Source organism: Sphaerodactylus townsendi, linkage group LG02, assembly GCF_021028975.2.
Source record: "Sphaerodactylus townsendi isolate TG3544 linkage group LG02, MPM_Stown_v2.3, whole genome shotgun sequence".
Classification (NCBI taxonomy): domain Eukaryota; kingdom Metazoa; phylum Chordata; class Lepidosauria; order Squamata; family Sphaerodactylidae; genus Sphaerodactylus; species Sphaerodactylus townsendi.
This window is the reverse complement of record NC_059426.1, coordinates 26,875,117-26,947,205: the sequence shown is the minus strand read 5'-3', so window position 1 is coordinate 26,947,205 and position 72,089 is coordinate 26,875,117. Positions and strand designations below refer to the sequence as shown.

At 43.8% G+C, this 72,089-nt stretch overlaps 1 protein-coding gene across 6 annotated transcripts; it reads right to left on the bottom strand.

The window, feature by feature from the left end:
- Positions 1 to 12,769: 12,769 nt before the first annotated feature.
- LNPK (lunapark, ER junction formation factor) lies at positions 12,770 to 64,886 on the bottom strand. Of its 6 annotated transcripts, none has more exons than XM_048485628.1 (13): positions 64,702 to 64,886; positions 57,415 to 57,503; positions 54,735 to 54,779; positions 52,624 to 52,811; positions 50,348 to 50,406; positions 43,956 to 43,996; positions 34,671 to 34,754; positions 34,539 to 34,590; positions 30,365 to 30,583; positions 22,035 to 22,140; positions 19,852 to 19,922; positions 17,454 to 17,624; positions 12,770 to 13,860 (listed from the first exon to the last, which is right to left on the bottom strand). In XM_048485628.1, the coding sequence occupies exons 2-13, from the start codon at positions 57,439 to 57,441 to the stop codon at positions 13,661 to 13,663; spliced, it is 1,263 nt and encodes a 420-aa protein (XP_048341585.1). In that variant the 5' UTR covers positions 57,442 to 57,503; positions 64,702 to 64,886; the 3' UTR covers positions 12,770 to 13,660. The 6 variants fall into 6 exon arrangements, with proteins under 6 accessions (XP_048341585.1, XP_048341587.1, XP_048341588.1 ...); XM_048485630.1 differs by having other exon boundaries at positions 54,735 to 54,776; XM_048485631.1 differs by lacking the exon at positions 64,702 to 64,886 and adding an exon at positions 64,484 to 64,676 and having other exon boundaries at positions 54,735 to 54,776.
- Positions 64,887 to 72,089: the final 7,203 nt, after the last annotated feature.

The following is a 72,089-nucleotide window of genomic DNA, read 5'->3' as shown; positions in this document are numbered from 1 at the left end:
AAAATATTTTGAATAATACACAGGTTAGTTTATTTGAATACTTCACCTATGTCCAACCACTTATGTTACTGTCTCTATGTTGTACCCACAGAAAATCTGCAGGGCAGCTATTTTTCTAGGGTATTTGGGGGAATGAGTCTGAGCATGCTCCCAGGGGCCCCAGCTGCACTGGAAGTTGCGTTGCCACTTCAGGCTTGGGGAATTCATGGAGATTTGGATCTGGTTAGGGCAAAGACTGAAAAAGAGTTTGGCTTTATACCCCCTGTCTCTTCTGAAAGGAGACTCAAAGAGGCTTACAGACTCCTTCTCTTCCTTCCATACAACAGGCACCTTGTGAGAAAAGTGGGGCTGAGAGAGTTCTGAGAGAACTATGGATAGCCCAAGGTCACCCAGTAAGAATGTAGGAGTAGGGAAATAAATTCAGTTCACCAGATAAGAGCTTGCCTCATGTGGAGGGTTGGGAATCAAACCCGGTTCTCCAGATCAGAGCTCTTTAACGACTACACCATACTGGCTCTGGGGAAGGAAGGGGGAAGGAAGGGGTCTTAGAAGTCAGGTGATGTTTCCAGAGTAGCTATTTCAGGAGCAGCAGTGGCGTAGGAGGTTAAGAGCTCGTGTATCTAATCTGGAGGAACTGGGTTTGATTCCCAGCTCTGCTGCCTGAGCTGTGGAGGCTTATTTGGGGAATTCAGATTAGCCTGTATACTCCCAACACACGCCAGCTGGGTGACCTTGGGCTAGTCACAGCTTCTCGGAGCTCTCTCAGCCCCACCTACCTCACAGGGTGTTTGTTGTGAGGGGGGAAGGGCAAGGAGATTGTAAGCCCCTTTCTCTCCTGCAGGAGAGAAAGGGGGGATATAAATCCAAACTCCTCCTCCTCCTCCTCCTCCTCCTCCTCCTCTTTTTCTTCTTCTTCTTCTTCTTCTTCTTCTTCTTCTTCTTCTTCTTCTTCTTCTTCTTCTTCTTCTTCTTCTTCTTCTTCTTCTTCTTCTTCTTCTTCTCCTCCTCCTCCTCCTCCTCCTCCTCCTCCTCCTCCTCCTCCTCCTCCTCCTCCTCCTCCTCCTCCTCCTCCTCCTCCTCCTCCTTCTTCTTCTTCATCCAGGGAAACTAATCCCTGCAGTCTGGAGATCAGTTGTACTCCAAGGAGAAATCTGTGCCTCACTTGGAGGTTGATAATCCAAACTGAAAGGAAAATACAGCAAATGTATGCCTGAACCAATACTAGCTAGTGCCGACCCTGCGTAGCTTCCAATATCTGAAATTTAATAAATTTAATAAAATAAATAAAAGATCAGGTAGCCTGGGCCATCCAGGACAGGGTAGATTGGCAATGCAGTTTACCAAGTATCCACATCTAACTGCATGGTTCAATAGCAATAATAGTACTAAGAATTTGGATTTATACCCCACCTTTCTCTCCTGTAAGGAGACTCAAGGTGGCTTACAAGCTCCTTTCCCTTCCTCTACCCACAACAAACACCTTGTGACGAAGGTGGGGCTGAGAGAGTTCTGAACAAACTGACCCTAGCCCGAGGTCACCCAGCAGGAATGTTGGAGTGCAGAAACACATCTGGTTCACCACCAGATAAGCCTCTGCCACTCAGATGGAGGAACGGGGAATCAAACCTGGTTCTCCAGATAAGAATCCACATGGTCTAAACCACTACACCACACGTCGTTATCATGGGATTCAGATGAGAAAAGCTGAATCTTCTGGGTTCTGTAAGTTTCTGGCTCCACAGGGATATTCTGGAAATTTTCAGTTTTCTCTCCCCCACCCACCCCGCTTTAAAGCAGGTGAGTCCATAGTGAGTCCCCCAACCGGATGAGAAAAGGAAAACCTGCAAAGTCGGTAGCCTTCTCAATTACTCAGAAAGGGTACATTTTCTGCTGGCTTCTCTGCTCCATCCAATTAAGGCACTGAGATGACTGATAAGCACTTGGCACTTTTACATTTTATTAAAATTTAATTGCATGTGAATTATTTAATAGATTAATTTTAAACATGTCAAGACAACTTGTCTTTAGGATTTGCTGTTTTACAGTTTATGTACGATTAAGGCCCAAGCATCCTATCTCTGGGCCCAGGGCAAAATACTGGAAGCCTGCCACCCCTTCTCACACGCACACACACACACCATCACCATTGCAACAAGGAGTTACAACGTACTCTTATGGGGTCATGTTTTATTTCTGAGGCAGTCTAAAAGATATCTCATGTTATACCAATAGGCTTGCAGTCCAGGATGGGGAAGACAGAAGGCCTGAAGTCTTGATCCTAGTAAAAATGTACCCACCCCCATATATATTTGGTCTCTGCTTAGGATTCTGAGCTCCCTCCCTTTCCTCCCCCCCACCCCCCACCCCACCCCGGTCATAGTATTTCTGACCATACATCTAAGTTCCGTGAGGATTCACAAAGATAATTAAACATGACTGTTTTGAATGTACCAGCCCAGCTTCCCAATAAGAAATGGAAACAAAAAGGCTGGTAGCAATCTGTCAATTGCTCTGTCACGGGGCAACTCAACTGTGTCTTACGGAGAACAGGATTCCTTGCCTATTGATCATACAGTACCCATCTCATAGCTATATCAATGTCATCTGTTCCCTGTCCCCCTAGTCAGGGCAATTCCAACAGTCAATGAAATCAATAGGACATATTTTAGGCGTGTATCTCAGAAAACACGTGAAACCCATTGACAGGACCAGATTGGTACCCAGAAATTACTCTGCTACAAGATGGGCCCAATGAGGTAATGCGACCACATGGGTGGTCACCTACAGTTTCTAGCTCAAACCATGCTAATACATCAGTGGCGTACCGCCTATGGACACATGGGGCCACCCATGTCGCCAGGCGCATGCCTGTGGGGGCGCCCAGTAGGCTCCTGCCCGCCACCCCGCTGCCGCCCAGCCAGCCCCCTCACTCGCTCATTCTTTCCCCACAGGCTCTGAGGCTCAGCTTCAGGGGAGCTGCCGGTCGGGCAGCCTGTTTCTATTACTTTCTTAAAAGGGCAATGCTCCAAAGATTGCTTAAGTAATCTTTGGAGCATTGCCCTTTTAAGAAAGTCATAGAGACAGGCTGCCCAACCGGCAGCTCCCCTGAAGCCGAGCCTCAGAGACTGTGGGCAAAGGAAAGAATGAGCGAGTGAGGGAGACGAGGCGACATGCGAGTAAGCACTGTGGTGCTTACTCGCCAGTAAGAGGGCTCTGCAGGGGGGCACCTGGAGGGTTTTTTGTCTCCGGGCGCCATTTGGACCCCCTATGCCACTGTAATACATCCTTAATGATCTCCAACTCTTCCTGGATAATGATTGTGGTTGGCAATTGGTGGGAGGGCTGTTGGCAAGGGCATGGGATATGTGTGTGTGATGTCAACCACAGTTTCCAGCAATTCTTAGAGCTATCCTATGTCACTTCTGAGTTTTACCCAGAAGTGATGTCGCGATGTCACTTTGTTTCTCCTCTCACTCTTGGGACAGCAGCAAGAAAACACAATACGGTAAACTTAAGGATGGTACTTCCCTCTCACAGGCCTTGGGTGGTAGGCCTTTCCTTGCTCGCTCTGACCGAAACAGCTTCTTAGCAAAAACAGTGAACCTCCTAAAAGAGGCACAAACCCAGGGACAAGACCTTGCCACAAACCTAGATGCCAACTGAACTTCCATAACCCACTCAGTCAATATGATTACAGGACCTCACATTAACAACAACGCTTATAACAGTTTTGGATCATCAGGGGTGTCAAACATGCGGTCCAGGGGCTGGACCTGGACCCTTGAGAGGCTGATCGGGCCCACAAACCAGCTGAAGTACTCCCCCGCCTTGGCCCTGACCAGGCCTGCAACGGCAGCCACTCCCCTACCCCCATTCTGACCACCTCCACCAGTGCTGCCCTAAGCTGGTGAGCCCTCTGGGGGCTCCCCAGTCGAGGCAGGTACCCCCCGGGCCCAGCCTAACCAAGTCACATGTATTATCTGGCCCTTGTAACCAATGAGTTTGACATCCCTGCTCTATGCCATGCTGTGTCCACAGTACCCTTCTGCTTACTACATGGATGAACAGGTTAGTCTCTAAGAAAGGAATAAGTTGATATAAATCTGAATTTAAAATGGCAATATTCAGAAAAACAGTGGGGAGAACACTTCAGTCCCCTGGAATACACTGTCGTCAATCCACCAAAGCAATTTCAAAGGAGGACCCCAATTGCTATAGCGGAATTCTTCAGGAAAGTTGACACCATTCACAAGAGTCTGAAGCTAGGACCAGAGAGTCCTCTCAGTCATTACACTTTTGCAAAATGGGAAATGCTGCGATATGACTCGTTATCATTGTTGTGGATAAGAGGTGCTGTCCCTGTAGCATAGGACAGCTGGATTCCATTCCGCACATTCTCCTGAACTGCGTATTATACCAAGAACTCCGATCCAGCCTCCTATCCCAAGCTATAGACCCTATGATTGATTATACTGAACCAGATAAAGTAGTTATGCTTTTAAATTGTCAGGATTTTCATTGTTGCCTTATAGTGGCAAAGTTTTTGTCAGAAGTTTGTAAACTGAATGTATGACAAACGTGAAGTTTTTTACTATTCACTTTTTATCTGGAACTGTATTTTTTAACTGGAACTATATTTTAACTGGAACTATATTTTAACTGGAACTATATTTTAACTGGAACTATCGTGTATATGCCAATAAAGGCTTATTGAATTGAATTGACTCTTTTTTAATCATTGTTGTGGGTAGTCTCTACACGTGTCTCAGTTACATTTCTATTTTTCATAATTATAGTGCACCTTTTACTTCCTGTAGCTCAACTGTGTGTGTTTTGTTTAAATCTTCAAAAACTCTTTTTCAATGTCTGCCAAGGGAGGGGACACCACATACGTCTGATGAAGTGGGCTCAATTGTTCCATTAGCCATCAAGCACAAGAAGAGTTTGCCCTTGCCAGGGCTCTCAGACCCCTGGGGGATTCTTGAGGATGCGAGTCTGAGAAGCGTCAAAGGGGTAGAGATTGCAGTTGAAGCAAGAAAAGAAAACGCAAGACAGACGAACAGGTTAATCTCTAAAGCAGCCATTCTCAACCAGGGTTCCATGGTACCCTGGGGTACCATGAGCATGTCCCAAGGGTACCACGGCAACACTACCGCCCCCCCCCCCATTTTTGTGGTGTCTCCCACCGGTGTCAACAAGGACATGGAGCTGGGCCATGGGGCAGGGTCTGCCGCAAGGTCAGCAGCCACCCACCCCCCATGCTTCCCTTCACCCTGGGAGGGGAAGGAGGGGTGTGTGGCAAGCAGGAGCAATGGGAGGGGAAGGTGGGGGGTGGCGGCAGGGGTACCGTGAGATATGAAGAGTGAGGTCAAGGGTACCCTGACCTCGAAAAGGTTGGGAAACACTGCTCTAAAGAAAGGAATAAGTGGATATAAATCTGAATTTACAATGGGTGGGTGGAGGAGAAATTATGGACAAAGTCTACATCTATGTGTATCTGTAGCATGCACATACCCTATTCCAGGGGTGTAAAATTCATATGCTGTGAGGGGCAGATATGATACAAATGTGACTTGGTCAGGCCTGGCAGAGGGTAGCTGCCTCAGCTGGCAAACGCCCAGCTGGTTCACCAGCCCAGATGAACACTGAAGTGGGGGGGAGGTTGCCTCATCTGGCAAGCCTGCAATAGGGATGGCTACCTCAGCTGGGGGGTGGCTACCTCAGCTGGCAAACCCACAGTGGCCTTGCCAGCCCAGAAGAGCACAGGGAGAGGGCCCTGGGGGAGGGGGGAGCTGCCTGGACTGGCCAGTTTGGGAGCGGGGGGTTGCCTCAGCTGGCTTAGGGGCAGTGGTGGGATCCAAATATTTTAGTAACAGGTTCCCATGGTGGTGGGATTCAAACTGTGGCGTAGCGCCAATGGTGCTGGGCGGGGCACGATGGCGCGTGGCCGGGCATTCCGGGGGTGGGGCATTCCTGGGCGGGGCTGTGCAAGGACGCAGCCGCTGCCATACCGCATCCTTGGGCGAGGAAACTTAATGCTACCGCAGGGCGCAGGCTGCCATGCATGCCGGTGCACCTCCTGCTGGACTGCTTCAAGTTCTGCGCGCTACTGCTGAGAGGAGGGGCGTAACTAAGGCAAAAATCACGTGGCAAAATCACCAATTAGTAACCCCCTCTCGGCACACACAAATAATTAGTAACCTACTCTCAGGAACCTGTGAGAACCTGCTGGATCCCACCTCTGCTTAGGGGCCTGATAAACCCTCTCGAGGGGCCAAATCTGGTTCCCAGGCCACATGTTTGACACCTCTGCCCTATGCCCTAAAAACATGCAACAGGCGCAAGGTGTGTGCATTAATTACCTTTGGCCCAGTTACCTTTGCCTCTTCTTTTTGCAAGTCTCCCTTTTCATCCATCCAAAACATTTGGCCGCTGTAATTCAGGCACCTGTTAATTGACCTGTGTGGAATTTTGTGGCCTTCAGCCAGCTGTTATTACACAGACCTCCATCCAGTTGGTGAACAGTTGGGGGGAGTCTGAATGTAGCGGATCCTAGAAATAGAATGATCTTTGCCCATAAGGGCAACGTCAGCTCTTCATTCTACAGAGAGATCTTGGTCTTCTACGAAGGGGGAAATGTCTTTGTAGAGCCACCTTTCACATTCATCTTATAGAAACTGCTATGCTGAAAAACTGCAAGCATAATTCCACTGATTTAATAGGATTGGTGCACAACCAGTAAACCCACCAAATTTTATTAAATTGAGGACAATTACAACTTTTGGCTCAAATGTCACTGGAAGAAAGCATTACTTGCCACAGTTTCTTTCTGATAAAATACGGACAGGTCAGCAACTATTTGCAGAATGAGGCCCACCAAGCAGGCCGCGACATAATCATGGGTATCAAATCGCATCGTTTTTAATAATTTTAATTATTTAATATGCAGTTAGAAAGCAGGACGCTCATGTTTAATGGTCATCATAATTTTTAATTAGCCCCACAGCAATTTCCATTTTTCAGAGTGGCAACGGCAAATGAGAATGAAGTTAGGATGGGTTAAACTTCCACAAAACCACTTGCCTTTATATTTTTAAAACGTATTTCCTGATGCTGTTTCATTGGGGTCTGATCCAGCAGGCTCTTTCTTATGTTCTTATGTTGCTCTACTGCATGGCTCCCCAACATGGGCATAACTGCCTCTGCATCAGCAAAAATGCACTTTAGGCTAGTGACAGTGGCATTTGCACTGGTGCAAGGAACCTGCCACCTCCTCGGCCGTTTCTCTCCTCCTTCCCCTTTTTTGTTTGCACTGTAAGCCTTCCAAGGATGGTAAAATCCCCCAACTTGCTGGGGGTGAAGTGTAGACAATTGGGGAAGGCAATGGCAAGCCACCCCATAGACTTAGCATGCCTAGTAAACAACAGGATGTGACATCATCCCACGGGTCAATAATGACCTGGTGCTTGTAGGGGGACTGCCTTTACCTTTTAACTCTAAATGAAAAGGCCATTTTCATTGATGTCATCACAATCCAACGCTGTCTTCACCCGTAAGTGGCCACGTTGAGCAATGTTCCCCCTCTGAGCAATATCCGAACGTACAGGAGAGGCAATGAAAATATCAGTCCCTTGGCAGTTAATTTATAACTGCAGCTCTTTCTCAGCTGGAGGAAAGCTTCAAACTTTGCTTGGTGGAACGCAGGGTTGTCAGCACTTCACTGGCAACGGCCGTGAGCCGGTGACGAAGGGAGGGGGAACCGCGCCCGAGGCATGAACTGCCTGCACACCCCTCCCCACCCTTGACACCCCCCACCATGTGACTGCAATGGTGGCGCCTGGGGCAAGCCACCCCAGATGTCCCCATTGCAGCTACACCTCTGCCTTGAGCATTTCAACGCTCCAGCCTGGGCAGGAGGAATGCCACGTGACATCACATGCAGGTGAGCACCCACCTGTGATGACACGGTGTTTGTGAGATTCTTCCCCTCCCCTTTTGGGCCTTTGATCCAGGACAGGGGATGATGTGTGGGAGTAGGTTGCAGGAAGCCTAGTAGAGCGATAGGATACAGGTCAACACTGCCAAGAGCATATAGCTCATGCAGCCAGTCGGAAAAACAACTGCACAGAGATTGCTGTACCTGGCAGGATTTGTGTAGAATTATTACCCATGCAGTTCTGGGTATTTTTCTCATTTACTAGATTCCTGGAGAAACCTCCATGGGGCTGCGCTGCTGACTGCCACACCTCTGATTTCGTGTTTCCATTGGAACTGAATGAAGGGGATGGAGAAATCCCTAAATCAGTTAAGTGCCCGGAGCCAGCATGCAACAAAATAGCTAGCTGAGGTACTATCAATCCAAGACACGGTTCCATTCTTTCGAACAATCTTCACTGGAATCACAGGGCTGTTTTCTAAAGTTGGGTAAACTTTCATTGGAATGAGATGGCCCTCATGGCCTCTGGGTATTGCCTCACAACAATACAAGTCACAGCAGCAGCTGTGAAGTGGTTAAGAGCAGGTGTACTTTAATCTTGAGGAACCGGGTTTGATTCCCTGCTGTGCTGCCTGAGCAGTGGAGGCTTATCCGGGGAATTCAGATTAGCCTGTACACTCCCACACATGCCAGCTGGGTGATGTTGGGCTAGTCACAGCTCTTCTGAGCTCTCTCAGCCCCACCTACCTCACATGGTTTGTTGTGAGTGGAGAAGCGAAAGGAGTTTGCAAGCCCCTTTGAGTCTCCTATAGGAGAGAAAGGGGGGATATAAAACCAACTCTTCTTCTTCCTTTTCTGTAATCTCCAGTGCGTAAAGATCATAGAAGTACTCTTACTAGTAGCGATCTAGATATTCTCCATAGACATTAACCAGGAAATCAGTTCACTTTGCGTTGTAGAATCCTCACCGTACGTTCTAAAGATCCTCTAAGCCCTAGCCATCTAAGATAAATGTATGCATAAATACTACTTAGAATGCCAGCAGTACTTACTCTCAGATATCACGTAGCAATCGGCTTTAACACGAAATCTAATCTCAGTGTTCTGTGAGAGCGTTGCCAAAAATAAAACAGCACTAACCTTTTCTCAGTACAGCCTTTTACAATGACCGCAGTGTTTCCTTCAGGCTTCAGCTACAAATCCCTCCCAAAGTACACAGACCGGCTTTTAAGTATAAGGCACAGTTCTAACTTAAAGTAAATCCATGTTAAGTACAGGTGATCCATGTTAAGTACAGGTGATAGGAGAATTAAACAAGTGTTGAGTAGGCTACTTTTAAGATAAATGGAACTTAAAAGAACTAAGCCTTGGCAGGGTCATGCTCATCCCCTTTTACCGTCACATTTTACATAGTACTTTAAAAAAAGGTAAAGTATCAGTGTCACTTTACTTTGGGCTATTTGCAATAGGACTTGATCGTTCTTAAAACGAATGTCAATATGATTAAGGAATAGGTCATCTTTTCCCCCTGTCCAAATGAGCATTTGGCTGTTTTGAGTTTCTCCTGAATGAATTGCACAGCAGTGGACAAGTTGTACATATGCCTAGACCCTGAAGATGATCTTTTGCAGAAGACTAGTATTACATCAGTAGAGGGATGCTTCTAAACAAACATTTGTTCTCCAGAAAAGCTCTTCAAGACTCAAATGTTTGGGACTCGTAAGATAACTTTGTAGATGCAAAAACAGTGTTGCTGGAAAGAAGGTGCAGCTCTAGCAGCTCCTGGCTTCAAGGGTGAGGGTACAGAATCATAGAGTTGGACCCCAAGGGTCATCAAGTCCAACACCACCAATGCAGGAACACACAATCAAAAGGGTAGGCTGATGCTGCAAGTCTGCGCAGCCCCCCCCCCCCCTTCTAACTGGCACTCCAGAGGGGATGGCCAAAAGGGCCTACACTGGGCACAGTGTTCGCTCCTCAACTCCCTGCCACCAGCGAAAGCCCCCAGAAGAGCTTCTCTCGGTGTCCCCCCTCATCTCAGGCCACAAATCGTAGCCCCAAGTGAGTCAGAGGCAGAAGCTTCTAACCACATCTTTGTACCCCTGAAAAGCTCTTCAAGTCTCCGCTTGGGACCTATAACTTCATTTGAAAAAAGCTAAGAACACAATCCACGTGATAACTTTATTAGGACTAACCCAATGACACATAACAACATTCAAACTTTCAGGTTCCACAGAACTCTTCATTAAGCCAGATATTACAAACTTTAAAAAAGGGAGGGGGGGGCAAGATATTACGAACCTTTAGAAGAGGTGGGAAATGAGAGTTTAAGTAGATTTTTTAACGGTCATGGTATTAAGACCACCTCATGTCAGCCAGCTTTTGTGGAAAGCATAGATGACCTGTACTTCTCATTTTACCTCAGGTAATTTTCTTAAGTCCAACATTCTTGCAGAGTAGTAATTTTTTTAAGAATTAAATGAGCAGCCGAAGGAGAGGTGGTACTAAAAAGGATAGAAAGGGCAACGAGGGCACATTTTGATTAAAGCAACGTGCTTCCATTTAATCAAAATTATTAGCTTCGACCCCAAAATTTAAACTGCTATTTACTGTATCCCTGAGCAATAATCTCCTAGCAACATTACAGATGGATAATATGGGTGTGATGTCCTCCGACCCCATGGGAATGCTGATAAAATCCATCCTGCAAATGCAGTCAGAGGCTGGCGTTTCAGGTAACTGCCAGCACCTTCTCAACAGTGATTCCTTGCTTATAAAGTTACGGCTACTCCAGTTCCTGTTTCATATTTACTTCAACAGACACACAGAGCGACACAGTGCCTGGTCAGAGATCTTCCAGTCCAAACCGTTACTTTAATCTCTCTGTATCATGATGGATTTTTGTAAAAACAATTTAAGTTACATCAATTACGCTGCCACCTTTGACTGGGGGCTGTAAGACTCTCCATCGTTTCCCAGTAATTATATGACAATTTATTTAAACATTTGGTGCTTCTCTGGGATGCCTTACGCCAATTTACTTATGCTGTTCTGAACCAATGATTTCTAATTGAAGGGTACAATGTATACTAACGTGCAAGGAGAACTGACTTTAACTCCGGGGAGCTATACAGAGCAGAAGTTTCTAGGGAACAATGCTCAGAGACTAGGTAGAAGGGATCCCCCCTTTTTTTGAAGAAGAGGAGGAAGAGGAGGAGATTGAATTTATACCCCCCCTTTTCTCTCCTGCAAGGAGACTCAAAGGGGCTTACAAACTCCTTTCCCTTTCCCCCTCACAACAAACACCCTGTGAGATGGGTAGGGCTGAGAGAGCTCCAAAGAGCTGTGACTAGCTCAAGGTCACCCAGCTGGCATGTGTTGGAGTGCACAGGCTAATCTAGTTCCCCAGATAAGCCTCCACAGCTCAAGTGCAGAGTGAGGAATCAAACCCGGTTCTCCAGATTAGAGTGCATTAGCAGCCCTTTGGTACAAGAACCTTTGACGGTTGGGAACACTAAGAGAATAGAAAGGAAACTGAGATGCAACAAGAGCTGAATAATGGTAGTAGGATACCAACAGCCTTGAAGAAAGAACAAGGGGTCAGGAGGGATAGATGGCTATGAAGAACTGTCACAATGGATTACAGGATTCAGCAAGCAGGGTGGAATAACCAAGTCACATGCTAAGGTTTGTCTTGGGCTCCAGAATGTCTTGGAGCAGCTTCATACCCACAAGCCACTGCAAACCTGAGGAGAAACCATACTGTGGGTGAAATCACTATGCTAGAATTTAAGATTTGTTCAGACACACACCCGTGGCATCTTTAGCAACAGGCAGTAACTACACAAACCTCAGGAGAAAGACGTGAGTACAAGAGATGAGGAAAAGTTCTGGCAAACTCAGAAGCTTGCACAACTTTTGTGTCCTTGTAACTGATTCCAATAGAGGTATTGGGCGGACTGTGTATTGACACTTGCAAATGCCATTGGTTCATAGATGTTAAACTCGTGGCCCTCCAGATGTTATGGACTACAGTTCCCATCATCCCCTGCCAGCATGGTGCTGGCAGGGGATGATGGGAACTGTAGTCAATAACATCTGGAGGGCCACGAGTTTGACACCTGTGCATTGGTTGAATAAATTCTTCCCAGAGTGCCTTTGCCACAGGAGTTTCAAGAACAACCTTCCAAGTTTCTTGATCTATGGCTTCATACACTTATGAGAGTGACAGCCTGCATTCTTCCCTTTTAGAAGCTCCAATCGTTTACCCGGCTTTTCTCGCAATGCAATCTTTTGCAAAGGTACTCCATGTTGAGTACATTGACGCAAGCCAGTCTAAGGCTTAGAACGAAGAAACTCTGCAAAGGACGGCAGGGCCAACCACCGACCGGCTTGGCACCCTCACTTGTATCAGCTCCATGCACCTTGTTGATTCGTCGGCACAGAAATCAGAGATGTCACACAAACGTCCAGCTTGAGATCTCCAGGTTTGCAAATGTGTTTTTAAGCACCAACCCAGTAGCTCAATCATTCAGCGGTAGGGCAGCCATTTTTCTGAGAAGGTGGAACATACTTCTGCTATTCAGCAAAAAACTCCTCCACATCCTGGCATTACCTTCAAGATTTCTCACAAGATAAAAAAAGGTTCAGTGAAGTGTGTGTGGTACACTACAGCATTTGGGGTTTTTAATTGATTTGTTTGACGTGCCCTGGTCTATTTATTATTTTTAAAAGCTGCTTTGGGTCTTTTTTTTTTAGAGAACAGTGGGATGCGAATACTTGAACAGACCGGTCCATGCTTTCAGACAATCACGAGAACATACAAAGCAAACATTTAATGCTACAGTGTCTTTATCTTTCTTTAACAAAATACACAACATTCACTTATGTTGTCATCATTGTACAGGTATAAATAATGCTCAGTATTCAAGTACAGTCAAGTGCAGAGATTCTTATGCCTCATGTAAACACAAACTAGCTTTCTATTTCACATGCTTCTAGCGGCCGACTTGCAATGTAAGTAGCCCCAGGGACTGTCCCTCGGTTTGCTCCTTTAACTGCACTCTCTCAGTGCTCCCCGCCCCCCAAAGCATTAAGAGTGACTTTCAACTGTAATGACACATCTGTACTGCTTATGCTAAATACCTAAGCAACACTTTCCTTGTAAACATACAAGTATTTAAAATATGAGTTCATTTCAATAGCTAAATATTACAAAAATGGTCTAAAAATTTTACTACTCTCCTAATTAATTGCACATGTCTTTACTGTCCAACCATGTGCCAAGATACTCCAGCCTACGCCTACTGATGTTAGCTTGATTAGGCTGGAGCAATTCTTCATAGGATCTCAACATTAAGTCATTTACAGTCTCTCTTTGTTCCGTGACCAAATAATACTACATTTTAGGTCAGACAGAAAAATACTCCTTATGCAAGTTTATATTTACCTCAGTACACAAAACAAAATGCAAGGCTACCTGTACCGGGATTAGAGACTTCAGCTAACGCGTGCATTCTGAAGTGTTTCTGCTCACCCAACACGCACACGCATACTCATACACACACACTTTTGCAGCACAACACCTTGTAGTCGACACATTGCTTTGACGTTTTGTGACAGTGGCACTCTACGCTCGTGAGAGTGAAAACACAACCAAGCTTTGCGGAACAACTTGCCCGAAAAGGAACAACTGAAAGAAATCTTGCTAAAACGATTAGGCACTTATTCGGCTTCTGCCTGGAGCTCTTCTCTTTGGTCAGCTGATACAACAGGCTCGTGTTTTGTAACTGTAGATGTTTCTGTGCTGGCTGATGGCTCCCTCTCGGCTTCGGCCTCTACCTGGTCGTTGCGCTCGTCAGCATTTAGGGCTCTGTCATCTCCCTGGTCCATCTCAGGAACTGGGGGAGCATCTTCTAAAGGTGCTGCAAGACAAGCAGTGTGTGATTAAATTGGGCCCAGGCTCCATCCCTGTGGTGCTATCACGCTCTACGCCATAAGCCAACTTTAAAACCTGAAGCCGTACTAGACATTTAGAGGGCCCCGGAATGCCAGCTTCTTATGAAAGCGGAACAGAAAACAGAGGAAAGATATCATGATGGATATAAAAGGAAAGTTTATCTTTGAATTTTAATATCAAACAGCAATCCTGAACCTAGACCAGGCATCAGCTGGGATGATGTGCTTCTTGACTGGATCTGTATTCTGTTTTTTAACTGGAGTCCCCTCCCCACATAAATGGCTTGTGGTATTTATAAAAAGCAACATTCCAGTTTCTAAAAAGCACCTTTCAATTTAAAGTTCCACAATAAATCCACTTGGGAGAAGAGGGGTGGGTGGGCAGGGAGGAGAAGGAACTGAAAAGCAGAATTTCAAGATGCTAAATTCAGACACACCTTCAAACGAAGTGAACAGCAACAACAAAAACCTTTTCTCACACAAAGAGGGCAGGGGGAAGGGGCGAGTAGCTCTGAGTGAGGTAGGCAAATAGTAAAGGTAGCAGAAACACACCAAGCAAGAGGAAATGATCAAATTGCATGATCTGTATAATTCATATGGCTCAGAGAATGCATAACCTTGGTACAAAATACTGATCCATTGCCACACAGAGTACACACACTGCTGTCCTTATAGCTGCTCTGTTTCAAAGGATGGTGGCTGTATCCAGCCATCTTCAAGGCTATCAACATGCCCATATTAATCCAGGCAAGACAGAAGTGATGCTGATTGTGAAGACTGAACTCCTGCAGAGTACGGAACTCCTTCACTCTAATTGTGCAAAATGATCTCTAACACTGTATTCTACAGCTCATGTGTTACCAGGAACTGGTCAGAGTGTGAACTACTGCGCATTACCTCGGTTTTAAGAACACTGCAGTGGATGCCTCTCGGCTCGCCTCCCTCATCTCCCAAGCCTCAGGAGCAGAGGAGGAGGAGAACGTGCGGGTCAAAAGAGGAGGTGCGCACCTGGCAGCCCAGCCCAGCCCACCAAGGAGAAGTATCTGCAGGAGCAGCTCTGAAGCACCCGGCAGGTGCACAGCATTACAGGCCCTCTAAGTAGCCTAGTCTTTATAAGCAACTGGAAAGGGCAGAGCTGCGTGGAAGCAACGCGTCGAAGTGCTGCTGACCTTGGTGGCTCCTGCTTTGAACTACCTGCTCTGTCTTGACCTTGCCATAATAATCAAGGCAGGTGTACAACAGGTACTGTCACAATATTACACCAATGCGTACTCCAACTCACTAGGTGAGTATCATTTCAACATTATCTTTCTATCACAAATATACAAAAAATTTTCACTGGTAAATACACCGTCAGATATGGCGTAACAAGAATTCTGTGGATGGACTAGGATTCTCCCTCAAATACAGGAAATGTTCTGCTGCAGCTCTCATATCCTCATGGGGGATATTGGTGTAATGTGATGCTATGTCTAAGGAAATAAAACATGCATTCTTAGGTATTTCCAACCCCTCCACAAAAGTGATCAAATTAGAAGAATTCCTAATATAAGAGGGCAAGTGTGTTGAAATGATACTGGTGAGTTGGAGTACGCATTGGTGTAATATTGCGACAGTACCTGTCTTGACCTTGGCCTGAATCTCTGGACTTGTGTTTCCGGTTTACCCTTGGACTTGTCAAGCTTGACTGTTGGAACACAACTTTGACCGTGGAAACTAGACTCTGTATGCATGCATGTGTGCACGCTTGTGTGTGTGAGAGAGTGGGTACTGGGGAGCCACGGCAGCCTCTTGGTTACTAGGCAGAAAGGTGGATTATTATAAATCAGGGGTCTGCAACCTGCGGCTCTCCAGATGTTCATGGACTACAATTCCCATCAGCCCTTGCCAGTATTACTTTGCGTAGGCAGTTGACCATAGTACTGCTAAGCACCCTCAGATGAACGAACATTGAGATTTGAAAATTTCAGATCCTATCTGAGTATACCCTGGAGAAAATTCCCTACCTAAAGTCTCACACGGATTTCTTTTTAAAGGAAACGGTGTAGAGCTGAGTTCTAATAAACATCCTTAAAATACTGTATTTTTGTTAGTGGAACGGTTACTGTATTTTTAGCTGACAAAACATCTCAGAAAGGACCTGTGTTAAATTAAAGTTGACAATTCCTCTTTGAACAAGTCAGTTTTACTCGCTTTTCAGCCCAGGAGAAAACAGCAAAGTAACTGAACAAAGGAGGAACTTCAACCTTGCCTCAATTCAATGACCAGCTAAAAAAATAATAATAATTAAATTTAGCCACTGTGGAATCCACATCCACCTTGAGGGTAAAATTTGTACACTTTGGTCAGAAGAACCACCAGGGCTATGCCAAGATGCAAAAGGAAACAAGATGTACAGCAGAAACTCCAGTAAAAGATATGCATTAAGATATCAGGAGGAAGGTTGTCACATAGGTACATTCAGAGAGAGACAGAGAGGGAGAAAGACTGTCCTCCAAGTCTGTGAGCCCCCAAGTGAAGACAGGCTTTAAAACAGGGGTGTCCAACTCTGGCCTCCAGACGTTCATGGACTACGATTCCCATCAGCCCCTGAGATTTCCTGGATACACCTGCTTTAAAAGGGATGGGCCGCCTCCCCCCCCAAAGTGTTTCTGTAAAGAATCGCACAAGTGGTTTATGGAGTGTTTCGATTGTAATTACAAATGGTTCTTTGATCTGCAAATCAATATTTTCAGTTAATTTTATTTTATATTCTCAATGCAGTGTTAAAGAAGTCTTTATTTTATTTTTATTCTAAATAAAAAGAAAAACCATGTGTTTATGGACACAAAGGGAGCAATCCACCAAGTTCTGCTGCTGAGTCACCTTTGGGGTTCAGTGGCACTTCCGTTGGGAACCCATAAAAGTCTATGGAAACGGGGGGCAGGGGGTTCACAGCAGCAATGTTTGGTGGTATGTACCCCAAGTTGCACCTTTGGCTTAAAATCTTGCGTTAAAAAAATATTTTAGTTAACTTTACTGTTATTTTCCAGGTGTCTAAATCTCCAGTCTGTCGTACTGGTAATTTAACTCTGGAATGGAATAGTTTGCTGCCAATTATTTATATATTACCCCGTTTCCCCAAAAATAAGACAGTGTCTTATATTAATTTTTGCTCCCAAAGATGCGCTATGTCTTATTTTCAGGGGATGGTTATTTTTCTGTTCCGCAGCTGCATGCTCTGGTCGACGGGTATGTAAGACTTTGCTACGTCTTACTTTTGGGGGATGCTTTATATTTAGCACTTCAGCAAAACCTCCACTACGTCTTATTTTCAGGGGATGTCTTATTTTCAGGAAAACAGGGTAAGTAATTTTTAAATATCTGTAATATCGTTGACTGACTAAAACTATTACGTTATTGGCAAAAAGAAAAGAAAAGAAAGTGTGATCCTTAGAAAATCAAGGAAGAAGAAAAAAAACCGGGGTCCCCCCCCAACACACGACAAACAACGATTAGCTGTAACGTAGCGGGGTGGGGTTCAAATCACCAACATTGTTCTAATCAGATGTATACGTGCCATCAACCATTTGGCTGTCTTGTAGCTTTTGTTCCTCTGGCTCCAGGGATTCTGAAGTTTTCTCCAACTCTGCGGACTGCTTCCTTTCAGGACTGAAATCAAGGAGTCGCGGAGCTTGTGGCCTTGTTTTCCTCGCAGGATTCAGGAAAAAGCAGTAGGCACACCTGAATGCTGAGCAAAAAAAAAAAGGTTTTACACAAAACGCGTTCAGTTAGCTCACCAAACAGAAACGGACCCTGAGCCTTAATATGCAACATGCAATTACTTCTAAGGATGCAATAAGGTGTTTCAGTATCAGGAAAATGGAAACTAACAAAGTTCCATCCTGGTTTTTTTAAAAAGCAGCAGCCCCTGAATTTATCTCCCTTTCCCCAGTATCAACTATTTACTGTCTTTTCAGTTTAAACAATGCTGAAACAGTTACGTGGCAACCCCTTCCCCCCCCCCAAAAAAAACACAGTTGCTTTTCAGCAACAGAAAAGTCTCCGCTCAAATGATAAATTGCTGTTGCCTATTTTCAAACATCATTTGAATCTACGGCTGAAGCTTTACACCACTGTTCTTTCCTTTCATGTTAATGAACATCCAGCGTACGGAAAGGTCAAGAACGTTATTATAGCTCAAAGCAGGATTTTTTCAAACTTTTGGAACTGGGAACACTTCCCCACTGAACAGACGATGCATCCAGGTGTCTCCCTCCGATCTCCAGTCTGGTGCTAGCCATCTGTTTACCATGTGAGTACATCTGCTTGTGTGTAGGTGGGGAAGGAACAACGTAACGAAGAAGAAGAAGAGTTTGGATTTATACCCCCCCTTCTCTCATGTTTGGAGACTCCCTTCCCCGCCGCTGCCACCACAGCAAACACCCTGTGAGGCGAGTGGGGCTGAGAGAGCTCAGAAGAGCTGTGACTCACCCAAGGTCACCCAGCTGGTGTGTGTTGGAGTGCACAGGCTAATCTAGCTCTCCAGATAAGCCTCCACAGCTCAAGTGGCAGCGTGGGGAATCAAACCCAGTTCTCCAGATTAGAGCGCACCTACTCTTAACCACTGTGCCACTGCTGCAAACAAACCCTATTTTTAAACTTTGGTCAGGAGCTCCTGCCCAGTGGGCTCCCCTTGCCTTTCCCAGGGATTCTCGGGAGGGAAGGAACAAATGTAAAAGCTTCTGCAGCTGGTGAGATTTTTTTAAAAAAATTATTCCCCCCACTACCTGCCCTCCAACGGAAATACTGAAATGGCAGCAGTTGCGAGAAAGCGCGCACACACAACCCAGAACAGAAGGGAGAAATTGTGGGACAGGGTGCTTGACTGTATATTTGCTGGAATGACACCTTGGACTTACCGTGAGGGGGCCTGGAGCACCTTCGTGTAGGGTCAGCTGGTGCTGGGCACAGGGTCACCGCAGCCGCGCCTCCAGCCACAGATGTGCCATTGCGAGCTCAGCTTGCCCAACCACTGTTGAGCCTGCCGCATTGCCACCACGCTGGGCTGTCAGAGCACAAAGGCCAGTGGGGCACACATAACCGCTGCCCTTCTGGGCCCCAGGGCCACCAGCTGCTTTGCCGTGCCTCCCTAGTGTGGCAAGTCTCCAGCAGCCTGTGCAAAAGTCTCCAGTGCAAAGCAGCCCTTGCAGCGGTGGTTCCCAGGTGCGCTGCTTGGCCACCAACAGCAGCTGCTGCTGGCCCCAGGCCTGATTCGCCCCACCAACAGCCCCTTGGCCTGAGAGCAGGGTGGACAGCCTCGCTGGCGCTTGGTTGCGCCGATTCCAGAGGGGGAGACTCAAAGACTACAGAGGGGGAGACTCAAATTTGCCCCTGCCCCCCCACCCGGGGTTGGGCTGCCCATAAATATTTTTACCCCTTCTCAAACTCTATTTGAGCATCCCCAATCTCAGTTCAAATCTTGCCAAGGAGGTTTACACATAAGCATGTCAATAACCCACAACCACACTCCAGGGGTTAAAACCAAATCATGCAGTTGCTTTAGAACAGGGGTCTGCAACCTGCGGCTCTCCAGATGTTCATGGACTACAAATCCCATCAGCCCCTGCCAGCATGGCCAACTGGCCAGGGCTGATGGGAATTGTAGTCCATGAACATCTGGAGAGCCGCAGGTTGAGGACCCCTGCTTTAGAACAACCATGAGAGGTGGTGGAGGAGAGGTCTCTGTGTCACGTGTGGCTATCCCAGAATGGATACCCAAGCAAAAAACAGATCTTATTCACATAGGTCTATATCTGCTACCAATATGCTTTCCAGGCTACCCATGGGCATCAGCAACCTTACTCTATGTTGGATTGTGGCCTTCATTTTTATCATAAAACGATGCCTAGATGCAAATCTGGGAACAAGGTCTTATACAGGCAGTGGAATACATGTGTATATGTATTTGTTCTTACCAATATATTCAAACTCTTCTTTCAAAGCCATTCCGTTGTGCGAGAAACACTGTTGACATATAAGTGCATATCTAAAGAAGAGAGCAGATATTACCAACATTGGTTTAACGATTTAATGTACCTGTTCATTTAGTCATGCTACTGGACCACTCAAGCAGACTTAGGAAACAGCAAGAGGGCATTAACATTTAGAATTAAAGCAGTAAAGGTCATGCATTAATAGAGATCACATTATTGCAATGTTAAGCCAGCAACTGAGCAATTCCAATAACATTATGACTTAACTACTACAAACCCCAACTTTAGTTTTAAGATGTATTATTTTGTACCCTTGATATGACTAACTAAAGTTGATTTGGTAAGCCTGAGAGGGAAAGTAATGGATATTTCAAAAGACAGTATATGAAAAATAAGAATAAGAGTTTGAGAAGAGTTTGGATTTATATCCTCCCTTTCTCTCCTGTAAGGAGACTCAAAGGGGCTTACAATCTCCTTGCCCTTCCCCCCTCACAACAAACACCCTGTGAGGTAGGTGGGGCTGAGAGAGCTCTGAAGAACTGTGACTAGCCCAAGGTCACCCAGCTGGTGTGTGTTGGAGTGCACAAGCTAATCTGAATTCCCCAGATTCCATAGCTCAAGTGGCAGAGCGAGGAATCAAACCCAGTTCTCCAGATTAGAGTGCACCTGCTTTTAACCACTACACCACGCTGGCTCCGCACAATAGCTCCTTGCAGTTATTTGGCTGGCATCATGTGTGTGTCATTTCTACATGTTGACCGTGTTGACCTTCTACATCGCCATTTTCGTTGCCCCTCCTTAAGTGTAGTTACTATTAGGTGTATAGGCTATTAGGAATTGTGAATTAGTTAGGCTAGTTAGTCAGGGATTGTAGTTTTTCCCTATGTTAGTTGGAGTAGTGTAGGTACTAAGTAATTCGATAAGGTTATTCTTGCAGCAGTTGTAGGGTAGTTCAGTTTCTCAGGGTAGTTTTAGTAATTGGAAATGTTTATATTGTATTGTTACTGGTTGTCGTGTTAAAGTAGCTTGTTGGTTATGTATTGTTATGAAGTTCTATATTGTATATTGATGCGTTGATAACATTGTTGAGATGTATCAATATACTTCTATTGGTTGTTGCGTATTGCTGCTCTGATGTTGTTAAATTATTGATCCATTGTATGTACTGATTTATTTTTAAGATACTAGGTATTGCATGGATTTAGCTGTATCTTTATTAATGCTGCTGTTTTAGGTTTTGAAGTTATACAGCCTGTATTATCAAGTCGCCATCTGGAATTAGCTTATTTAGCCATATGTATTGTTATTATGCATTTTGTTATATTGTTGGAGTGTATTGTTCACTGTGTTGATAGCCGCTCTGAGCCCTTCGGGGATAGGGCAAGGTAAAAATACAATTGAAATGAAATGAAATTTCCAGTACTATAAAATACAGAACTGAATTTGTTTAAGGCACAATAAGGCACAATCACATAACTGCTCAAATATACCAATAATTCATAGGTTCAGCAGCTTCAGTGAGCAGCAGTGGCATAGGAGGTTAAGAGCTCGTGTATCTAATCTGGAGGGACCGGGTTTGATTCCCAGCTCTGCGACCTGAGCTGTGGAGGCTTAACTGGGGAATTCAGATTAGCCTGTACACTCCCACACACGCCAGCTGGGTGACCTTGGGCTAGTCACAGCTTCTCGGAGCTCTCTCAGCCCCACCTACCTCACAGGGTGTTTGTTATGAGGGGGGAAGGGCAAGGAGATTGTAAGCCCCTTTGAGTCTCCTGCAGGAGAGAAAGGGGGATATAAATCCAAACTCTTCTTCTTCTTCTTCAGCTACAATAGTCAATACTCTGAAAGCCACACGTAATGTAGAGTTAACCCATAAGTTAACCCATTTCAGTCCATAATTAAGTGCTTCATTAACAGCTTAAAACAATCTGCTTATGTAAATTGTTAGGAAGATAAACTAAAGGCCCTTTCTAAAATTACCTTCATTACTTGCCCCAGTTTCTGGAAGGAAAGATGCTACTGTGGGGAAAAGCCACAACACGGACTCCTCCCATATGGCATTGGATTTCTGATGGGACGCTAGAAGGAGCCACAAAGATAACTTGAGAAGTGGCCCCGAGGGTGTCAATTTCAGACTTTGTTTACTACAGCGAGAGACATCTTACCTGTTTTGTGGACCATCTCCAACCAGATATTCAACCACTCTATCCAATGCTCCTCTCTCTCGAGGAAGAATGGGTCTTGCCAATGGAGGGCCTGGAGGATGAAGACCTAGAGAATGAATAGATTGCTGTTAATCCAATCTACTGAAGGACACGGATGTCCGACACGTTTGCTACCAGCCTCTATGAAGGATCCAAAACGGGAAGCAATGCCCCAAATATATTTTATATTCGCTTGTTCAATCCCAGTGACAAATTAAAGTCCACTTTCAAGTTCTTAACCCTTACACTAGTGAAACACAAGAAATATACCCTGTTTCCCCAAATATAAGACATCCCCTAAAAATCAGACGTGGTAGAGGTTTTGCTGAAGTGCGAAATATAAGGCATCCTCCGAAAGTAAGACATAGCAAAGTTTTTGTTTGGAAGCATGCCCGACGAACAGAACACAGAAAAATAAGACATCCCCTGAAAATAAGACATAGCGCATCTTTGGGAGCAAAAATTAATATATGACACTGTCTTATATTCGGGGAAACACGGTAACACTATAACAGGGAGATGATTTCCTTGTATGAAAAAAGAGTTGGAAAATTATCTCGCCCTCTGGTTACTTATGGTTACCTCTCAACTATTTTAATGCTGTCATGTCCCTCTTCAAACTGTTAAACTTCAAATTAAATATGCCAAATTAAATATTAGCTTTTCTAGTGCATATGCTTTCTGGATTTTCCAGGTTATGGTGTCTGTGACACAGCTAACAAAACTACGCCTGGTGTTTCGGTGGCCTGCCTAACAGAAGCGACCAAAAATAATTGCTTGGTTTTTTTAGTTTTTACATTTGCCTGTAGTTGCCAAGTATCTGGTTACAGAGTAAAACACCATTGTGCTAAATCCATAACACCACATCTTTCAGTTGTGTGCTGATTGTCTACAGAACAGCAGACTGATGATATTTAAAAGGCAGGAACAGTTTTGGGTCCTGTGGATACACTTGAGATTTGTTGCTAGGATGAAAACCAGGTGGGCTACACTGAAAGTGAACCCATTCACACACCATGACCACTTATCTGAAAGATAAAGGCACCAACTTTTGTCTCCTGTTTCACTTCTGAATGTTTTAATGTAGTACAGAACACAGAAAAGAGCTATTTGTAAATCATATTCAAGTTTTCATCAGTCAATATATTTTCTATATAGTTGCTGAAGGTTCAAGTAGTATTTCCCTCCTCCAAAATCTGACTTTTATCACCTGAATTAACTAAATTAGCCAAGCAAACATATTTACAGCAAGATTCAACTCCAGCAGGACCTTAAAGACCAATAAGATTTGCAGCGCATAAACTTGAGAGTCACAGCTCTCTTCCATCAGATACAATAAAGGAAGCTTAGGACTAATAAAAGAAAACATTTCTTCATGCAACGCATGATTGGTGTATGGCAGGGGTCAGGAACCGTGGCTCTTGAGCTGCAAACAGCTTTTTCACGCCTCTCCTGAGGCTCTTCGTGGCTTCCCACGCGGTCCTGCAAGCCAGTCCTGCAAGAGAGGGAGTGAGAGCAAGCTGGTCGTGCAGCCCAGCAAGAGAGGGAGTGAGCAAGCTGAGGTAAGTGAGAAGCCCAGGGTGTGTGCAAGGGACTCATCTTGCCTTCCTGTTCAGCTCCGAGCGGCTGCAGACACACCCATGCTGTCCTCTGACCCCCAGGGGTCAGAGGGCAGCATGGGCGTGTCTTTGCAGCCGCCCGGAGCTGAACAGGAAGGCAAGGTAATTCCCTTGCACACACTCTGTGTGGCGGTCTGGGTGTAGCTGCCCTCCTCCTGGTGGGGCCTCTGGCCCCGTTGAACTAGGAGGTCTGGAGAGGCAGACACCGCTGACAACGATTCTGAGGGGAGTGTCGGGGGGGGGGGCATCTCCACGCTCTCTTTCCCAGGGGCCTGGTCGCCTCTTCCATGGCGGCCCAGGGGGCTTCCCTCAACCCCGGTCTCTAGCGCTCCCCAGTTGGGTGCCTTGCCATGGATCCTAGGGCTTTCCCTCCCCAAACAGACTTCCCGCAGCCTTGTGAGGACAGGGAGACCCAAGGGCTCTTTGAACGCTCCCCAGGGCACTTGCCTGTTTCCGTGTCCTTATGTTCGCTGGGGTTGGGCTCCTCCCCTTCCTGCAGGGTTGGCCCAGCCCTTCCCTGGTCAAGGTCTCTAAACGCTCGTGTGGGCACTGACCCTGACGCTGCTTTCTCCTACTGCGCAGGGGTTGTGAACCAAACAGCCCCTCTCCACTCCCAACCTCCCTCACTCTGCTTTTTCTCCTTTCCCTTCTCAGTCTCCTCGTTCATGTTCCACTCTCCTTTCCCTCTCACACCGCCTCTCCCTCTCCCGTGCACCTCCTTTCCTTTATAGCTTCCCCCTGCCCTCACTCCCCGCCCCTGACCCAGCTGGCGTGCTCGTCCCGATCCTCCCCAGCTGATTGGTCTCGCCCCCGCTCTAATCAGTGGGCCGGTCTGGGTGGCCGGGCTGTCGACTCCCTCCTCCAGAGGCGTTAGGTTCTCGGCGTCTTGTCCCGGGCTGTCCCCTTCAAAGTTCCCTCGGGGTTGTCCCGTAGCGAGCAGCCGCAGAAGGCCATTGCTTTCACATCCTGCATGTGAGCTCCCAAAGGCATCTGGTGGACCACCGTGAGTAGCAGAGTGCTGGACTAGATGGAGTCTGGTCTGATCCAGCAGGCTCTTTCTTATGTTCTTAAGCTTTGACTCTCAAAATCCAAGTATCTGATGAAGGGAGCTTTGACTCTCAAAAGCTGATACCCTGGAAATCTTGTTGGTCTTCAAGATGCTACAAGACTCAAATCTTGCTGTTCTATTGCAAATCAACACAACTACCCATCTGAAACTTATTTGGACATCCTTTGTACTTCAGAAAATTGTGGCAGACAGATTAATGAGGAATAAAATGGCTCCTTTCCGAAAATTCTGGCAGACAGGTTAATGAAGAATAAAATAAAATAGGAGCAGCAGTGGTGTAGTGGTTAAGAGCAGGTGCGCTCTCATCTGGAGAACCGGGTTTGATTTCCCGCTCTGCCACTTGAGCTGTGGAGGCTTATCTGGGGAACTAGATTAGCCTGTGCACTCCAACACACGCCAGCTGGGTGACCTTGGGCTAATCACAGCTTTTCGGAGCTCTCTCAGCCCCACCCACCTCACAGGTTGTTTGTTGTGGGGAGTGGGGAAGGAAAAGGAGATTGTAAGCCCCTTTGAGTCTCCTTACAGGAGAGAGAGGGGGGTATAAATCCAACTCTCCTTCTTGATTGAGATAAAGAACAGAAACTGAACAGGATGAACAATAAGCCATACAAACTAAAAAAATTAGGATCTAACTGAGGAACTTGGGCCCTTTAGGCTTTTGAAATCCTGAGCAAAAACTATCAGTTGCTCTCTATTTTTATCATCAATTATTGTGTCCTACAGAACTTAATGTTTATCTGTGTGCAGACACAAGTGTGCTCAGGCTTCTCTCTACAGCCTCTTGCTTTGGGCTGACTTTGTTGGCCACACCCAGATAGAGAAAAGCTGGCGGACCCCCACCACGAAACCTCTCGTTGCTGGCACCCTTGCAAAGAATGCTGGACTTGATAGGGGTTGATCTGAGCCAGCAAATCATCCCGTAATTTCTTATGAAAGCACTTAATGCCAACAGATACCCTGTCAGCATCTATATATCTGATTTCCAAGTGTGTCTCCTATTGGTGGATACCTACATCCGCGGAGAAGGACAGGCCTTAGAATCTGCAGTCTGGAGGAGGAATCAAGTAAAACCACTCCTCTTCACCTTTGTAAACCGGGACGGGCGGGGAGGTGGGAGCGCCCCAGAAGCCAGTGCTCCTGCCCCCCCAGAAACGGGGGTGCCCCAGAAGGCAGTGCTCCTGCGGCCGTGTGCGCGGGAGGCTGCCACACTGCCTTGCGCCCCAGAAGGCAGTGCGGTTGCCTTCCAAAAATCGGGACACTTCAAAAAACCCACGGGACGCAGGACAAATTGTCTTAAGGCAGGACTGTCCCGCCAAAAGCGGGACGCCTGGTCACCGTACTTTTGTATGAACAGAAAACTAGCTTCACTGGGTTTCTTCTGCCAGCCGAAGAGGGGATTATTTTGCCTCACTGAAGTGTCCAGCGCTGCATGGTATCTTTGCCACTGAAGCTCCTCACAAGTACTGGCACTAGCTTTTCAGGGGTTACAGGGGGTTGCTGAGGGAAAAGGGAAGCAGGAAAGATCTGCTTCCATGACTACTGCATTTCCCCTAAAATAAGCCCTACCTCGAAAATAAACCCTAATGCATCTTTTGGTGTAAAAATTAATATAAGGCCCTGTCTTATTTTCAGGGAGACATGGTATATGCATGCTCTTGGTTTGTAGGATCTAACCCAATGACCTTTACTTGAAAGGGTGTTCCGCTGAAATAAACACAACGCTCTTCTGAGTAAATATTTCTAAGGATTGGAATGTCACTGACCAAAGTACTGAACAGATCTTATCAAGCTACTAGTTTTTAAACTAGAATATTCCCAACATTATCTAACTCACAATCTCAGTTGAAAGCAACCCTTGTCTCCATAGTAAAATGCCGTCTGGGAAAACCTAGAGAAGCTTGAAACATGAGACCGTGCGCCACAAGAATCTCTCCAGTTATTTGGCACACTAACAGCTCCCAAACCATGCATCTTATTCCTCATGCTGATCTGGACAACAGTAATTAATATGAACATCAAAAGCAATCATTGTGGGCAGACTGGCCATTTTTGCAAAACTTGGCAAACCCTCAACTACCTGCTGGTTATAAATTTTTAGACATATGGAAGCTCTGTGGTAATACATGTTAAATTGATTCTCCTCGACAAAGTATAATGTAATGAAAAAATGAATTATCTTTTCCAGTTTAAAGATAATTAAGTGAAGCCAAGCACACTTTGACTGATGTTTCTCACAAGCTAGGGAAAAAAAATATTATACCAGGAACCTTTATTACTTTTATATGATATTTTTCTGTGTTTATAGCTACTTCCACAAGCAAATTATATCTGAAATATTTTGTTGCAGAGTACCCTAATTCTGATACCAATTCTAACTTCCCATATTGTCATGAAAACTTATTTAATTGTGTAACATAGAAATGAGAGCTGAAAGACCTGCTGTTTTCTGAGCGTTTGATTAAAAGGGTCACTTTTGACCACTGGCCATTAATTCAATTTTTTTTAATTGCTATGAGTGGATGAATGTCAATCATAGGGGAAATGTTTGGTAAAACTTAAAAGACTTGGAGTTTAATTTCCACCCCCACCTCCTTACATTTTGTAGTCTTAACTACAAATTTTTATCCCAACAACAATTTTAGCAAGGACTAGTCCACACAACAAGTATATCTCCTGGCCCCAAGTGCAGAGATTTGCAATACACAACTCTATATCAAAAAACCCGCTGAATGCAAAACATACCTAAATGCTACCAGCTACCACCCAAAACAACACACAGTGCACAGTCAAGGATTGCATCACAAGTGTTCCACTCCCTCAGACAGGGACTCTCATCTAGAGGATTTTAAAAAGACATTTCTTGGACAGATTGATGGCACCCAGAGCCAGAATATAACAAGGCAAACCCAAGGAAGTTAACAACAGAACACAACTGGTTGTTACCCAGAGCTCACTACTTAAGCCACCTCAACACATCAATTATGTACAACCTCTCCTGGATAAGGTTCTTTCCAAGGCCTTGGGGATTAGGTCTTCCTTATAGACAGCTCCCACCCCCAAACCTTAAAACAGCTTCTTCCCTACAATAATGGACCATCCAACAGAGCCATAAAACCAAGGACCAAACCCTGAAATACACCTACGTGCCAACTCTGTCTCTGGTCATACTACAAGTTCTAACAACTTCAGCCATACAATCTTGGGTTCATCTACTCGCACATCATCTAATTTATTTTCTCATGCTTAAAACTCTTCCTTTCTTTATTAGTCGCTGTTTATCCTACTCAATTATACTTTTGTTTATCCAAACCCTAAGAAGAAGAAGAAGAAGAAGAAGAAGAAGAAGAAGAAGAAGAAGAAGAAGAAGAAGAAGAAGAAGAAGAAGAAGAAGAAGAAGAAGAAGAAGAAGAAGAAGAAGAAGAAGAAGAGTTGGATTTATATCCCCCCTTTCTCTCCTGTAAGGAGACTCCAAGGGGCTTACAAACTCCTTTCCCTTTCCCCCCCGCCCACAACAAACACCCTGTGAGGTGGGTGGGGCTGAGAGAGCTTCAAAGAGCTATGACTGTGGTGGTGAACCTTTGGCACACCAGATGTTATGAACTACAATTCCCATCAGCCCCAGCCAGCATGGCCAATTGACCATGCTGGCAGGGGCTGATGGGAATTGTAGTCCATAACATCTGGAGTGCCAAAGGTTCGCCACCACTGAGCTATGACTAGCCCAAGGTCACCCAGCTGGCATGTGTTGGAGTGCACAGGCTAATCTAGTTCCCCAGATAACCTCCACAGCTCAAGTGGCAGAGTGGGGAATCAAACCCGGTTCTCCAGATTAGAGTGCACCTGCTCTTAACCACTACACCACTGAACCTTTGAACTCTCTCATCATCCATGGCCCATTAACAACCTAACCTATTTTAGCCCCTTACAAAGAGAATCAGCCTAAAAGGTTTCTCTCTGTCCCCAACACCCTTCTCCTTGGTAATTTTTGCTACCAAAATGTAGGTCGTGAGCTGTGACTCACAAAAGCTCATGCTGTACTAAGCACCGCTCAAGGGGCCACAGGACTTCAGTTTTATTTTGGTATACAACTAATCCCACTTTCTTCCACTAATGGCTAAATGCTCAATTTACGTTGGCAGCTTGCGACCAAACTGCTATGGGTTTGCATTAAATTATAATGTTTCAACTTTATTTCTACTGCTGTAAAATAAAATAACAAGTTTTGAGCCTGAAACTTGCAATACTGGGTTAAATATTTTACACCCTGAAAAGCAAAAATACATAAAACTATGAGAGGCTCCTAAGGGAGCAACCACTCTGCACCAATGTGCTGGGGGCTACTGAGAGACAACCCAAATAGTTATTACACACAGATCAGCTCCAAAAGGAAGAGGCTGCTAAATGGCCGCAATTCCTTCTTTCCCATGCCAAACGCACAACCTGATTTTTGATCCCAGGGGGAATCCGAAGCAGGTGATAACGGCAAACACAAGCTGGGTGAAAGGGACAATGTCTGGAGAACAACGTATTAATCGGATGGCCAGGAGGCACTGAGGCACAATTTACACCCTTGAATTATTTTGTTGTTACTATCAGGGCACTCTTTCTAGCTTGTGGCGTAGTGGTTAAGAGCAGGTGCGCTCTAATCTGGAACACCGGGTTCGATTCCCAGCTCTGCCACTTGAGCTGTGGAGGCTTATCTGGGGAACTAGATTAGCCTGTGCACTCCAACACACACCAGATGGGTGACCTTGGGAGAATCACAGCTCTTTGGAGCTCTCTCAGCTCTGCCCACCTCATAGGGTGTCTGTTGTGGGGGGGGGGGGGGAGAGAGAGAAAGGAGATTGTAAGTCCCTTTGAATCTCCTTACAGGAGATGGTGGGGTGGGGTATAAATCCAAACTCTTCTTCTTGTTTCTAGGATTAAAAATCAGCAACAAACAAACCAACCTCAGAAACTCAGGTTAATAATGAAACAAAGTTTGGCAAGGTCCTTTAGTTGAGCTAGCCGTTTCAACCGATGCAAACGGACCTATTTAATATTTCAAACCAGGTAACGGATGCTACTTGCTACTCCAGAAACTTCCACTTCCTAATAGGAATGTCCTCCTTGGCTATGGCGTATTTTATGTTTTAATCTTTGCAGGACAAACTTTTGTCGTTGTTGTTGTTTAGAATAAATATTTAAATAAACGTCACAATACATGTGAAAAAAATATATGCCCGGGGCTCCGTACGAAACATGAATATATTCTGAAAGTGTTTGCTTAGGTACCTGATTTATATAAGTCTGCAGCCTGCCTCCACCGAGAACATAAAAAGGTATGCTATATTGTTGACTACAGAATCCTGCGAAGTTTTATTGCCATTTAAACAAAGACGCCATAACAGTTAAACGAGCTCAGGCAATAGGTTTCAGCATCATAAGGTGCCAGCTGTAAAGAGTTATGGCTAATTGAATATGGAACTCCTGCTTAATCAGATAACTGCTCTTCTATTTCCAAGCAAAATGCCATTTCCATACGGCCCGAAAATGGCCTGTTTTATTGGTAACCAGAGAAAATAATAAAAAAAACTGTAAACAACGTTAAGTGCTCTGTTTACCCATTCCAGGCATTGAAGTCGCACGGGTTCCGGGATGTCTCGGGAATACGTTTGGCGGTGAGGCTGAGGCAAGGGCTCTCTCTGGAGGTCCCCCCGGGGCTGAAGTCTCTCTCTGCGAGTCAGGAGATGGCAGACCGGGAGCCACTGTTTTTGGAGACCCCTGGTTTGGTGCAAGCGGGGGACCCACATTCCCTCGCACTGGGGTCCGATGCCGAAGTTCTGACAGGAAATGCACAAGTTAGGCTAAGAGTACCACCTGGTACAGGCTCTTGAAGGATGCTAACTGAAGCAGGCAACCCATCTCAAGAAAAAAATCTTTTTGCAAAGACTACAATGGGGGAAAAAATAGCCAAAGAACAATCATATTCTAACAGTGCATAGGCTGGAGTACTGAAGGGGGCACGTCTTTACATTTTCACCCACTATCTAGCTTTTAAATATATACAGAAGTGCCGACTGCCTGAACAGCATTAACATAGAGATAGTCTCAGCATTCTTTAACTAGTATACAGAATGAGCTGCTTGAATTGGCCTATATTAAAATGTATGCAACTCTGCTCCCTTTGAGGTTATGCACAATTCTTCGAGGGGTATCGCACAATGTTCAAAGTGTTCCGGAAAGACACAGCCAGTATCCGGTAGCTCATGGGCTACCCAGTGCCCAGTTCTATACAAAGCCGCCACACAATTTCCAGACTTGTGAACCACCTCCCAATTTATTAAAGATTTAATCGTTCTTCCCAACAGGAACACGTTGCGGTGGGGCGGTGAAGGCGACACTTTTATGGACCACAACTGATTCATGGCTCAGCCTCTACTGGAAAGAGCCGAACACCACAGTTCTGGGGACGTGCAAGAAAAACGGACACCTAGTTAGCAGTGAGTTGTGTGCCACGCGCGTGGCTCGAGCCCAAAGGGAACTGGAGTCTTGTTAAATCCTTCTCTCGTACATAAAACCGCCTTTGACTCTGTGGGAATTTGCCATAGATAATGAGTGCTGAAGTAGGCCTGAAGGTGCGATCAATATGCTGATGGAGCTGCGATGCTCTGACCTTGACCCTGTCGCTATTTCTGGTTGTGATTCAAGAACAGATACAAGTGACCCAATCGAAACAGACTCAGGACAAGATCAAGATAATGACTGATTGGCAGGCCTCGACCTGAAGACTGTGCACAGATTGGTCATTGGTGAGTCCGGCCACACTGGAAACCTAGATTCATAGTCCTAAGAGTAGGTTGTTCCGACTGGAATTTTCTGCTGGAAATGCTGTGACTCCAATTCTCCTATTTAGCCCCAACAACATCATTCATGTTTCTGTAACCAGCCCAAGCATTGGCTACCTCAGTGCAGCTGGGGGATGTCTGAAAAAAACCCTGCTGATGCAGAACATAACAGCTGTCAACCAATGCTGTGGGGGCCTGAGAGCCCCCACCCACCCAAGAACACAATTTAGATAATTGTGGTGGGTTTTCTGGGCTGTGTGGCCGTGATCTGGTGGATCTTATTCCTAACGTTCGCCTGCATCTGTGGCTGGCATCTTCAGAGGCGTATCACAGAGGGAAGTCTGTTACACACACAAATGTTAGGAACAAGATCCACCAGACCACGGCAACACAGCCCAGAAAACCCACCACAACCAGTTTAATCCGGCCGTGAAAGCCTTCGACAATACAATTTAGATAACTGATTTTGAGCTGCGCAGCTAAATATTTTAGAAAAGGGTTCTTATCACTAGCAGTCCAATGGCAAGAACACACATATGGAAATTGCTGATAGTGCTGGCTAAGAACCCCTTTCCAAACTGAAATAATGCCCGATTTCTCTCTTCGGCTAGAAATATACAGAAGTCATGTATTGCGTGTATATATGCAGTCTGCTGGAAACAAATGTAAATACAAATAAGAGCTCATCTTCCCAACATTTGGCACCAATCTCTACCCCCTTTTTCGTAATTCTTGTAATATAATCTGTGCAGGAGACAGTGCTGTGGGATTTCCACTTTTCCACAGCCTTGTATTTCTAGTCCAGTGGCAGTAGAGGGACAATTAAAGCAATTCTTGTTGATGTAAAATCAATTCCAAGCAGCTAGTGCTATTTATTTAATTCAAACGTCCTGAGCACAATAGCTCAAACTTTGAAACATCTGAAAAGGTTCTGTTCTCTCACAGCCAATCCTTACGAAAAGGATTCCTCTAGCTTGTCTCATAAAACAAAAGTATCCCGCTAACTGAGTATCCCTCTAACCTGTCTCTAAATTGTCTCTAATTAAAAGTAACTTGTCTCTCTAACTTGTCTATAACAAAAAGTAACAACAGAAAAGTATCCTTCTAAAGTGTCTCATAAAACGAAAGAACTACCTACACATCAGCCAGCAAAGGAATGGGTAGGTCAGCAGAGTTACATTGATAGCGATCCACCATTAGGAAAAGTGCTAAGATGTCTTTTGGAATCCATACTTGGACACCAATCCATCAAAAGCACTTAGCAAGCATCTTAAGATGGGGAGGGGGGGGATCACAGAATCCTAGAGTTGGAAGAGACCACAAGGGCCATCAAGTCCAATCCCCTGCCATGCAGGAAAGACAATCAAAGCACCCCTGACAGATGGCCATCCAGCCTCTGTTTAAAAACCTCCAAAGAAGGAGACTCCACAGCTGATTCCGCATGGGCCTAAAACAGCAGTGTGAAAACGGTGTGAAAATGGTGTAAAAGGGTTTAAAACGGTGTAAAAGGGTTTATACTGTTTTCACATCGTTTTCACACTGCTGTTTTTGGCCCATGTGGAATCAGCCCACTACACTCCAAGGGAATGTATTCCACTGCTGAACAGCCCTAACTGTCAGGAAGTTCCTCCACCTTCTGGACCATGAAACTGTCTGCAAGGCAAGTAAGAAATTTGTTGGACCTGATAGTTTTGGCAGAGTTTGACTCCCAACAAATATCAGGATAACTGAAATCTCCCATTACTACGACTTCTTTCCTTTCTGAAAGTTGGGTCATCTGTTCCAGGAAGGTTTCATCCAACTCTTCAGTCTGGATTGGGGGTCTGTCATAGACCGCCACAATGAAATCACTGCTGTTTTGCACTCCCTTAATTTTTACCCAGATGCTATCAACATGGCTTCCAGGATTTATGGACCTGCTCACAGCTGTAATCATCCCTGATGTAGAACACTCCTACTCCTCCTTTCCTGTTTGATGTATTTCTCTGAAATAAGTTATACTCTTCAATCATTTCATGAGACTCGTCCCACCAGGTTTCAGTGATGTATATTATATCATATCTGCTTAGCTGTGTTAAGAGTTCAAGTTCATCTTGTTCATTTCCCATGCTCTGAATTAGTGTAGAGACATCGAAGACCCTCTGGCTGCTTATTTAAGGTTCTATCCCTCACACTGGTGGGTTCATGAACTATTTGTTCAGTTCTCTCCATAATTTTCAGACTATAACCTCCAGCACTTGATGAACTCCTGCCCACTTGAATGCTGCCCCCCCCCCCCAGGCCTTATGCTTTTCACCTCCCCCTTAATCCAGTTCAAAGTGGATGCCCATGCACCCATTCTCTCTTGGGGCACAATAGGGTACCACAAAAACAGAAGCAACCAAAACTTACTACCGTGGGCAGCCAGGGGTGGGGGTGGAGAGGAGTCGGACACACACCCCGTCTCACTTGGAAGGAAAATGGGCTGGTAGAGAGCTTCCTCTGGGTCCTTGGACCTGCAATGGAGCTGCTGGATATGCTGCTGAAGACTGCTTTGTTCTTGTATTTGGCGTCAAGCAAGGCTACCGCAGCTGCAACACCACAACAAACATCCGCCTACCAGCTTTGCAGATCCTCTATGCCTACTAGGAGAAGGGAAGCAACTGCTCGCTTCCTTCTGCCCATTCGCTTTAGTCATCGTAAATTGTTGCTGAGCCTCACTTGTAAATGTGAACTGATGGATGGAAAAGCGTTGTCCTAATCTGCCACGCTATCAGCTCACTACTAAATAACCAGCTTTACAGTCAGATAGTGCCCCCATCTCACTTCCACTCAGTCCCTATTTAGGAACAAGAGATCCCATTGTACGATGGACCAGGGTTTTTAAATATTGCATTTATCGTGGAAGGGAAATGAAATGGGGTAAATACAATTTTGGTCATGAAGAGCAGCAATTTCACAGAGCTATTACCTTGGCCAGGTCTTGGAACTGCGGATGCTCCAGCAGATGGCGGTTCAACATCCTGTCAATTATAATAATATTACAAAGTGTTTTGCTCTCTGGTCTGCTTTGTCAGAAATTAGTGCAGAGATCAGATCCTACCTTTGCCTTCTTGGCTTCTGGATCAAACCTTTCAAGGATTAATTTAGCAGCCTTGTAAGTTTCTTTTTCCATGACTTCTTCAAGCTAGAAAAATAAAGGGTTTTATAGGTCAACATAGGCCTCTTTAGGATTTAATTCCAGTGTTTTCCTTTAATGGCATGAATTAAGGCGCAGAGACCCTGAAACAACCACACACAACTGCTGTGGCATTCCACAAAATGAAATCTTGTTGTTGTTGTTGTTGTTGTTGTTGTTGTTTTAAAAAAAACCCTCTAATCTCTAATGTGCTACTTGCACTTAACAGCTTTATTGCAAGGAAACACCAAATATTGCTAATTGTTTACATATAATGAGGAGAATAATTACATGCACCGACTTCAATAATGGAATGTGCAAAAATCTATCAGCCATCATTATTGGAAGTTATTAGACATGACAAGCAAATGACAGGCAATTCCTCAGATTTATTTCCTCATAGCACTTAATGCTATTAATTTAAAGAAGGTCGTTAGCCAAGTGCTTTACAGAATAAAGTCTCTGTGCCAATTAACTGCTGTCAGCATTGATTTTAGATTATTTATTAGCAGAAGCAATTAGCTGGCTGCAAATGCCATGAAAACTCACTAACTGGGAGAACAGCCACGGAATTTGCTCAAATGACTTTACGGGCTAAACCGCCAGCCTTTATGGCTGGATCCAAACTGCCTTTCAGGGGTAAAAAAAAAAAATAGAACATGTTAAGAATTTAAATAAAAAATTTACTGAGTACTATGCATACTTTAGGGATTGTAATTAAAGCACTTCATTATTACAGCATTTTATTTACAATGCACTCAAGCGGCTTTATAGCTAATACATGGGCTTAATTAAAAAAGTAATCACTAGTAAAATATCATTTTAGCAGTTAATAGCCAGCATCAGAAGAAGTTTAGTTGTGAATATTTGGGTTCTAAAGTTATGACAGATGACTAATACGTACAAGGAATAGAAAGGACTTTGATGGGGTCCCTCTTCGGCTTTTTCTCACAGTTAATACTTTCCCCCCTTTTATTTATATAGTAGTTTTCCATGCAAACTGTTGCAAGAGCAAGTAGGTGGGACACCCTAAACAGGCACATCCACTGATTCTGCCTATGTTTCAGCTGTTGCTGCATGATAATCGCTCTACACAAATGCGCGACACCATATTCCTCTGTAGCACACGGAATGGTTGGAAGGTTAGTTTCTCACCTGCAGACGAAGGACGCACCAAAGTATTGTCGAAGGCTTTCGCAGCCGGATTCAACTGGATTCAACCGTGATCTACCAGACCACGGCCACACAGCCCGGAAAACCCAAAACAACCAGTTGAACCCGGCCGTGAAAGCCTTCAACAATACATTGAACACCTCTACGGGGAGGAAATGTTCCAACAGACCCAGAAAATGGAGACACTCTGGATCAACAAAGCACACCTATTGACCTACCAGACCACGGCCACATAGCCCGGAAACCACACAACAACCAGATGCACCAAAGGTTACCCTCGTCCAGAGATCTTTTTTAAGCTTGCAATGTTAAAAAATCACAACAAAACATTCACTCAAAATCTAGCATTTTAGATACTTCAAGACAGAAATGTTTTAAACAACGTATTTACTTCATTTATTACCCACTGAGGATGATCAAACTACAGCATTAAAAGTCAACGTCCCTTTGGCGGAAACGGATAAGTTTCCACCATCAGTTTCTACAGACAGGGAAAAATACCCTGGTAGTCGTCGATATGAAAGACTTCTTCAGGCTGTGGAGAGCTGTTGGAGGAATGACCTTGATAGACCAATGGGTCTGGCTCAGTATAAAGCAGCTTCATGCCCATAGAATAGGATAGAAATGGTCCTCATTTATGTCACACCAGAACTATGATTGTGCTTTTATTACGGTTTACAGAAACATTCTTGCGCTACACTTATAAACTGTACTTCATTAACTGCAACACTTTAAAGGCCAGGATTCCCCTGAGAAAAGTTTAAGCAAAAAAAGAACCTTCCGGTTCTCCCATCAAGAGTGAAGATGTGGATAACCCATGAATAAATAGGCAGGTATTTGAGGCAAAAGTACTGCTTTAAATTTTGACCAAATTAGAAATTTAAGAGAAACATTATGCTCTGACTGCACATCAGCACCATTATCTTACACTATAAAAACAAACAAACCAGTAACGACTATTTTACACTATAAAAGTACTTCAACTATCCTAAGCAGCAACTCGAAACTCTAGCACAGTGGTGGCGAATCTTTGGCACGGGTGCCAGAGGTGGCACTCAGAGCCCTCTCTGTGGACACGCACGCACAGAGTTTGTCATGTGGGGGGGGGGGCTTGCTTCTGAGTAAACCCTCCTAGGGTCGTGATTCACCCGTTCAAAGCATTGCACGGTTGCTTCAAAGCAAAGCCACCGACTACCACCAAGCTTACTCCCGAGTAACACATGCCTCGGAGCCAACCGTTTTTTCTAAACTGAAACCTCAGTATTCAGGTTAAATTGCCGTGTTGGCACTTTGCGATAAATGAGTGGGTTTTGGGTTGCAGTTTGGGCACTCGGTCTCGAAAAGGTTCACCATCACTGCTCTAGCACCTAGACGCCATATTCTCCAGCTTGCAGTGCATGGGACATAGCGTAGGCCACAAGAGACATCAAGGCTTCAGTGGGCGGGGTGGGGTGGGAGGTAGGGGGACGGGACATGGAGCCCTACACCTACAGAACCCAATTTTTACTCCTTTTTGCTTTGCGCACATGCGTACACTCTACTTCTCTTTGCACACATGCTTAAGGGGATCAGCAGGATGATGAGGTGATTCCGTGGAGAGAAAGGATTCCTTTTTAACACGGGCTCTTCCTGTCACAGATCAACTTACATCCAGTCACATACTTCCCATACTGAGCCAATGTGGCATAATGGGTAAGAGCAAGTGGACTCCAATCTGGAGAACTGGGTTTGATTCCCCACTGCTCCAAATAAGCATTCTTAACTGGCGAACTGGATTTGTTTCCCTGCTTCTCCGCTTGAAGCCTGTGACCGTGGGCAGTCACAGTTCTTCAGAACTCTCTCAGCCCCACCTACCTCACAAAGTGTCTGTTGTGGGGAGAGGAAGGGAAAGGAGTTTCTAAGCCACCTTGAGTCTCCTTATGGGAGAGAAAGGGGGGATATAAGTCCAAACTCTTCTTTTTCTTCTTCACCTAGGGACTGAAGGTGAGAGTCCAAGGTGTGGAAAGGTTGAAAGGCCTCTGCCAACTCCTAACCTAGAGCAGCCTTCTCGCTAGCACTCGACTCCAAGCAATAAATGACACGTTTGCCCTGAAGAGATCCCAAAGTAACATCACTGCTGAACCCATGAGGTGAGAAAAGCTTTCTTTTCCTGCGGCCCCAAATACGTTGATATGAATGGCCCCTGCAGCAGTAGCACTGCAGAAAGATTTATCAGTACTGTTGGCTCTAGTGTCTGCCTCTCAGGAGCTAACATGGCCGCTCTAAGCGGACGTACACCCTTCCTGTAACCATATTAGCTGCCTTGCCATGTGGGCTGAAGCACAGCTGGCAGAACCGTTCTAGGCTAAGCGTCTATGCCACAGGTGTCATACTCGCGGCCCTCCAGATGTTATGGACCGCAGTTTCCATCACCCCCTGCCAGCATCATGCTGGCAGGGGATGATGGGAACTGTAGTCCATAACATCTGGAGGGCCGCGAGTATGACACCTGTGATTACGCCGTCTGCTCTGATACACATGGCTTAAATAAGGTTCAAAGCAGACAAGCTGCTGGGAGATGCAGGATTAAGTCAACACTGCACGGGGCTCCACTTTTCTATCCCGCAAGGAAACCAGGGATGGCTCCCCTACTGTCATGGCCCTTTAAAGAAACAGAGGCAGGGCAGCTGTCTTCCCATCCATGACAGAGCTAACAATGGCATGATAGTAGTGCTGGCTTCTGTTAAGGAAACCATGGAACGGTGGGAGGGTTAAGAATCCTTCAACCCTCTTAACATGGGTCTAATAAAAGTCTAATGTGGGGAAAATTTGATTTAGAAGAAGAGAAGAGTTTTGGATTTATACCCCACCTTTCTCTCCTTTAAGGAGACTCAAGGTGGCTCACAAACTCCTTTCCCTTCCTCTCCCCACAACAGACACCTTCTCAGGTAGGTGGGGCTGAAAGAGTTCCGGAGAACTGCCAAGGTCACCCAGCAGGAGTGTAGGAGTGCGGAAACAAATCTGGTTCACCAGATAAGCCTCCACTACCCAGGTGGAGGAGTGGGGAATCAAACCCGGCTCTCCAGATTAGAATCCACCTGGTCTTAACCACTATACTACGCTGGCTCTCGTTTAAATGGTCTGAAAGAGGTCTATGACTTCCACCACATCTATTCGAACCCAAAGCTGTATTTCTTGATCATACTACAACTTTAAAAGACTAGAGCCAGTAGCTGCACAGTGTGCAGATAAAGTGCTAAGAATCATAGGAACGACAGAAAGCTTAGTGAGCACCGTGGAGCTGTAAGAGATGAAATGTCCAAGGGCTTCTAACAAGATCTTCTAAAGTTAGCTTGGAACCTTGGATTCCAAGAGAAACTCAAAGTAGCCCCGATGGGAAAGCAATACAACACCAAAGTCAACAATGACAGGAGATATGTGGTAGATGGGCAGTGTGCAGTTTGCTCCCGGTCTCCTACACAGGTTTATCCAAGAGACCAGGTGTTGGATCCAAAGACCAGCTGGCAGGAGCAGAAGGCAACTCTATTCATGCAGTCAGGCAATTCCCACAAATTTCCAGTTTGATTTGCAATCCTTCACTCATGAATTGATGTTGTTCCCAGAGGTCTTCATGAACCTCACAAACAGCTTTTGGGGTGGTGCAGGGGGGGGGGGGGCAGGTTCCGTAAGAGGAAGAAGCTGGAAAGATCTATTCCAAAAACAGAGCTCCTGTAGCGGCTCTTCTAAAAAAGCCTCTTTTTAAAGTATGGTGTTAAAGAACCAAGATAATAAAAATCCAGGTAGCCATTTTAAGTTATCATTTGAAATCTTGCCTTCTCTAGATCACTGTTTCCTCATGGTCTCTCACATAGTGTGTGGATTTTTTGGACGTCTTTTGCCTCGTTTGAAATTTTAATATGAAATGGGTCCTCACAAGGACATATTTACCTCCCTTCCAACCGTGACTGGAAGGAAAACAGGCTTCTATACATGAAAAGGCCTTCCGAACGTCTGGCGCAAGCAAATGGATGCTCTGTGGGAGAAAACCAGCACCCTACATAATGCCATATAGATGGCAGGCACCATTCATGTTATTTATTTATTTATTTTATTTTATTTTATTTTATTCTTTCAACTTTTATACCGCCCCATCCCCGAAGGGCTCTGGGCGGTGTACAGCAAGTAGTCACAAGTCAAAATAAAACAGCTAAAACCATTAAAAGCTGCGATAAAAATAAAGGCTACACATAATAACCAAGTACTAAGAATAAGAAATAAAGTGGCATCCGGCAATCCCCTTTTAAATCCTCTCCCAAGGAGGAACGGCAGATCCGAAGATGGCAGAGGCCCAAGTATAGCGGGCCAGGGGAAAGTTATGCTTTCTGTTCTCCAAAACCGAACAATAGAAATCCTCACACATTACCAGTTGCTACTTACTAAGATTTCAGGGCCAAAGCCAAGCTGAAATATTTACTTTCTGAGGAGAGCCCTTTTGGGACAAATAATCAGCATACCAAAGATGCAAGTCTTTTTTTATTTTTTAAGTTGAACCTACATATAAAAGGTCATAGAAAATTCATTGGCTAGCTAATTGTACTTTCTTGACCTTTTTACATAGGTTTTTATTCTTATAAGGTACTCAGAACATTTCCACAAAACATTTTTGCCCTTTCAAACCCCTTAGAAAAGACTAAATGTACTGTTCTCCCTAATCCCCTTTAAAGGCCACACGATCAGCAGTCGCAACTGTGAGGAAAACATGTATTTACCTAACCATCATGGCGCAATAAGATTTTTCAGCTTATTTTATAACACATCACAGAAAAACAAGACTGACCTGCCCTCTTTCACACAGTGTCCTGCATGTTCACACATGTGAGGCCATGGATCTATACACAAAAAATGCCTTGATCCTTTTTATAAAGGATGGGTTAGGGTTAGGGTTATTGCATTACCTATACAATTCTGACCCTCAAAATAGAATCCTATTATTATCTTCATAGCTTAAGATTATTATTAACCTATTTATGATGATGATGATGATGATGATGATGTATCTATGTATATGCGTGTGTGCATATATTTCACATTGTATTTGTGTACTAGAATCTTAAACCACTTTTTCTTATGTAACTATCACTTGCAAATGTTAAGTACATTGTTTATAATTTATGTGGCAGATCATATTCTGTTATTACTGCAACCACTTTAAGTCAGATTGTCTGCCAATTAATATGTATTCCTAAATGATAAAACAATTTTAAAAGATTTTTTTAAAAAAGAAAATAAAAATTCTCCCATCTCTCCCCATATGCACATTTCAGATTTGATAGTCGCACGGAAAGGGTCAGGAGCTTGCAATGGACCAGAGTACTTAAATACGAGAAACTATATTTGAACAGAGGGATAAGAAAACTTCAAGGAAAAAAGAGACAACGTGAACAAAAAGGTGAATACTTTTTAACATTTCTACTAGCTTTACATTGGTGATTCTAGGCCAGGTTATATCTTTCATATATTGATCAAGCTGGATTCCAACAGTCACATCTTAATATGATGAACAGCAGCTATGATACTTTTAATCAGAAGCTTCCTGTTTCAAATGGGATGGGAAGGAAGGGTTTAGCTTCTGGAATTCTGCACAGCTGAAAAATTGTTGTTAGTCTTTAAGGATCCACTAGACTCTTGTTTTTTTTTTTTGTCAGGTTTTTGACCTGTTGAGTATCAGTCAATGCTTCCAGATACGGTTGACAATTTTAAAAGAACTCTTTTTGCTTAGAACAACAGCAAAACTAACCTATCAACCCGCTTGATAATAATGCTTGTAGCGGCACAATGGAACTAACTCTTAAAAAGCCAATTATTACAATTTAAATATGACCTAACAAATTGCATGACAATTCAATTAAAATAAAGGGGTGACCTGTCTCCCTACCCTGGCACTCTGGTTTTTAAAAAAGACTGACAATATCTGACCAGTCTGTTTACCAGGACTCTCCCATCGCATTGTGTGCTTTGCCAGCAATTGTAATCATCACAAAATAGAAATAAAACACGTGGAAGGCTTTCAGCAACGGAACTTTTATCCTGCTCTCAGGGGCGTAACGAGGCAGCCCTTGGCAAACTGTAGCCCTGGGCAAAACCTGAGTTGGATGCCCCCCCCCCCCCCCCCCAATGGGCGGCCACTCCACCACAACCAAAATTTATTTTTGCACCAGGACATTGGTGCCTGCAGGGGGTGCATTCTTAGACATATCAGCACTGAAATCTCAGCATATCATCAGGAGACTGTCCTATGCTAATTCCCAGTTTCTTGGTGGAGGTTTGGTTCAAGGAGTCCAAAGTTATGTGGACTCCTGTGCTGGGTGCCCCAATGTTTCCAATGGGAGCTAATAGGAGATGGGGGCTACAGTTTTGAGGGTCCATAACTTTGGCCCCCCCCCTGAACCAAACTGTGACCAAACTTGGGGTGCCATCATCTCCAGATGATACCCTGAAATTTTGGTGCCGAGCACATCCAAAATGCACCCCTGCAGGAACATCCTATAAATTTGCCCAAGAATCTTTGTTCTGCATTGAGTTTCTGCATTGCTGTCAATGGGGGTTGCAGTCTGTGGGGTACATTTAAAGGCACAGTCTCAAACTTCTTCAGGGTCTCATCAGGGACTGCCCTATTTCCCAAGTTTGGTGCAGTTTTGTTCAGTGGGGCCAAAAGTTAAGGACCCTCAACATTGTAGCCCCCATCTCCTATTAGCTTCCATTGGAAACAACGGGGGATAGGGGCACCCCCTTTGGGAGTCCATAACTTTGGACTCCCTAAACCAAATCTCACCAAACTTGGGGGCTAGCATAAGGACAGTCTCCTGATGATACGCAGCCTAAAAACTGCGCCCCCTGCAGGCCAAAAATGGAAAACCACTAAAATACCCAAAAACGAACCCAGCATTTTGATGCCCCCCACAAGGTGATGCCCTGGGCAGCTGCCCACCTTGCCCAATGGGCATTACGCCAGTGCCTGCTCTATTCGGATTCTACTGAAAGCACATTTATTTCAGTAAAATATTGACACTGGAAAGCCTGTTTTGAGCGTTTTCTACAACTGACCTTTGAGCATTATAGCAAGGATCCAAAAAGAATGAGATGAATAGACAGATGGAAAGGTAACTAACTTATGATTGCCCAACTAACATGTTGGAACTGAACAGACTATGCTGTCTTAGGATACACCTGAAGTGTAATTTTCAAATGCTACTTATCAGAGGTGGGATCCAGCAGGTTCTCACAGGTTCCCGAGAGTAGGTTACTAATTATTTGTGTGTGCCAAAAAGGGGTTACTAATTGGTGATTTTGCCACGTGATTTTTGCCTTAGTTACGCCCCTCAGCAGTAGCGCGCAGAACTTGAAGCAGTCTAGCAGGAGGTGCACCAGCATGCGTGGCAGCCTGTGCCTGCATGCATTCATTTCCCGCCCAAGGACCAGCACAGCGGCTGCGTCCTTGCCACAGCCCTGCCCAGGAATGCCCCACCCCCTGAATGCCTGGCCACGCCCCCATCGTGCCCTGCCCAGCCCCACTGGCGCTACACCACAGTTTGAATCCCACCACCATGGGAACCTGTTACTAAAATTTTTGGATCCCACCACTGCTACTAATGGAATTAAAATTGTACCTTACAGACTTAAAGCAGCTAAAAAGTAATGGTGAGTTGTTCCGACACTAGCCCCTGAAGTGCAAGGCTGGGGATGGCAAAACATGACAAAGCAATTCTAATCATAGCTACTCACACAGGAAGAAGCTATATATAATATCTGTGAAGTTTCCAAAGAAAAAATGTGGTATAAAAGACCAATATTGCATTTATTTCAGCAGAAATGATAAGCTTAGAACGAGAACAATACCACTGCGTTCTCATAGTCACAAAAATGGGATACTATTGAAGTGTGCATACCGGAGATAATAAGGGTAAACTAGCAGCTGAACCATATGAATGAAAGTTTTTATGAAAAAAAAAAAATTGGTGAGATAAGTACAGAAGTTCTCTGACTTGCTTACAGACTTACAATTTTTTTCTTCTGGGACTTCAGATCTTCTAAGGCTTCATCTAGAAGAGAAAATTTAGATAAATGTTTTAATATTTACGATGTGACAAAGAAAAGATACCTCCGTGTAAATAGAGAAACGGTCACACGCAAAATCACGATATCAGATTTTGTCTCTGATCTGTTGGTTTTAGGCAACATCAGATTAATCAAGCTTCTACTGAAACTGAAATATTTGTGCCACGCCGTAAAACAAGTGCAATAATCCCCTCCCGCAAATGTATATGAAGTTGTTGATATAGACAGCTTCACTTTTTAAGAAGGGCTCAGCAGAACTTAAGATAAAATGAGCTCTAAGCGTCAATCTCAAATTTAACATGTTATCATAGATTCAACCTTGCAATGCTTCCAGGTTAATGCCATTTTGCTGAAGAAGCTATTGCTACTCAAAAAGTAATTTCCTATAATATGAAAATGAAGGGGCACTATTATAGCCTATATAAAAACACCACATAAGCTTTTCTCAGCCTCTCGGAAAGATAAGAGAAAAATCAAAATTTAATGCATGCGGGGTTTTCACAGAAATCGATATAAACAGTTTAGAAAAATCAATATATAAGCTACTATCAAATATGTTATAATTGTCTTGCAAATCCTTTGGTCGGGGCAGGCATCAATTTTGTATAGGGCCTAGCATAACACCAATGTTAAATACACGTAAAGTTGTATTAGAGGCTTGAGATCTCAGGTAGAATGTCATGTGGTGAAGAAGAAGAAGAAGAAGAAGAAGAAGAAGAAGAAGAAGAAGAAGAAGAAGAAGAAGAAGAAGAAGAAGAAGAAGAAGAAGAAGAAGAAGAAGAAGAAGGAGGAGGAGGAGGAGGAGGAGGAGGAGGAGGAGGAGGAGGAGGAGGAGGAGGAGGAGGAGGAGGAGGAGGAGGAGGAGGAGGAGGAGGAGGAGGAGGAGGAGGAGGAGTTTGGATTTATATCCCCCCTTTCTCTCCTGTAGGAGACTCAAAGGGACTTACAATCTCCTTTCCCTTCTCCCCTCACAACAAACACCCTGTGAGGTAGGTGGGGCTGAGAGAGCTCCAAAGAGCTGTGAGTAGCCCAAGGTCACCCAGCTGTGAGTAGCCCAAGGTCACCTCCACAGCTCGGGCGGCAGAGCGGGGAATCAAACTCAGTTCTCCAGATTAGAGTGCACTTGCTCTTCACCACTACACTACTGCTGCTCCAGATACTACTGACCCCTGAAGACTGCCACAAACACAGATTACTGCAAGACCACCACCCCCCTTCCAAAAGGCCCATCTCCATGTATGTCATGCTGAATTCCTGGAAGAATGGGAAGATACAAACGAACTTCTGAAAACACTTCTAGAAAGCGTGCAAGTATCTATCACTGCACATGCATGAAAACCTTGACAGAATTCAACCATAAACCATAAACATGAGACAGATTCCAAAAGTGCAAACTCACAGCAGGGTTTGCCCATTCCTCTCAAGGCAGCTGTGCTTCTCCCCTGGATAGACTGTCCTTCAGAAAAACAAACAAACGCAAAGAGCAGCCAGCAAGGATCTCATCTGCTCTCTCCCTCAAACAGCCCTGTCAGTGGGCACAGAACAAGGGAAAGGCATATCCCTGTCCAAACTGGGACTTTAAACCCTTATCTTCGGAGGTGCACAGCAGAAGCTATTTAGATGCTATGCTGGATAGCAAAGTCCTTGGTGCCACAGTGACAAACATTCAACATTCAGTTTCTAGACAACATCCATTCTCAGACAGAATCATTTCTCCCTTTTAAGCTTCTTCATTTTAGAAGGGTTTCTAAGGCAATACTCACGTGAAGGGGCTTGATTATGCGAGGCAATGGATATTATGCTAGGTTTTTTCATCGTTCAAATGATTTCATTTCATCTAAGGGGTTTCTCAAAAGTAAAGTCGGACCGTGATGCACCTTTATCGCAGTGAAGATGTCTATGAGTTTTGGCGCCATCGGTTTTTAGGACTGTTTTGATTTGTTTGTTTGTTGGGACGCGACATTTTATCATTGTGGTATGTATTTATAAATTAATTGCTGAACCTTGTCATTTTTTCATGATGTGAGCTGCCCTAAGCCCTATTTGGGCGGGGAGGGTGGGATACATAATAAATCAGTTCAAAAATGCTTTAAAGAAAGATTTGATAAGTGTTCCCTTCAGTATTGAGGTCCAACTTTTTTGAAGCTCTCAGCTGGATTAAATCTCTCGACGGATCACCACTTGACCCTTCCAAGTGGCAAGGGCAGCATGTCACAGTGACATGATAAAAACAATGATAAACATGATAAAAACAAACAACCTGCAGGTAGCGTAATACGCCTAAAAACCACGATTAATTTGCAGCATTTTTGCTCTGGGACTTGAAGGAATTCAGGGCATTGTATATCTTTCTCCTCTCCTCAGTTTTATCCTCCAAACTACCCTGTAAAGTAGATCAGGCTGAAAGAAAGTGAGTGATCCAAGGTCCCCAGACGCTTACACCGCAGAGTGCGGATTTGAACCTGGTCTACCAAATCATAGCCAGGTGCCTTAACCGCTAAACCCAGTGGTGTTCTGCCCAGGAGGACATATGGGGTCAAATGTCCCCGGGCGGAGGCCATTTAGTCACCTATGGGGGATGGAAAATCGCCCCCACACCCCTCCTCCCTACCCTGGGTTTTTACATTTTACATTTTCCCTAGATAAGCCTCCCAGCCGCCCTCAGCCAGCCACGTGCTGAGCAGGAGGGGCGCACATGCACCGGGGAGGAAAAGACAACCAGCTTTGCGAGGCGGAGGAGACATGCCCTCAGTTCCCTCTGCGCTGCTGCCTCTCCGAGACAAGGTTTGAAGCGCCGTTGGATGCCAGGCGGTCATCAGTCTCCCAACATGTCAGAAAGGAGCACCCCTGCCTCAAAGTCTAGGGGGCTGGGAGGCATGATGGGGCTCGAGACCCAGGCACCTCTCACCTGCGTCATGTGGGGGGTGCCTTTGGCCACCCACCACTGCCTGCCAACCTGCCTTGCCCCATCCCGACACTCATCTCGCTTGCCACACGCCCGTTCACCCACCCACCCTGCTCTCTGCTCACATACCTGCCCCACTCACTCACAGCTCACTTGCTCACCACTTGCCCCACTTGCCTACCCCAATTGGGGGGGCACAATTGTGTTGGGAGGGTGCAATTGGGGGGGGGCATCCAATCAGTACTTGCCCCAGGTGCCATTTCTTTCAGGTATGTCACTGACTAAACCACCCAGGGTTTCTTTTCTTTCTTACTTGCTCTACTACAAAGAAGATCATTCAGGCAGATAGATCACAGCCATCATCCATTAGCTTTCTATATATCACTGAATTCTTTTTCAGTATTTCTGTCCAATGGAAGATTGAAAACAAAAACAGTTCATCATACAAGGGAATATCTGTCGTTTATTAACAGAATTCAGCTTAGAATATTCACAGCATCCTTATGGTTGCCAGAGACCTCAATGGTACCTACCCTACAAGGATAATAAAATGCTGCAGCTTGTAAACAGAATTTGTAATGTTTGTGAACAGACAGGAGCAACTGCAGTAAGATATTTGCTTTCATACGTTTAAAAGTCACACACAAGTAAATAAAGGTCTATGTTCTATCTATGCATACAAATGGGCAGAAGTGAGATATCATTAATCAGGGAAGTAAAATAAAAGAAATACAGTGGAACCTCGGTTTTCATTGCCTTTGGTTTTCATCGGTTTCAGTTTTCATCGATTTTTCCAGTGAAAAATTTGTCTCAGTTTTCATTGATTTGCCTCGGTTTTCATCGCACTCCAGGTGTAAGGTGCAGGGTTTGTGGAGAAAAAAATCACCGACAAAGCTGTTGCAGGCTGTGTCTGCAACTTGTTTAATGACAATGTCTTGCCCCATTTCAGACAAATCTTAAAGAGGCGTCAGAAACAGACCTCTTTGGACAGCTTTCTGGTGCGACATTGGTCTACTGGCTCTGAAGCTGGTCCTAGTGTTATTGTTTGTTACTGTCTTCAGCATTAAACACTATGTTTATTCACCCAAAAATGAGGGTTTGGTATGTTTTTGGAGCGCCTAGAACGGATTAATTGGATTTACATTGATTCCTATGGAAATCATTGATTCTTTCGGACGGATTACCAACGAAAACCGAGGTTCCACTGTATAATGCATATCTACCTATCACTTACACAGATGCCCAAGCTAGTCATATTTTCCCCTGATCCATGATCTGGATAGGTGTTTTTTTTTTCATTACATTATTTATAGTCCACCTTTCTCTTTGAGACTCAAGGCGGATTACACAGTGCAAGGCAATATAACCAACAGCCGGGACATTCAATAAGCAATAGGGTTTGTAGTATAGAAGTTTGAATACAAGCACAAATCTGACACAGAGCTGAAACAAAGCATAAGCATTTAAGACGACACATTAAACAGGGCGGAAACCCCTTCCTAAGAGCATACTGAGGACAACGAAGAGTACACAGAAGTATAGTCACTATCCCTTTATCAAAGTATCTTTCTAAATCATTTCCTTACAATACAGCCCTTTTACCTGCATAAAAAAAACCTTCACTCCTGAATAATTCAGGAGGTTCTGCATGGTTCGTGCACAGTTAGGAGAGCGGGAGTCTTGCTAACCTTATCTATGAAAAACCTTGAGTGACTAAGTGACTATTCAGCTATGGAATGTGACTTACAAGAAGAGTCTTTTAAGCTGCACTCCAAGACTATACAATTCCACCAGGTCCGCAAACCAGACTGTAGAGAGAGCCATAAAGCACAAATCCCACGTTTTAGACGAACTCAAAGGGAAGAAAAGGCAATCAGAAACCTTTTCTAGTGGGGAGCCTGTGGTCTGGGAGTTTTCAGCTCATGATACCAGGTTTCTCTTATCAGTCTCCCCTGCCACCATGGCCAATTGGCCATGCTGGCAGGGGCTGATGGGAATTGTAGTCCATGAACATCTGGAGAGCCACAGGTTGCAGACCCCTGCTCTAGTGAAACGTACAACTCTCTAACCTTCCCTTTCTTCATAAGCCATTTAGACTTAGACATACGGGGGTCCTATCCCAAAGGCAGAATTCTGGGAAGAACACTGTCACAACTATCTGCCCCTTCTCTCGGCCTCCCCTAGCGTCCAACCTGCCGCTCTCTATCAGTGTCTCAACTAGGGATGCCAGCCTCCATTATGGAAAGAGAAAGGCCCCTTCTGCACATGCAGAATAATGCACTTTCAATCTACTTTCACAATGGTTTGCAAGTAGGTTTTGCTGTTCCGCACAGTAAAATCCAGCTGCAGAGTGCATTGGAAGTGGATTGAAAGTGCATTATTCTGCATATGCGGAAGGGGGCTAAGAAAGGGGAATTTTGCCCTGTTCCCCCTCTTCACTGCAGTCCCCCAGGCCATATGGCTTCATTGTCCATGTGGGCCCCACAACATTGAACACGAGCTTTTCAGAATAATTCAGGAAATTACTGGGAGGAGGAAGAGGGCAAGAAAGATGAGCATTCTTTCTTTTAAGTTTTGTTGGATGCAGTCTTTAATACCTTCGCCACTCCCATATTGATGGGCCACAATTAACCGATATTTCCAAGAGAAATATAAGCCTTTCCAGGGATTTAGAAACGTTGCTTCTCTGTCCTAAAAGCTCATTCTTTAAAATTTGCAAGCATTTCACAAAACGTCCCCAAGGCCAGACACAACAGGACCACTGATATAAATTCATTTGGCACAAAGTTATTTTTGCCAGTCATATATTATATCAACTTCGCTATCAAATCTTAAACTGCTGTACCAAGTCAAGTAAACTAGCCAAACCACCACACACGTGCCAAGATTACCAGGTCCGGATAACGTAGCTAACAAATGAGGGGAACTCAGGATAGCAACCAGGGAGCTAAGTAGCATATTTTAAGAGCCCAAATCCAGACTGAGTGCTACCAGCTGCCAACCACTAATTCAAATCATGCATATTTTCCTTATTCCAGAAGCATTCTGGAGTATGTTGGGTATAATAAAGGCAAAAATGTTGGGTATTTATCAAAATATTAACAGCTGTAATGATGCATCTAACACTGCTATACTAATTGCCTTATCGGATCAAATATTCTTTATCTTGTTGCCACTTTAGTGTTTAGCATTCAGAAACATTTAAGTATCTTACAATTAATCCATTCACCGTTACATGATTCATTTGCTATTTCACAGCTGAGTATAAAGCTGAAAAGGTTTCTCGGGGTCTTAAAGGAGTCAAATCATGCCCACAAGACCATCTTGAACAGCTGTGATAGAAGGCAGCTCCAGACAATGTAATCCAAACACACACTTTTGCTCAGGCTTAAATAAACTTCAAAAGCAATATGGAGAAATATATACTTACTGTTCCTTTCTGTCCTTTTCGAAAAGATGAAAATGAGGAGAGTTCTTATAGACCAGACTCTGGGAAGAAAAAAACGTTCCGGCATTAAAGTTTAGACAAGTGGAAATTGAACAGTTGTGTAACATCCTTTTAATTACCATGGCTAATCGTAAACAAGCTGACCTTTGTAAAGAGGATGAAAGTTGCATAATGGGACCCTCACACAGACATGGTAGACATCTCTACCTTTTCAGAAGCCTTCCCAAGTAGGCAGAAAAATATACCATGTGACAATGATCCAAAAGGGAAACAAACTCAGCATGACAAGGACTGAGTGTGCTTCATATGGAACGCCACGTGTCGAACAGCTGAACGTCAGTAAAAGGAAGGCGAAGGGGGAAACTCAGCTTTCCCAAGCATCTGAGATTTTACAGGATCCTGCAGGGTGAATTTAGGAATTATTCCAAATGGTCTCACCCCCCACCCCACCCCCGCCCTGCAATTCCTTGTGATCCTCAGCTTGTGATCCTACTCTGCCACTTGATCACGACCATCACCCTCAGAAAACAACTACTGCCAAAGTCCAGCTTCACAGAAACCTCCGTTCCACATCTCCTTAAATACTTGCTGCATATGTTCATTATATGGGCCATTAAACTTGTTTTGAGGCAAGAACATTCAGGTTGCAAACTATCGCAAACATTGTCGAAGGCTTTCACGGCTGGAATCACTGGGGGTGCTGTGTGGTTTCCGGGCTGTATGGATCTGATGAAGATGCCAGCCACAGATGCAGGCGAAACATCAGGAGAGAATGCTGCTAGAACACGGCCATACAGCCCGGAAACCACACAGCACCCTATCGCAAACATTCTCCAGAAAGGTCCTACTGAAAGCAAAGGAAATACACTGAGGATTGCAATCCAGTGGTGGGATTCAGAAGGTTCGCAACACTTCGGTAGAACCGGTTGTTAAAATGGTGCTTGTAAACGAGCAGTTGTTAAATTATTTGAATCCCACCACCAGAACCGGTTGTTAAATTTTGAATCCCACCACTGTTGCAATCCATTAGCTGATCATACCCTTTCCTGGGCATTCATCTCGTTTTGCATTAAGGGAACTGAGAATAAAGATTCTTGGCCTTCAAGGATGGACTGCACTGCGTTCTTAAGACTCCACCATTCTCATCTTCAACTTTGGGGACTGTTGCTGTGGACATCAGTGCTCCCAGGCAAGAGCAACTGTGTCCATTTCCTGAGCAAACATCTTCCTGAAGAAAGCAAAGCGACACATGAAGGATTCCTTGCTATTCCAACTACCTGCATTATTCTGGGGGCTCCTGGGTTCTGCCAGTAATCAATAAATCCCCAAGTGTACATTTCCCCCAGAGGGAGAAGTCAGTATAGCTCTTCACTTCAACAACTGTCTTCTGTTGCCGTGGCCTGTAAGGGCCCTGAGAGGGTCATAAGGAGAGGCGCATAGACAATAGTGGCCCTCAGAGGCACACGTGGACCACAGAGGTACCATCAGGGATTAATTAAATGTTTTTAATTAAAATATTTATATCCCAACTTATCTCCTTAGACTTTAGAATAGCCTGTGCCTCTTATAAGCATAGCAGATGCCTGTCTATTATTATTAGAGCGGCAGTGGTGTAGAAGGTTAAGAGCTTTTGTATCTAATCCGGAGGAACTGGGTTTGATTCTCCGCTCTGCCGCCTGAGCTGTGGAGGCTTATCTGGGGAATTCAGATTAGCCTGTACACTCCCACACACGCCAGCTGGGTGACCTTGGGCTAGTCACAGCTTCTCGGAGCTCTCTCAGCCCCACCTACCTCACAGGGTGTTTGTTGTGAAGGGGGAAGGGCAAGGAGATTGTAAGCCCCTCTGAGTCTCCTGCAGGAGAGAAAGGGGGGATATAAATCCAAACTACTACTCCTCCTCTTCTTCTTCTTCTCTTAACCACTACGCCACTGCTGCTCCTAGCACAGAGCCCATTAGAACCCAGAATAATTAGCTTCCCATATAGAAGGCTGCTCTGATGCTCCCTTCAGCGAAACAGCCTTGAAAAGCACAGAAGTGGTCTGGTGTGTCTTTGGATTTCCTTTTTCTCACTGTATAGTCTCTCTTTCAAGAAGACTCTCTCTGTTTCCAGGGATATTTTCCCAAACAAATCTTTCAAGAAACACCTGTAAATCACGACAGCTCCCAAGCTTGCAATGCACCCACCCACCCCACCTGCCTTACTGCAACTCGCTGCATTGTAAATACAAATCTATTTCTTAAGACAAGTTGTACTTACATAATGGGAAATGCGAAAAGCGGGAGTGTCATAATGAACCTTGCTGTCCAGTCGTCAGGAAGGTAGCAAAAATAAATAACCAGGCAGGTAAGAAGATAAAGAACGGACGAATAGAGAAGAAGCCTTCCAACCCACAGTTTCTGCTGCCTTTGATTTTTCTCTCTAAACTCTTCAAGTGCCTGGATATCCTGGGAATGAAAAACGGGATCTTTGGGTTAAAACCATTGCACATTAGCAGCATTTAACCACATTCGCTATGATGTTATTCTTCAACAGGTAATGTGAAGACTTAGCTACTGAACAGTATCCTTGATATTCTTGAGTTTAATCCAGGGTACAATGCACCCCTATGCAGTGGTGGGATCCAAAAATTTTAATAACAGGTTGTGATGGTGGTGGGATTCAAAAAGTGGCGCCGCCGAACACACACACACCTCCAGTCCCTATTGGGCAGGGAGGTTGCTTTAGTAACCCCTTCTCGGCACTCAGAAAAAATTAGTAACCACTTCTAGAGAAGTGGTGAGAACTGGTTGGATCCCACCTCTGCCCCTATGCCCTGTGAGTTGTGCCACTCTTAGGCCCCTTCCTCACATGCAGAATAATGCCCTTTACATCCACTTTCACAGTTGTTTGCAAGTGGATTGTGCTATTCCGCACAGTAAAATCCAGCTGGAAAGTGAACTGGAAATGCATTATTCTGCACATGCGGAAGGGACCTAAGCTATATGCATAGCTCTCTGTGCCAGCAGAACTAGAACAATGGCAGAAGACAAACAAAAAAAGCAAGGAAGTGCTCACCTACTGCATTTTACTAAATGTTTCTTATATTGAGGTGAGAAATGAACAATATGCCATTCTATTACATCTGATACAATCAGAAAAGCAATGCTCCTTTTGTGTGCAGTTTTACCAGTGTATTAGCTGAAATAACTGAGAAATCAGTTATGTTTTAGTCATTGGCTCTGTGTAGTTACTAGTGTTTATTCTCCAACGCCCCCAATCCCAACTAGATTTCTCCCAATTTTAAATCTCTAATCTGGAGAACAGGAGTCAATACTCTGCTCCCACACATGAAGCCTGTTGGGTGACCTTGAACCAGTCACAGTTCTCTCAGAACTCTCTCGGCTCCACCTAAAGCACAAGGTGCCTGTTGTGTGTGGAGCAGGGGTGTGTGTGTGTGTGTGATTTTAAGCCGTTTTAAGACTCCTTACAACAGAGAAAAGCAGGGTATAAATATTGACTCTTCTTCTTTCTTATTACTGCTACTGAACAGCTATGCCACGAATCAGAACTTCCCTGTCTGCTACAGCAGTTTTTACTGCCAACTTAACCAATTAAAAGAACTATGCCTCTTTGACACCAGGAATTAATGGTGTCATTGGGGGCTGGACAGTGGCAGAGACGTCCACAGCCCCAGCCCACGAGCTCAGCAGGGAGCCCTCCAAAGCAGGCAGCAGCTTCACTTTTGAAGTGTACATTTCCCTCTAAAAGGGAGACCCTAAAGACCAATAACTCCAGAATCTGAAATTACCTAAACTGCATCACCGCTGGGAACGGCTGCTGCAGAAACAGCATGCGCAGCTCAAGGCACCATGCAGTGCTCTGCCACAACTCATATAATTTTTGGAAGCGCAATCATTATCTATAATTACATACACTCACCTAAACTTACACTGCAAACTCTACCATCTACACAGATGTATTTGAGGAGACGCTACTGATGTAAAAAATAATAATTAATTTATCTGTTTGCCCCTCCATAATAAAGGCAGCCTCTGATTGTAGCTAGATGATCTGTCCTCCAGACACCTTTAACTTTCTTGCAAAAGCAGTCAGAGGTCTGGGTGATCTAAGACCTTTACCCTTCTAGACCTTAACCCTTCCCGCACTAAGAAAACCTGCCCCCCAAAAAACTATTAGCCCAGGCAGGAAGAAAACAGGCTACCAGAAGCAACAACTTTCAAAGAGAAAGGACATGGCATTTCATCTAGCCGGGTCGTTCATTTACTGATATCAAGTGCCCAATTTCAAAACATAACTGTTGACAATTTTAAAAACATCAGATTCACAGATGAAGCTCTTGCAAAAGCAATAGGAGATTAAACACATACCTTATCAATTTTCTCCAAAACTTCTACGGTGGACGGCTTTGCCTGCTTATAAGGGAAAAGAAACTAGTATGAAAATTTGCCATGAATAATTGCAGTTATAAGCGGCAGAATTCAACTCTTATTGAACAACCACAAATTGGTGCACGAAGAGTCATTTGCTGACCCCTCTCTCTCAAAGTGAAACGCTTTAAGTAATTCAATGAATAGACAATTGTTGGGGTAAGTATGGGAAAGTATGGGAAAAGTGGGACCACCAGTACAAATATATCTGAAAGTGGAGTGTTGTGGGGTTCCCGGGCTGTGTGGCCGCGTTCCAGTAGCATTTTCGCTTGACGTTTCGCCTGCATCTGTGGCTGGCATCTTCAGGTACACTCTAATCTGGAGAACCGGGTTTGATTCCCCACTCTGCTGCTTGAGCTGTGGAGGCTTATCTGGTGAGCCAGTTTCGCTTGTGCACTCCTTCACATGCCAGCTGGGTGACCTTGGGCTAGTCACAGTTCTTCAGAGCTCTCTCAGCCTCACCAACCCCACAAGGTGTCTGTTGTGGGGAGAGGAAGAGAAAGGAATTTGTAAACCCCTGCGAGCCTCCTTACAGGAGAGAAAGGGGGGATATAAATCCAACTCTTCTTCTTCACTGGAAGGGCCATAAAAGACACCCAGTTTTACAGCATTTGAATGAAATTCTTCTTCTTATAGGTAAGACAGGTGGGCAGTCCCGCCATCTGCAAGCAGTGCAAAAAAGGAATGCCAGGCCTGGCTGCCCAATGAAACACCACCATGAGAAGTTATATAGAAAGTCATAATTAAATCAAATCTTCCTGACAATCTGATTTACATCAAAGCCACATTATGATTGGGTGTTTTACTATCCTAGCTTATTAAACTTGAATTATTTTTTTCCCTCAACACTGCTACATGTTACATGTGTGAGGTTCCCGATTGCTTAAAAGTTAGGAATCAGGGACTCAGGTTCCTGCTGTTAGTTCACACAGCACAGAGGGGTGTGTTCAGAACAACATCCATTTATTCTCAAGGAAAAACAGGGACCTCATGCACTCGACAGTTCTAATTAACTACAAAACTGGCAGGGACTCCACCTAGAGTTGCTAGGCTGATGGGAGTTTGGGACGATGGCCTCACATGAACGATCAAGTGGGTTTTCCCAGAAGCGATTTGGTAGCTCTAAGAACCGCTGAAAACTCTACAGTAAAACCATGACATTTCCACTGTATGAAGAAGAAGAAGAAGAAGAAGAAGAAGAGGAGGAGAGTTGGATTTATATCCCCCCCTTTCTCTCCTGTAGGAGACCCAAAGGGGCTTACAATCTCCTTGCCCTTCCCCCCTCACAACAAACACCCTGTGATGTGGGTGGGGCTGAGAGAGCTCCGAGAAGCTGTGACTAGCCCAAGGTCACCCAGCTGGTGTGTGTGGGAGTGCACAGGCTAATCTGAATTCCCCAGATAAGCCTCCACAGCTCAGGTGGCAGAGCTGGGAATCAAACCCGGTTCCTCCAGATTAGATACACGAGCTCTTAACCTCCTACGCCACTGCTGCTCTTAAAGAACACCTAATTCCTACTTATGTAGATGGGACTAACTGGATGAGAGTTATGACACTTGCTCACAAGGGAATAAAACCCACAAATATTCTCCACGTATAAAACATATCTGCAAAACAATGACAAAAGTTAACTGCAGCGTCAATAGGAAGGCTGTTGCCTTATACAGCTACATGCAAAATAAACTCCCATATATTACTGATAAACTTCAGCATTCAAACAGCATTCATAAAAGATAGCATTTATCTTAACTAAGCAACACACACACAGCTTTTGCCGAAGGCATAATTCAAAGCTCGATACCAAAAATAATTGAGAAACAAGCTACCTTTCAAAGCATTTTTACAAGTTGTACTCATTCAATGCTAGCTGATGTGCGGCACCTCACAAAAAATGCACCGGTCTCAATTCAGGAAAATTAGTTATCAGTAAATCCCACCAAACTCAATGGATGCGGTTAATCGCAACTAACACAAGCTGGAATAAGATTGCGAAGGTTGCGAACCTCTTCCAACACAAGCCATACATGATGTTACAAAATGACCTTATTTACTACACAGTCACTGAGAAAATAACTGCACTCAGCAAAATTTATGTTTGAAAATACTCTTTTCTTAGACAATAAGTAGCTATTTGATCAGGGTTTGGCTGCTGATAACATGCTTTTCTAGAACATTTGCCCAAGACAACTCCTTCCAGTAGAACTGGCCATAATCCAAGACTGCGCAAAGCATCAATAAGCCCATTGATTCTGATGGGCTTAGTGTACTTAACACTGTGTTGGATTTGGGTCACTATACTTAAAAAGGGACAGCCAAACTTGTGCCCTCAGAAAATGCAAGCTCAAAATCCTAGTTGCCAACTAAAATCATTATGAAGATCATATTTAACGATATGTATTTCTAGCCCACCCTATATCCGAAGGTTTCCAGGGGGGTCAAACTCACGGCCCTCCAGATGTTGTGGACTACAGTTCCCATCCTCCCCTGCCATCATGCTAGCAGGGGATGATGGGAACTGTAGTCCATAACATCTGGAGGGCTGCAAGTTTGACACCTGTGAGTTCAGTGCCTTGTTCTATAGCATAGGAAATTTATTAGAAGTAGCACCGGGAACACTTACCCGCCACCGTGAAAGAATTCCACCCATTTCTATATTGAGGAAACAGGACGTGTTGGCAACTTACAACGATCTCGTAGCAGAATTCACAGCTAGAAGGAAAGCATTTGTATTCAATTAAAAATATGCCTACAGTGTTATCCAAGAACAATCAAGACATTTCAAGAACAATTCAAGACATGCTTGGCCGTGTCTAGGTAATCCAAGAACAAGTAAGACATGCTAGGCATCCACATTATTACATGACACACTGAACACACACATAGGCTACTGTTGCCAAATTCATCATCATATTCCAACTCTAAACATGAAATTCTGGCATGCTGCTCTTCAATTCTGGCATGCTGCTCTTCAAACTCAGTTATTGGGCAAATTAAAGTAAGAAAAGACTAATTAAAAAAAAAAAACTACCACTACCATTCTAAAGTCCAAGAATACCAATTTGCTGTTAGGATGCTAAATAAAGCTCTTTAAATTCTTTAAATAAGTCTGGGCAAGTGAAACGAGTCTATTACCAGTTAGGTCAGGGGTCTGCAACCTGCAGCTCTGCATGGTGGCAGGGGGTGATGGGAATTGTAGTCTATGAACACCTGGAGAGCTGCAGGTTGCAGACCCCTGAGTTAGGTGAATGTGCATAGCAACTGCAGATTTAAAATAGAATATCTGAGAAATGACTGTTTTCTGCTTTGTTATACCCAAAAGACCAGGTATGAAAATCAGGAGGACATTTTAGAGATGCAGAGCTTCATTTTTAAATTTTTAATCCTCCTATGCACAGAAAAATAGCAACAGCTAAATTAAATTTGTTTCTATTGCTAAATTTAATTTGTTTCTATTGCTACCCAGTCTACTGTAAATCCTTGAAGAGATAAGCACATAGTTAATCTAAGACTGTATAAAACACTGGTCTTTTATTTTTCACATGTCACTTCCACTAGATGCTGAGAAAATGGCATATTTAGATGATTTTATCATATAATTAATGCATTTATAGCGCACTTCCGCTATAAAACTTGAGGTAGCACACTTGCATTCCAAAATACTATGAAAGAGTGTCAAAGAAAAAAAAATACCAATATGACTTTTATTGCGCATTTCATAGAAGTACTACAAAGTCATTGTTGAAACTGAAGTTCTCTATTATCTACTGTACAGTGTAAGATATAATGGTAATTAGTTCACTTGCCCACAAGTATTTCTTACATGGAATGGTCATTCAGGCCCCTTCCGCACATGCAAAATAATGCATAATCAATCCACTTTCAGTGCACTTTGAAGCTGGATTTTACAGCGTGAAATAACAAAATCCACTTTCAAACAATTGTGAAAGTGGACTGAATGTGCATTATTCTGCATGTGTGGAAGGGGCCTTAGTTTCTAAGTGCAATTGTGAGAACATTCAGAATACTACTTTGTATAAACGGTAGACTGGTTCTCCTTAGCTGAGTACTTCTCTGCAAGGAGAGAACCTAGCACTACATCATATTGACCCATATCAGTTTAAGAAAAAGTCAAATCACTAGTTAGTAATCACAAGATCAAAATAATAACAGGTTTAAGATGCATACCATTTGCAATATCTCAATTTCAAATTTCTAACTATGAAGAATGAAAAAGGGGATTATGTCAAAATTGAGTATCAATGAGAAAGGTGAGATATATAAATAAAATAAATAAAATAAATAAAATTGAAACCAATGGTCCTATGAATTGAATTGACTTCCTGAAAAGCACAGGAGTTAAAATGAAGGAAACTCTTCCCAAACCTAGCAGGAAAATTAACACGGTTAGCAGCCACAAGGGTGGGGCATAATAGACATGGTATCAGATCACAGGTATTTCCCAATGATAATAATGTCAGCATTTTTAGCTAATGCTAAACAACCATTTTAAAAAAACCCTCAAGATTATTTTCAAAATAATCTGGTTTACAGAAACTGTTTTTATACACATTAAAACAGAATTATGAACTATAACAGCAAGTTAAATTCTGATTTTTTAAAAGAGAAGAGAATCATGGAAGCAACATATGATTTCTAAAGTTGAATTTGAGCAATTTAGCAGTCATCTATTCAATCTTGTTTTCCTAGGGACTAAGAAAGCAAGTGAAAGAATCTAGGCAATAACACCATCTGTTAGCAGGATAATCTATTGAGCCCAAATAGGTGTTCTCATACTCCTACTTATGCCTTCCAATTGGCCAAGCTCTATAATATATTCAGTTCTCAAATTATAAATATTTATTGGTCTACAAGCCACACAGTGCAATCTTGAACAGTCACAGCCTTCTAAATCCATAGAAACCAGTGGGCTCAGAAATGTGAAATTCTGCTTAAGACTGAGCTGTAAGTGATTTTTCTTGATAGCCTTCCATATGTACTTTCAAAAAAGCCAAACAGAACGCTGCTGCTTGCTCCTGTAGTGCATAAGGACTGGATGACAAAATAGGCTCCCAGAAGTACTAGTCTGTCACAAGATAAAGATGTATACTTCCTCAAGAAATATAATGTTTAAGTTGGAAACCTGATTAAAATTAATATGTTCTCAGCCATTTAGATTGCTTTCACTTAAAGCCAATCCCATTGTGGTAGTCACTGATTCTGAATGCAATCTCGTATGTTTGCACATGAAGTTGCCTAAGAAAAAGAATTTATGGAGAAGTCAACCTATGGCTACCAATCTTGATCCTCCTTGATCTGAGATTGGAATTGTCTGAACAGACTAGGTGCTCGGGAACAGCAGCAGCAGAAGGCCATTGCTTTCACCTCCTGCATGTGAGCTCCCAAAGGCATCTGGTGGACCACTGCGACTAGAAAGACTCTGGCCTGATCCAGCAGGCTCTTTCTTATGTTCTTAGTTTGGACCAGGGGTAGGGAACCTGCGGCTCTCCAGATGTTCAGGAACTACAATTCCCATCAGCCTCTGTCAGCATGGCCAATTGGTAGGGGCTGATGGGAACTGTAGTTCCTGAACATCTGGAGAGCCGCAGGTTCCCTACCCCTGGTTTGGACTAATACCCTCCCTTTCTCTCCTGTCAGGAGACTCAAGGTGGCATTCAAGCTCCTTTCCCTTCCTCTCCCCACAACCGACACTTTGTGGGGTAAGTGGGGCTGAGAGAGTTCCAAAGAATTGTGACCAGCCCAAGGTCACCCAGCAGGGACGTAGGAGTGCGGGAACACATCTGGGTCACCAGATAAGCCTTTGCCCCTCAGGTGGAGGAATGGGAAATCAAACCCGGTTTTCCAGAATAGAATCCACCTGCTCTTAACCACCACAGCACATTGGTCCATCTAGCCCAGGGGTAGGGAACCTGCGGCTCTCCAGATGTTCAGGAACTACAATTCCCATCAGCTCCTGCCAGCGTGGCCAACTTCATCAGGTTCATCAGACACATGCATTTCCATGCAAGTATAAAAAAGTGTCAGTCTTTAAAGTGACAGGATACCTATTTTGGTTTGCAATGGACTCTCATCTGAAAACATTTGATTCCTCACTTCTCCAAAGAAAGCCTGTGGGGTGATCAGTCACAGTTCTCGAGAACTCTTTCAGCCCATGTTAAGTCAGGCAATGGCAACTGTCCTCCAATTGTCTCTTGCCTTGAAAATCATGTGGTATCACCATAAACCAGCTGTGACACAGCAACACTTTACACATACATTACCTAACACTGAAGCTTCTCAAGTGCGCGCCTACTTAGCTATGGCCTTCCCTATACTAGACAAGATATAACACCTTCTTTAGAGAAATAGCTACAGGAATATAAACAACCCCCTTAAAAAGCCTCTGCTGCCAGGGGAATTTTCACTTATCCTTTTCCCTGTAAATATTCTGTCACCACTATTTTCACACCAGCATGCTAGTCAGCACTTTTGCCTATCTTGCCTATCTTTTTTTGCCTATCTTTTTTACTGGAATGATGAGACAAAATTGCCAAAACTGGTGTCAATTTCAAAGCATAACTGGATCCAACTCCTTGAGCAGGGGAAAGAGTGATTGTCAATTTCACAGTATTTCTTCATGTCATAAGCAAAGTGTACCCTCCCTGGTTGAAGCCAAAAGGTGCAAAAAAACCCCTCAAATGGACAAGAGACCCGCACACCTCAACCATGCTGCAGTTTCACTGAAAAGTATGAAAGGAAACTGGCAACTTTTTTGCCTATTATATCTCTTTTTGCTTTGAAACTTCAAGATGATTCACTACTTCCAGCTCCAGGAATTCCACCGCAGTGACACTGTATAACAGACAGTAGCACAGATGCAGCCAAGAGGGAACAGTCAGGTGCATAATCAAGCCACACCTCCAAATCAAGTCACAAAAAGAACTATGTCACACCTGAAAGGGTTGGCTTACAAAAGCATCAACATTGCTACAAAAGCGGGAGTCAAGAGAAGAGAACAGCGACTGTGTTGAGAAACTGTGTCTGGATTCCAGAGAATAAATGAGTGAAAAAAGTCATTCATGCTTGAGGAAAACAGCTAGTATGGAAGTAATCCACAAGGCACAGTTTATTTGTAACTAGCCCAGGGGTAGGGAACCTGCGGCTCTCCAGATGTTCAGGAACTACAATTCCCATCAGCCTCTGTCAGCATGGCCAATTGGCCATGCTGACAGAGGCTGATGGGAATTGTAGTTCCTGAACATCTGGAGAGCCGCAGGTTCCCTACCCCTGAACTAGCCATTCCTCTTGGGGCAAGAAATTGTTCTCAGGCTGCTGCTTAAGCTACTTTGCATCACATGTGACAAGTGGAACAGTAAATTATTTGATGGTGGATATTTTTTTTCACCTACTGCCTGGTAAGTTTGAGGTTTCAATTGAAGTTCCATGCAAATATCCTGCAGCATATATCAGTTCTGCCCTCTTATCAGGCATTTTCTCCATGAATTCTGAAACTCTACCTGTGCATGGGACCATATTAATACAGGATGGGTTCTGTTAAGGAGCCACTTAGTAGCATTCTCCCAGCTGCTTAGACAGTGCTTGGCATCTTCAGATTATCCTCTGAAGATGCCAGCCACAGATGCAGGCAAAACGTCAGGAGAGAATGCTGCTAGAACACGGCCATACAGCCCGGAAACCACACAGCACCCAAGTGATTTCGGCCATGAAAGCCTTTGACAATACATATATACACACTTCGTGGACAGACTATGAATACACACTACAAAATGGAGATATCGAAGGGCCCATGAAATTATAGATCCCTGTGCAGACTGGACCTGGGAATCCATGAATATAACATGTAGTTATAGGACAGGGCAAGCACATGCAATCCTGACCTGATCCCTTACTCACTCCACTTTCAAGAATGTCCCCAGCTATACTTCTTTGATATGGTGATGGATTCACTTAAAGATTAAAACAAAACTAGCAGCCACCTGTAACTCAAGGCCACTATCAACCCATCGACATTGCAATCCTAGAAACATTCATCATTGAGTGAACCCCAGGGGGGTCACTCCAAGTGGGCCTCATCCCACACAGACATTTGTGGCATCTGGCTGAATTGCACAGAACAGCTCATGATGCCAAACAAAACATTTCATATTCAAATGCTGCCACAATTATGCCAATGTCTTTATGAATGCTATGCTACTAATCCAAACAAATTAAACTGAAGCAGAAGAATCTGAAATACCTACTACCAATGCCAGAGAGGACACACAAGGCATGTTAGTTTCAGTCTGTGGCCACAGAATTAAGTAACCCGTGTGTGTGTTTAAAACAACAACAAGAAGAACAACCATTCAGAAACACAGAGTTTGATTTTTTTCTTAAGAGTGGAAATTTGTTTCAAAGAACAAAGAACAAGATAATGCTGTCTCTCATATCTCTCATTGCCCAAATCTAGGGGTATCTGGTCCCCCTTATCAGAAAAAGAAAATTAGTGGTCTTTGTTTAGTCTGGAACATGCAGTAATGTTTCACACATGATGGCAGTTACTCTGAAGTCATGTAAGAATTCAAAACTGTAAAATACGGCATTCCTTTTAAATCAGTCGCAAAGCCAAACAACTTTGTTCCCATTCACTACTGAACCTCCAATTAGACCTGTAATTTGTGAAATGAAAAACAAGATGAGGGGGAGCGCTGACCCCACCCAGCTTTCTTTTCCACAACAAAATCCTTGCTTTCATACTTCTCCTCCATCAACGTCCTGCAGCATGCAAAGAATAATAATCCCAATACAATTTGACATTTAACAAAAGAATGGAAAGACACCTGCATGAGGTCACTGTGACAATTCTCACACAAACCTGTTGTTTTCACAACCAGGGTGGTTTAAAAGTAGCAAGGCTCCTCCTTCCCCATTTTCATACACGCCTTTGGGTGGGTGAAGTGAGGAATTCAATTCTGCAACAGTAATTTGTGCCTATGAAACTGGCAATGGTTGCTTCTACAAAGTAAACAAAAGTACATCTTCCGCCCACTGCTAATTTTGGGTGTCCTACGAAACTGGTTTTAAAAACTGCAGAGAGGAAATACACTCACATTGTTCAATGATTCTTTTGCTATACAGAAAAGCATCAGGAAAGTCAATAAAAGCATATTAAAAATAGAACACTGTAAACATCTCACCATTTTGAAAGAAAGTAAGTGCCTCAAAATATGCTTCATACGTTTCTAGCTGACGGGGGGAAATCTTTTCTTGATATACCAAGAAAGTCCTGCCCTTTTAAGATGGAAAACAAAAGGACCTAACAACCTCAAAATATGAACAGATCTAATGTCTCTGGTTTCACCAAGGCCTAGTCTCACAAAATGAAATCCTAAATCTGCGCATTCATAAGTAAATCCTTCTGAGTTCTGCACGGTTTACAATCTAATTTAGGGTTGTGGACATAGTCTATTTCACTTAACAGGTGACAGGCTACAATCAGAAAGACGCATGCCTCCAAGCATGTACAGAGAGTGTCCCCCCCCCCCCCCCGCCCCTCTTAAGACGAAATATCCAGGGCATATCTCCCAGGTCGGCCAGACACAACACATCCTTTTATAAAGTAGCCAGTGGGTGTGATGATTATAAAAACAAGGTTAATTATAACGTTGGGGCACCTGTCTTGATGAACTGACCTAAAAAAGAAATCTCTTCCTTATTTTTATGAACCCCGCCCCTACGGTTCTGCTTTGCGGCCCCTCCATCTTCATCCCATGGAAAGACCACAGTTTAGTACTTTTCACACGACCAAAACGACTCCTTTCTTCTCCTTCCTCCACCTAACTTTTCTCCATCAGCTTCATTCAGGCAGATTTCATGCGACACGCAACGCCTCTTCCATTGAAACACGCACCTCGCCCGGGGTCCCGTTTCTCGTGCTCCTTGGCTGCACGATTCTCTGCCTGAGGGCTGGAGGGGTGAGGACTGCTCCTGGGCACTTCCAATCTCCACGGTTCCACTTCCTCCGCGTCCCTTAAGCCCAGGAATAACGTGAGGACGCTGGCAATGCAGGCAGCGCCACCATCTTGAAAGAGGGCGTCGCGGGACGGGCGGGCGGGCAGGCCATCACTCCGGGCAGGACGACGTCGCCTCCTACGCGGCCATCTTTCAAAAGGGCAAATCCTTCAGTGCGCTCTTCCAGAAATCCCAGTCGTGGGCGGCTTTGAATATAGACGTGTTTATATACTATAGACGTGGTTCCATATGTATAATTTGAGAATTGGTGTATTTTACATGTCATTAAACTGCAGTGTGCCACTCACTGATGAAACCTGTCGCCTTAACGCCCGCCCTTCTGGTAGTTCGCTTGTTTGTCAATTGGTTGACAACTGTCTGAGGCGGGCGGGCAGATATTTGAAATACTTTTTATTAGGCAGCCTAGGGCTGCCTTTAGAAGAACGAGATATTTTGAACACGTCACGGCTTTCCCGTATTGAGAGGGGAGTGCAGGAGATCTTGCACCTCCGTCCCCAACCAGAAGCCGTCAATCATGTAGCTCGAGCTCCGCCCCTCGCTCCGGCCGTTAACTTGAAATATAGGGAAGGCGGTTGTTGAGCGTCGGGTTCTCTTTGCGCGGGAAATTTGAGAAAACTCGCTTTGAGGCTGATCGTCAGATGGTGGCTGAGTGAGGAAACGGGGCAGGGCAAACCTATCAAACTTTTAGTTTAAACTAGACGCCCTGCCCTTGAGTTTGCGTCTTACTTCAGCCAATTTCACGTTTTAAATCTGGTGTAGGCTTGCCAACCTCCAGGTTGCGTCTGGAGTTGTCCTAGAATTACAACTGATTGCCAGACTACACACCTCAGTTCATCTGGAGGAAAATGGCTTCTTCTATGGCACCACATCCTGCTGAGCTTAGTTTTCTCCCCCAGCTCTGTCCTTCCCATGCAATTCTACCACATCTCCATGAATTTCCCAAACTAGAGTAGGCAATTGTGCTTCTGAGTGCGTCTCCCTATCACGCCTGTTGCAGGGGCTAAATATCAGCAATGCGTTGAGGGCTTGCTTGGAGTATATTTTTCACAGATTGTAACATTTCCCATTAGGGATATATTCATATATGAAAACTGAACTTAAAAATGCCTTTCTCTGCCTACATCTGTATGAAGTTTCATTTTCATGTTATAAAAAAATGTTTTCAGATGAGAGTCCATTGCAAACCAAAATAGGTATCCTGTCACTTTAAAGACTGACACTTTTTTATACTTGCATGGAAATGCATGTGTCTGATGAACCTGATGAAGTTGGCCACGCTGGCAGGGGCTGGTGGGAATTGTAGTCCATGAACATCTGGAGAGCCTCAGGTTGCAGACCCCAGTCTAGTCCATGAAAGTTTGTACTAGAATGAAAATGTCTTTTAATGAAATGAATGAAAAAGTCTTTAAAATTCTACAAAAGCCAAAATCTCTTGTTACTTTTAGCTGTAAGGGGCTAATACAACTGCTCTCTTGAAATATCACAGGGAGGAGAACTATTTCTAAACGTTATTGTAGGCTTTCCAGGATGTTTCTATTTCAAAAGTTATTTTCCATTGTGAATTATTATTACATTCTCAAGACGGAGTATATTGCGTTATCAACTGTGAGGAATATACTTTTGTTTATCTTAGTGTGGGGTCATTGACATAGGTACAGATTTTTAAGGGGGGGCTTTGGGGGGCACGCCCCACCCACCCCTAGGGGTGTGGCCATGCCTCCCCAAGCTCCGCCCCTGCCCTCAGTGCTTATAACTTGCATGGAAATGCATGTGTCTGATGAACCTGATGAAGTTGGCCATGCTGGCAGGGGCTGGTGGGAATTGTAGTCCATGAACATCTGGAGAGCCGCAGGAGAGCCCTCGGGGATGGGGCGGTATAAAAATCTAATTAATTAATAAATAAAATAAAATAAAAGCAGCTCTCGGAGGCCAAGGACGGCAGACTCCCCTGCCCCCCCACAGCCCCCCCCCCATTGGCTGGGTTCCCAGCCGGCAGCCAGCAGTCCCTTCTGCCATCCCCTCAGGGCAGAGGCGTAGCTGGGGAAAATGGTGTTTTGGGGTGGATTATCCCCCACCCTTAAACAGCATCACTTTCAATGTTTAACCGATCCTTCAGATTCTCCCTTTAAACCAAGGGGGGGGCTTAAAAGGAGAATCTGGGGAAATTGGGGATGCCTGCTGTCAGGGTTCAATTGAAGAAAGAAGTAGCACCAAAAATTTCAGGGAGACTCCTCTGATGAGACACCTGTTTGGTGAAGTTAGGGGTCCAAAAGTTACAATCCCTCAAAGGTGTAGCCCCCATCTTCTATTAGCTCCCATTGGAAATAATGGGGGATGGGGCACCCCCTTTGGGAGTCCATAACTTTGGACCCCCTAAACCAAACCTCACCAAACCTTGGTGGTATCATCAGGAGAGTCTCCAAACAAATCCCTGCAATTTTGGTGCTGCAAGCCTAAAAGCTGTGCCTCCTGCAGGCCACAAACTGAAAAACACTAAAAATAAAAAAAAATCACAAACAGGGGTGGAACTTTGGACATGTAATGGGGGTTTGAACCCGAGGGGGAAAAAAACCCCTTATCTACGTCCTTGGGTTTTGTTCTGTTTTTTAGGTAAGCACTCAATGTATCATGCATGTTTAGAATATTTGCCCATAGGATCTGATACTGTTTAGTCAGTGACAGTATAACTGGACTGCTAAAGCCTCTATCATTTTACAGATGGAAACAGAAACTTAATCTTCCTGCCTGGAACATCCCAACAGTGTTTTCATCAAAAGACTGTTGTGTGAGAGCTGACTCTCCCAATTCCTTCATTATTACACACTGCTGAAGCTTGTTTTGTCTAGTGGCAGAAAAGGTAGATAGATGGAACTTTTCGGCCTTCTCCCATAATATTAGCAGTCATGGGTGCCTGATCAAGCTAACTGTCATTCAAAATACAGTATATTCCAAAAGATACAACATTCCGCACAAACCATTTAAAATGTTTGCCAAGCATTTTGGATAATGTTTAGAAAATTATAATTTTTGTGGGTTTTGTCACGCACAGCCTAGAAAAAGAAAGCATACTAACACAATTTTTAGTAGTCAAAGCATGACTCTTGAAAGCTTGTATCCAAAAAATTTTGTGGGAGCCTAAAGTGCTACCAAACTTGAATCTAGCTGTAAAACTAAGGTCTAGAGGCAAATGACAGTTTTTCCAAGTTGATGGAATTGTGAAAGGAAGGTTATTGCTTGTTGTGTACAGATGTCCCATTTGTGGTACTTGTACTAAACAAGATTTGTTCCAGAAATCAGCAAAATGTGATTAACCTTAGATAACTGTGGAATAATGAAAATATAAAAGTTATGGAAAGCAAATTCTTTCTCAAGCAACCTACATCGTTTTGGAAAACTATAGATTATCTCCAGCCTCATAGCATTGCAAGTAACCAGTTTTCCAAGAAGTAATAATAATAATCCCAAATGAACAGCTTTCAGCTCCTTGAAACAAAGTTGGAATTGACCTATTGGCCTGGTGGGACAGGATCATGTGCTGATGACAAACTGCCTTGTTAATTTCCCAGAGGAAAGTCTTCCACACTGGAAGACACAGTAGCAGTGATGATTATCAGATGCATCAGATTCATATGTGTCCTTCTTAGTATTCAAGAGCAGTTTGCTGTTCTTTGATTTATATCCTGCCCTCCCCCGTAGGACTCAGGGTGGCGAACAACAACAATCATAAACAACAAAACATCAATAACGATATCACAATAATAACAATAATCATAACATCACAAATAACTAGCATGGATAAACATCAGAAATCATAACATCACAATAATAACGTAGATAAAACAGTAATTATAACATCACAAATAGGCAATATGAATAAACATCAATAACCATAACATTATAAATGTGCACAGAATTAAACATCAATAACATCAATTATCACAACCTCATAACAAGGAACATGAATAGACAACAGTAATCATGGCATCACTAGTCAGCAGTAAAAATAACAAGAGATGGCGACTCCTCCCTTCTACACCTCAAACTACAAATATATATATATATATATATATATATATATATATATATATATATATATATATATATATATATATATATATATATATATATATATATATATATATATATAAAATATATATATATATAAAGGCCCAGATTTTTTTTTTATATATATATATATTTATATATATATATATAAAGGCCCAGATTATATATATATATATATAAAGGCCCAGATTAACCCTCCAAACCAAGCACAGCAGCGCTAGTGTAGCAAACCTAACCCAATAACTAATCTAAAATACAAAAACAAATCCTAAACTAAGCCTAATACAATCCACTCCTAACAGTAGCTCTACAAAAAAAGCAATATCACAACTCACTACCTAAGAAATGCCAGCATCGTAACAGAAGCCCAACCAGTCTCTGCCCCAAATGGATCTCAGTATCTGAGGCTAACACAGCCACTGCCGCCACCACTGCCAATAGTCCGTATGTAAAAAGTAAAACTCCCAAATGAAAACAAAATATTACCTTTATCTTACTACTATGTGGGTTAACTGACAAAACGGTGGCAGGTAGAACTTCTTTGCACTAAACGTACCAATAAGAAAAGGAGCACTGTACAATGAGGAAATGACTAGAAAGGGGAATACCGGTAATATAAATTCTGAAGCTATCATTCTGGTTCAGATGTTCCTCATTCATGATGCACATCAGGCTCCCAGAAATGCAAGGATTTCACCTCCAGTTTCAATGTCAAGGGTGAATAGGTACGGAAGTTCAATGGCAGCTGTGTATATATATATCCACGCTCCCAAACTCAACAGCTTTGAATCAAGGACCAGAACACTTTTCTAGAATGGTAAACTCTAGACGTCAATATACCTGTACTCTGTAAGCACTTCTAAAGATAAAATTCTATGGTAAAATTGGAAATCTGTTCCAATTTTTTTAAATCCATTAAACAAAACAAAAACTGGTGAACTGGCAACAAATTACATCCCAGATGCTTCAGTTGTATGGATATTAAAAGAAATTTAAGCAACCCGCAACATTAGTGTGAAAAATAACTAAAAACATTATACCCACCAGAACCCCAAATAGATGAATACAGTAAAGTAATAATTTGCCAACAGAACTTAGCATGGACTGTATCACACTTGTTTTGAATATGAGGGCTACCTCAGCCAAAAATGTGAAGTAATAAGGAACAAGAGAGTCCTTTGATCATGTTCAGAGTGCCGTCTCTGTCCCACTGAGTATCCATTTACAACAAGCCTTCATATTCCTGGGATTAGGTAGCAGGGTTGCCGTGGAACGCTTCCAGGCAGGTTTGCGAGCTGGCAGAAATTACCGCAGGCAATTTTTGTCTTGCAATTGGCCTCCTTCTTACAGATATTACAATGCACAACTGTGAGAAGGGGAGGGGAGAACAAAGCAATCCAGAGGAAAAATATCTGGGAAATGTTCTTTAAAATCTCACCTAATTCTTTTGTTTGCGAATCAAAGAGCTTTTAAACTACAAGCAAGGAATATTCAAGAGTGCTCAGAGACCGTTTCCTGTTTTGTTACTGATCACTGAGCTTTATAAGAAATTCAGGCTTACAGAAGCCGTTGACCTGAATTTAAGTCATAATTACTTGTTTCTTCTAATGCTTGCTTAAGGCTATGAAATGTGAGAGTCTTCTGTTCCTGAGGTTTGGGTTGTTGTTTTTTCTATGAGATATAGAGAAAGCACACCCGTCGCAGAAATGTTTTTCTCCAACAGAATCTGAAGATTGACCCCAATTCCCATTCTACTTTATCTGTCTTACTTCACACAGAAATCAGTATGCTTAGGGGAAGCTATTGTCAGTATTCATTCATAAAAGAATTGTCACAAAATCTTACTCTATTATAGAAAGTTGGGGAAAATGTTGCATCAGAATTCTGATTAGCTGAAATGTTCAGTCCTACGCTGATGCAGTTGCATCAATTTACAATTTGTTCTGGTTCTGTTTTCCTACTGACCGGTCTGTTAACTGGAAAATTAGATATTTATTTTTGAAAGTGTTCATTCTCAAGATGATAGTAAGTATATTATGTTTTATGTATTGTCAAAGGCTTTCACAGCCGGAATCACTGGGGTGTTGTGTGGTTTCTGGGCTGCATGGCCATGTTCTAGTAGCATTTTCTCGTGACGTTTCACCTGCATCTGTGGCTGGCAGGGATTTCCTGGGCTGCCTGTGCCACTGGAAAGCCCTGTTAGAGGCACCACATTCTCCCGCATCTGGGTTTGGATAGGACTGATAAAGTTATTTTAGGGCAATAACAACATGCAGGTTATAGACAACCAAATTGGTTTGCTTAAGAAAAAAGCTTTGGAACAAAATGTAGCAGGAGAAAAGAAAATCTCAAGCTAGTCATTCGAGAAATCAGGAAAGCTATGTTTTATTATTTTGGTATTACATGAATTCAAATATCAATGTGTGTGTTTGCGGGTGGGGGTGGTTGCCATCAAGCTGCAGCTAACTCATGGCAGCTCCATAGGGTTTTCAAGGCAAGAGACGTTTCAAGGCAAGAAGTAGTTCCCATTGCGTGCCTCTGGGCAGTACGCCTGGACTTTCTTGGTGATCTCCCATCCAAACACTGATCAGGGCCAGCCCTGCTCAGCTTCTGTGATCTGAGATCAGGCTAGCCAGATCTACTTAGTCTGGGGACAATGTAATAGGAATATTTAATTTTAATAAATGTACATTTTACGTAAATCCTTATGTACACTCTCAGATAATCGTCTTTAACTGTTTGTGAATTTGCTTGTTTCGATTCCGAACAATAAACTCATTGTGAAGTCATTTCCATTACAAGGATGTTCTCCGGAATAATATGTTCGGGCGTAGAATCATAATATTCTTATTATAACTGTACTTTGCTCATGTCTGTAACATTAAAAACAGTAGCTAATTAGGCGTGGTTAATGTCCAGTGTGCTGCATACAGTTTTGCTTATGAAAAACCATTTCTTTAATTAGATTTTGGTTGTGATATCACCAAACAAGATTGAACTACGGATAGCATTCCTGATATATCACTATTCGGTATTTATTTTCTGTTCCTGTGTCGTAAATCAAGCCTGCTGGTTTTCAGACCAAAGCATTATTTTTATTACTGTCAGCTCTATTACTTGATTTGACATATATACAGACTCTTGCAAATAAAAGGGAGTTTTGCCACTGACTTCTTCAGCATAGTGACTATAGCATAAGTG

Coding starts and splice junctions, on each gene's coding strand:
- LNPK (XM_048485628.1), bottom strand. CDS start 57,441: ATGGGTGGAATTCTTTCACGGTGGCGG. Junction 54,780..57,414: donor GAATTCTTTCACGGTGGCGG/GTAAGTGTTCCC, acceptor TTCCCTTATAAG/CAGGCAAAGCCGTCCACCGT. Junction 13,861..17,453: donor AGACAGCCAAATGGTTGATG/GCACGTATACAT, acceptor CTTGTCTTGCAG/CACCTTTAGAAGATGCTCCC.